Source organism: Hypomesus transpacificus, unplaced genomic scaffold (assembly GCF_021917145.1).
Source record: "Hypomesus transpacificus isolate Combined female unplaced genomic scaffold, fHypTra1 scaffold_416, whole genome shotgun sequence".
NCBI lineage: Eukaryota > Metazoa > Chordata > Actinopteri > Osmeriformes > Osmeridae > Hypomesus > Hypomesus transpacificus.
The window spans coordinates 1-59,903 of NW_025813934.1; the positions used below are offsets into that span (position 1 = coordinate 1).

Here is a 59,903-nt window from a genome sequence, read left to right on the forward strand (position 1 = left end):
CGACAAAAAGTTGAGTGTGTTTGTCTCCCCCTGCAGGTGATCGAGTGCATCACGCAGGGGCGGGTCCTGCAGCGCCCGCGCACCTGTCCCAAGGATGTGTACGACCTGATGCTGGGCTGCTGGCAGAGGGAGCCACACATGAGGCTGAACATCAAGGAGATCCACAACCTGCTGCTCACCCTAGCCAAGGCGTCACCTGTGTACCTGGACATACTGGGCTAGGAAAGGGGGAGAAGGCGCGCGTGTGTTAGCGTGTGTGTTAGCGTGTGTGTTAGCATGGGTGTGAGTGTTAGCGTGTGTGTGTGTGAAGCTAAGACGAAACTCTAAAGGCAATCAGAAGATTTCCCCACATTGTTCCTCCTCCCCACACCCCCATGACTCTACTCTTTCACGCATATCTTTACCTGCCTCCATCCTTCCCTCCCTCCATCCTTTCCTCCATCCCTCCCTCCTCCCCTCCTTCCTTCCTCCGCAGAAGAGAACTGAAAGAGAGGATCTTGACTGTAAGATGTTTCTCTTCTGCCTTAACAGGCTGTAACTTGGCTGTATGCACTCTGCTGTTCTTGGGGATTACAATAGCGTGTCTAGACTTGGGGAGGGGGGTGGGGGTGGGGTTTTAGGGGTGGGGAGGAGGTCTGGGGGGGGGGGGGGGGGGGTTTGTGGGATAGACTCTTCATCCCAGTGTAAATAGGAACCACTGTGTAGTGGTGGACTAAGACTCTTCAGAGTGGCTGTACTGTGCATTCAAAAGGTCACGCTGACTGTGTGAAAATCGAAGACATTTTTGCCCACGGGACAATTTTACGAGGAGCTCTCATCTAGTTCACTGTTAAAAGTCTGTGAGGAAGTATCGAGAAGCGTAAACTTTTTTTATTTTATTTTCTTGAGGGAGACTCGGATTTGGTCTCCCCTGCTAACTATCTGTACACACACACTGGCTAGTACATGCATATGTATGGTCACCATCTCTGCATCCATAGTTGCTGTATAGGCATCATGCATACTGAACCCGTGTGTACATCCATACATATCTGTGTACGTTAGCACAGAAGAATGCTAATGCTAAAGCTCAAGCTGACTGGTGAGTGTTGCAGTAAGATGCAACCCACAAACACACACACTATGAATCTGTTTCACTTTCAACACGACATAACAACAACAACAGAACAGGGGATGGGCTCAGCTCAGTGGTTAGAGCGTTTTGGACTGCATAGCTAAAGGTCACAGGTTCGAATCCCCATCTGCAAGTCATTTCGGATTTAACAGTCCTGAAGGAATGAACTTTTGAACTTCACAGCACAAGGGAGAGAGACAGCCTGGAGAGATAGCAGTAGGGTGATGTCAAAGGAGGCCAGCGATGTCCCAGCTCTGGCGCAGAGTGATGATGTCAGAGGCCCGGGTAACGGTCCGGTCGAGGGCGGTTGTTTTGCGGTCAGTTCATCGTCAGGTCGTAGGTGCGGTCGAAGCAACCGCTGCTCAATCAACACACTCACACACCCCAACAAACCGCATCACTGCTCACACACACACATTCAAAGGGCTTGAGAAGGAAATTGAATTGTGCATGTTTTATTATTTTAGCCCTGCAGTGCTGAAGCCAGGCCAGTCGTGTAATGGTGTAATGTATATTTCATTACTGAGCTAATGCTAGCCATTAGCTCGCACTCCACTCAGACATTTAAGACTTATTGTTTTAAGGGAGAGAGGGAGAGTGGAAAGGAAAGTGGGGAAGGAGAGGGCGGGAACGAGAGGGATGGGAGGAGGAGGGATGGAGAGAAGGAAGAGTGTGGGAGAGAGGAGGGAGTGTTCATTTGCTGAAACCAATACTAAGTATATTCTGAAGAAATAGAGAGAGAAAGGAAGACAGAGAGGCAGGAAAGGAGAAAGAGAGAGAGAAAGAAAGAGAGAGTAAAAGAGGGTAGATGGATAGAGGCGAGGCTGAAGGGCTACAGAGAATGACAGAGCCATCATCTATCTTGCGGTGGTGCAGATGGTTTCAGGACCTACACACCTCACATTCCTGAGGCTGAATCCCAAACCACACACACACACAGAGCACACTCAAACACACACACACACACACTGGATTTACTTATTGGTCAAACTCTATGCGGGCAATCTACTAATACACTTACACACACGCCTCACACCTACATTAAAGAGAGTTATATCGTCATGCAACTTTAGTTTATTATGTTTTTTGTGATATGATGCTCAGCACTTAATGGTATTTATAATTGTGTTGTTTTTCTTAATTTCTGAAATCTAAGACAAAACTTTCATGGTTTGCCAGCGGTATTCTTTGTATGTGCGTGACTGTGCAGTGCAATGTGGGTTAGGATGGTTGTTGAGCACTGTCTGAAACACCAGTTCAGTAACTGCAGTAGAACATAAAGAGTCACACGTTTTTGTGACCGTGTGGCCCAGGGCATCCTGCATGGGCGGAGTTAGTGCTAAAGTTAGTATTAATTCCACCCCTGTGTGCAGCACACAGATGTGTATGACTGGCTGTGATGTGTCTGACATCAAACAAACTCTCTGTGGCGACTGTGCGTATCTAATGTACATAAAGTGTTTGGATCAGAAGATGTTATGAGTGAGGATTACTTTGAGGCTGGATTTTGGACGGCGGTACGTTTTGCACCAGTCAGAGAAGGGACGTCAATCACAGACTTCTCAGAGCGAGCTGTTCATCGAGCGAGGACCTGCACTCATCTATGCCGTTGGCGAGATTCTCCTCTATTGTCGGCCGTCAGCAGGACTCTCTTTTTTTAATGACAAAACCAAGAGGAAGGAACAGATTGTGTGTAAATGTGAACATACTAGGATGGAGCATGGTGTGAGGTCGAGTCCCTGGTCTCTGCTTGTGATTGGAGGTGCAGAGAGATGACACACTGGAGCTGACGAACAACTTCCTGTTGTTCAGTGCGTCTTTTCTGCTCCTCCTCTCTATCCTTCATCCATCGCTCCATCCTTCTCTCTATCCTCTCCATCCTTCTCTCTATCCTCTCCATCCTTCTCTCTATTCTCTCCATCTCTCCATCTGCCTCTCTGCTGTGACTCAGGCAGATCTGACAGACAAGAGAGAAATGTGTGTGTGCGTGTGTATGTGTGTGCGTGTCTATGTATAGTATGCATTTGTGTGTGGGTGTGTGCGTGTCTGCGTGTGCGTGTAAAGTCACGTGGATCAGAACCTGCTGGTTCCAGTGCAGAACGTGCAAGTCCTCCAGTCTAGAACCGCAGCCCTGGAGCTGTGTTCCACCTGTCTGTCATAGGAACCACCTGTCTGACAGAGGAAACACCTGTCTGTCTGTCAGAGGAACCACCTGTCTGTCTGTCTGTCTGTCAGAGGAACCACAACGGACGTTCCGACCTCAACCCCAAATGTACCGTTCAACAAGATGTATGTTATAAGGTTGTGAACATGGGCCGGTCTCTTGGTATACAGTATCATCAATAAAGTGTTACAGTATGTCTTACCTCACCCTGGGAACACTGTATTCTGTTCTCTGTGTGTGTGTGTGTGTGTGTGTGTGCGTGCGTGTGCGTGTGTACAGCATGTGTGTGACCCTCTCTTTCTCTGAAGTACTGCAGAGGAGTTTGGAGTTAATCAAACCTTATTCATGGCTTGGTAAACTGGTCTGAGGCTCTGGATTAGGGAAAGATCAGGCCCCTTTGTGGGGGATTGTTCAAGCAACTACTGTGAGAGAAAAGACAGTCGAAATCCCTAAAGCAATTAAGCAACAGTTGAACTAATCTATTCTTATAAGCAGTCCCACTATCTACATTTTTATGTTTTAATAAAACCCTCAACTGGAAATGACATGAGAAAAGCCTACAGTCCAAAACCCCTCTGTATCATAGTGTGTGTGTGTGTGTGTGTCAGAGTAAGTGTTGTCACAATCTTCCTCAGCAAGACAGAGAGTCTCTGAACTCAGCACTCTACCCTAATAAATAACACTTTTAATCAGCTCTCTGTCTCTCTGTGTCTCTCTCACTCTCTCACTCTCTCACTCTCTCACTCTCAGTGTCAATGTGTACAGCAGCAACACATTGACAGCTTTTCCTGCCATTGAACTGGGTCTATATTCCACAGATCCTTCACACAAGTAAATACTATGTCTCTGCCTCTCACCAATCTCTCCCTCCATCCATCTCTCTCCCTCTCACCCATCTCTATCTCCCTCCATCCATCTCTCTCCCTCTCACCCATCTCTATCTCGATCCCTCTCTCTCTCTCTTCTTCTCTTTCCTCTCAGATAAAACAGACACAGTACTAGACACGAGGAACTGAATGTGCTACGAGGGTAGAAAGAGAACGGTGAGGAAGGGATGAGTGGAGGAAGAGAAGGCCAATCTTGAAAAGCTCCAAAACAGTGTGCTGGTTTGTGTGTGTGTGCCTGTGTGTGTGTGCCTGTGTGTGCCTGTGTGTGTGTGTGCCTGTGTGTGTGTGTCTGTGTGTGTGCCTGTGTGTGTGTGTGTCCTTGCAGATGTGGTGGTACCCATGCCAATGAAGGTTGGACTGGAGCTGAAGTGAGGCCGCCTAATGAATACTTGCACAATCACCATGGTAACATTTGTTTCCACGTTTTACATACTGGAGAGGGCACATTTGTAGCTGTGTGTTCATGTGTGTGAGTAACTGTGTGTGAGTGAGCGAGTGTGTATGTGTGTGTGACCGTTTGTGACTGTGTGTGTGCTAGTGTGTGACTGAGTGTGGATGAGAGTGTGTGACTGTGTGGACTGTGTATGTGACTGTGTGTGTGTGACTGTGTGTGTGTGTGTGTGTGTGTGTGTGTGTGTGTGTGTGACTGTGTGTGTGTGACTGTGTGTGTGTGACTGTGTGTGTGTGTGTGACTGTGTGTATGTGACTGTGTGTGTGTGTGTGACTGTGTGTATGTGACTGTGTGTGTGTGACTGTGTGGACTGTGTATGTGACTGTGTGTGTGTGACTGTGTGTGTGTGTGTGACTGTGTGTGTGTGTGTATCTGATGTTGTTGAGGTAATACGGTAGACAGCAGGACTGAAAGCTCTCTCTGTGGGGTGTGGGGGAGTGTAGGCTGTGTGCCCCCTATTGGCCAGATAGAGAACTTCTCTTTGTCAGATCATCATTAGTAAAAACTTGTTACAGAAACCTGTGCCACTGCGTACTCAGACTAATCTGGTAGTGTGGGTGTTGACACTTACACACACACACACACACACACACACACAATAGGCAGTAGTAGGAAGCCAAGGTAATTATGTGTACTAATAGCAGGTCTTAACAGAGCGACAACCTCTCATTACTGCACCTGGGGGATGACATCATTTCCACCACCACCAGAGAGAGAGAGAGAGAGAGAGAGAGAGAGAGAGAGAGAGAGAGAGAGAGAGAGAGAGAGAGAGAGAGAGAGAGAGAGAGAGAGAGAGAGAGAGAGAGAGAGAGAGAGAGAGAGAGAGAGAGAGAGAGAGAAGGACAGCAAGAGAGAAAGAGAGAGCGAGAGAGTGAGTGGGTGAGAGAAAGCGAGAGTAAAACAAAGCTGAAGGATAATTTGTAGTAAGATCAATCTGCTGTCTGCCTGTCACTGTGCAACAAGGAGAAACTGAGAAAGAAAGACAGCAAAACAAGGAAAAGAATGAGAGAAACAGAGAGAGAGAGAAAGAAAGAAAGATAGACGCGGAGAGAGAGGGAGATAGAGAAGGTGTAGAGAGTGATAGACACAGAGAGAGAGAAAAACAGAGAGCGAGAAACAGAGAGAGAGATATAGAGAGAGAGTCAGAGAGAGTGTGCTGGCTCTGAGACAGGTCTCCACAGCTATATCTATAGTGTTTATGAGTGCTTCAGGCGTACTGGGCCCAGGGCACAACAAGCCTGCTGATCAATCAGACGGTCGATGCTCCTGTTTTGACATTGTACATTAAGCTCTAACTAATTGCCGGATTGCTAAATGCTTTTGAAGGAGAGAAAAAAATCCACGCTGGAGCAATCAATAACGTTATCTTGTTGGACTTTCTCCCTTATGGGGGAGGGGCCTTAACTCATCGAGTACCATAAGCACAAAGGCTTCTGGGAGTTGTGGTTTGGAAAGATTTCTGATTTTGGTTAGAGGGTTACTGGCCTCGGAGGCCTCAGAGGGGCGTTTGATTTGTGTCCCAGCTCAGCTTGACCGCACCATCCTTTTAAAGCACTTCTTGATGGTGGTTAAGACAAGTGTGCTTAATGCAAACGGTGTACTTCAGGTTTGTGTGTGTGCGTGTGTGTGTGAGTGGCTGAAATGTGCTTACCGGTGATGTCACAGGACAAGCAAAGCTCAAAACATTGTATGATGGGTCATATTGAAAAGGCCAGTGTGTGTGTGTGTGTGTGTGTGTTTCTATGTAAGAAGGCCAGTATGAGAGCAGGTAAGTGTGTTCTGAGTGTAGCCGGGTCAGTGGGAGAATAAAATGAAATGTTCATGAATGTTTCAGCAGCAGTGCTCCAGCTCAACGAGGCCTTGCCTCCACAAGACTCATGTATTTTACATTATTTATATTCACAGGAGAGCCGGCCTGCATCCATCTATCTCTGGCTGATGCTGACAGGAAAACAGCGAAGAGCCAGCGCGTGTACCGAGAGGCATGCAGCTGCAGGCAGCCAACCAAAACTCTCACAAACTATTAGACTTAATACGCTTTTAATATAAAACAACGTAGGTTGAACAATGTACAGTACAGGCGGGATTTGATTTATTAGAACAAATTACAGTGTTGTCTACAGACTATTATCAATCAAATCCAACGATTTATTCAAGTATGAATGGAGGGCCCCATTCGGTCTAACGTTTACTCACATATTTGTAGATTTCACCCATCTGAAGATTACGTCACGACGGAAAGTTCTTTGAAAACTGCTTGTTGTGTAATACTGTTTTGTAGTTGGTCGTCCACATTTTTTTAATTAATTGCTAAACAAATGGTAGCTTTCCAACTAAATTGTATTATACATTATCCACACTATACAGCCATGTTGGCAAACGTGAGTTTTTGCTGCTCTCAGCAATGGCAGGCTTGCTTCAACGTGATAATGAAAGCAAATTGTTTAGGAATCGCAGATGAATGTTTATTGGTTATTTATGCGGAAGAAGGCACAATTAAATTGGCATCAATTCTGCCTTTTTTGGAAGCGTTTTTGACGGAAACAAATGACGTTGCAACATTTGAAGTATTCTGATTGGCCAATTTAGTAACGAGGAGCTGTTATACTTTCAGCCTCCCATGGCACTCGGTGTTTCTAATTTAGATTTAGCGAAAAACGTTTCAAGTTACCTAGCATCAACAAAACCCGAATCTAGTGACTAGCGACAAAACTTCTAAAATATCAGTTTTCGTTGTTGAGCGGCAGCAAAATAACTGTAATTCAACTTCCGTGTTGAGTAGCGATCTACCCCCTGGGAGCTGAGCAGGGTGTGGATGAGGGGCCCCGGTTCAAGCTTTTTGGATGAGTTATTTGATAGTAGCTTAATGTAGATGCATAAAGTGTTGGATGAAATGTTGGGTGAATGTGATTTCAGGAGAGATCCCAGCCACACCCCACAGTCTCCAGTTCGCCCCTACCCACCTCCACTCCATCTCAAAGCAATTTACACAGCTAAATTATTCATATTAGTGATAACCAATCAATAACAAGCTTTCTGAAGGGGTTATAGCACTTAATAATTGACAAATCCTTGTGGGACCTTGTCATTATGTGTATGTATTTTGCAAAGATGGGTGATGTCAAACAGTAAAAGTGCACACACCTTCTCACACACAAACCCACACAAATCCACAAAACCCCAGATTCAGGATTCTGGGGACAACGTTTCCCCTGGGCTGATTGGTGGGTCACCCTCAGGGAGAAGCAGGGATTGGGGGGGGATTAGTGATGTAATGACCAGCTAGTCTCTCTGGAGGGCCAATCACTGGAGGACCTGGGGCATCTCCAAAACAACATCTCTATCTTTTCAGGCTGTCGGAGTGATATGTGTGTGCCCTGGGTGTGTGTTCTAAGGTACTTAGGTTCTAACTCTAGGTGTGTGTGCAAGTGTAAGGGAGTGAATGTGACAGCATGTGTGTGTTAGTGTGTGTGTGTCCTGGTCAGAGCTGACCTGCTCGAAGGAGCAACCTGTCTGGAGGAATGTTAAGCTGTGACTGGCTGAGTAATTGTGAGGACTTAAAGGTTAAAGAGCTCTTTGACTGACAGGTGCGTTCACCTGGGTGTCCTCTTCGGCGCTGGCTCCGCCCACACCTGTCTGTCACTGCGCATGGCCTGCCAGCCCATGACAAGTATCTGTCACTCTGTCCCTCTGAGGGGCCCCAAGGGCACAGAGAAGGGAGGCTGAGGAGGGGGGATGGAGGAGAGGAAGAGACGGGGAGAGATGGTGGGGGGGGGGGAGAGGTGGTGAAGGGGGGGAGAGGTGGAGAGAGAGGAAGTAAAGAGACAGAGGACAGTACACTAATAAATGTGTGTGTGTGTGTATATACTGTCTGTCTCCAAGCTTTTTCTATCTAAGAGTCTATCTTCAGACATGGTCACAAAATAGCACTTTAACTATGTTCTGTAGGTTTAATCCCGTCCCCTGTGTGTGTGTGTGTGTTCGTGTGTGCGTGTGTGTTCGTGTGTGCGTGTGTGTTCGTGTGTGCGTGTGTGTGTTCGTGTGTGTTCGTGTGTGCGTGTGTGTTTGTGTGTCTGTCCTCCTGGCGTCAGGGGGACATGTGGCTGAGCTGAAGGTCATGACTACCTTAGACATCCGTCTGTCCTGGTCTGCTAAACCTGGGTGCTGACTCAGGACACAACAAGCCCCACAATCACTGAAACTGAAGGAGAGGGAAACAGAGCGGGGAAGAGAAGGAGGAAGGAAGGGTGATCGAGGGGAGAGAGGGAGGAGGGAGGGGTGATCGAGGGGAGAGAGGGAGGAGGGAGGGGTGATCGAGGGGAGAGAGGGAGGAGGGAAGGGAGATCGAGGGGAGGGATGGGGGAAGGGAGATCGAGGGGAGGGAGGGGGGAAGGGAGATCGAGGGGAGGGATGGGGGAAGGGAGATCGAGGGGAGAGAGGGAGGAGGGAAGGGAGATCGAGAGGAGAGAGGGAGGAGGGAAGAGAGATCAAGGGGAGGGATGGGGGAAGGGAGATCGAGGGGAGGGAGGGGGGAAGGGAGATCGAGGGGAGGGATGGGGGAAGGGAGATCGAGGGGAGAGAGGGAGGAGGGAAGGGAGATCGAGAGGAGAGAGAAGGGAGATCGAGGGGAGAGGGAGGAGGGAAGGGAGATCGAGGAAAGAGGGGGAGGAGGGAAGGGAGATCGAGGGGAGAGAGGGAGGAGGGAAGGGAGATCGAGGGGGGGATGCACTGAAAACTGAGAGGCAGCTGAGATGGGAAGGGAGATCGAGGGGAGAGAGAAAAGAGAGAGTGAGAGAGAGGGTATTAAGCACAGTGAAGGGTTCGACCGCCACAGCTTCACTGTCCCCCCCCCACCCAACCCTCCATCCTTCACATCGAGTCTTAATTGGTCTCAAGCGCTTGTCTTCATTTGCATGTTCGGCTGATCTGATTGGCTGCAAGGGCAGAATGCCGAGTGATGGCGGGGCAAACACAGTGCCTTTTCTCAGAATGAATGAATGAATAGCGGGGCAGGGTGTAAGTAAGTGGTTCTCGAAAAATCCCTCCACCGGTTACCCTGGCAACGAGGTGGAAGTGAGTCGGCTCCGCTTTCTACATAACCAATTATGCCTGTGGTGTGCGTGCGTGCCTGTGTGTGCACATGATGTGGGTGTGGGAGATAAAACCAAGTGCATCGAGGCTGCGTGTTTAAAAAAGACATATGTAATCATTTATTTACCGCCATTCAATACAAACCGGCTTGTATGTTTGTACGTGTCGATGTGAACGGGTGTCTTGGCGTGTCGATGTTGACCGTGAGCCTGCATGTTGAGGCCGGGGCGGAGTGGAGGCAGAATCCAGAGGAGCTGTTGAGGCCGGGGCAGAGTGGAGGCAGCATCCAGAGGAGCTGTTGAGGCCGGGGCAGAGTGGAGGCAGCATCCAGAGGAGCTGTTGAGGCCGGGGCAGAGTGGAGGCAGCATCCAGAGGAGCTGTTGAGGCCGGGGCAGAGTGGAGGCAGCATCCAGAGGAGCTGTTGAGGCCGGGGCAGAGTGGAGGCAGCATCCAGAGGAGCTGTTGAGGCCGGGGCAGAGTGGAGGCAGCATCCAGAGGAGCTGTTGAGGCCGGTGCAGAGTGGAGGCAGCATCCAGAGGAGCTGAAGGGGAGTGTGGGGATAATTGCCTCTACTTTTCTAGGACACAGCATGGGGTCTCACACTGCCACAGTGGAGACAGAGTCTCAGCAGACATAAGCGTGGAGCATGGAGGGGGGGAGGAAGAGGGGGAGAGAACGGAGGGAGGGGGGGCAGTTTTTGTTCTCTCTGTTCCAGCTAGTGTGATTGACAGAGGGGAGGCAGGAAGTTTAGGGCGTCGAGCCAGTGCTCCACACCAACCACTCCACTTAGCATTCTCTTCTCTTCCTCTCAACCCCACCCTTCCTCTCTCCCTCTTTCTCAGCTCTCTTCCTATCTCATCCCTCCATCCATAAACACGTGGAATTTGAGGAGAGAAGTGGTAATTTGGTCAGTCGACTCATTAGAACAAGCGTCATTCGGGATAGAATGACCACTCTCTTTCCCACTTCTTAATTCGAAACCCCCTTTCCAAACGTGTATAGTTCTCAAATACACACACACACGACTGAAAGCAGACATGTATAGTTCACATTCACATTTATTCCCAATGATTTCATAGCAGGCGTTAAATCATTTCTGTTTCAACCAAATCAAAACGCTCTGTATTAGTTCCCCACAAAAACATGTCCGTCTGTTTAGCTGTTCACCACTGGACAACTCCCTCTTACGCAACTTAAATCCAAACACACACACGCACGCACAACCTTACATTCACACAGGGCACCCACACACAGCCTAATTTACATAACAGTGTGTGTAACATCTCACAAATAAAATACAGACGAATAAATTAGAAAAAGAACATAAAATAGCCATGCGCTGACTGTACAAACATCATTAATAACACCTACATCTAGAAAACCAGAATATCGTTACAACAGAGATCTGCTTAGCACCCCCACCCACCCACCCCCACCCACCCCAAAAAAAGCACCAATCATTCTCCGTGCCGCGCCCCTGTGGAGCTCCTCTACAGGCAAGCTCCCTCCACATCCAGAGGCCGGGGAGTGGATTCACTACGACATTCACACCGGCTCAGCTTTGGGCTGAGCTATGACCTGTTTTATATTGTGTGTGTGTGTGAGAAAGTGTGTGTGTATGTGAGAAAGAATGTGTGTGTGTTTAAGACAGTATGTGAGTGTGTGTGTGTGTGTGAGGTAAGCTTTGCCAATTGAGGTTCCATCTTATACAGTAAACCTTCGTGAGTTGGTAAATTCAATGTGCAAACACTTGTAGCTAACTTCCTACAGAGCTGTCAGTACCTGGATGCTACTGGGAGATAGTGGTATTGTGCGTTGCTGCTATTGAGTTTAAATAGTAATACTGTTATAGCTATGGAAATATGAAGGACTGCATACGGCCCACTTCATCCTACCACAAGCTGTGTGTAACATCTGGACATTCTCTACCTTGTGGTTTCTCAAGACAACTTTGAGACATGTGAGTTAACATATGCAGTGTGTGTGTGTGTGTGTGTGTGTGAGCGTGTGTGAAACACGCGAACATTCTACCATGTGGATCAGTGAAGGCAGATAGAGGATGGACTGTCAACGTCCATGATGCACCACAGACAGGAGGAGGAAGTGAGGTCAGAACCTAGGTCAGAACTGAGGAGGAAGTGAGGTCAGGGGCAGGCGAGGACAGAGGGGAGAGAAGGAGAGAGGAGGCTGAAAGAGAGAAGGCAGGTTGGTTAGATCTGTGAGGCAGCAGAGTCAGATCAGGGGTCAGGGGTCAGAGGTCAGGGGTCAGGTTAGGTGAGCGAGTCCCTTTGGTTGGCCTCGGAGCGGACCAGGCTGTCCTGGGGGTCGTTGTCGGGGTCGTTGTCGGGGTCCTCGTCGTTGCTCTCGGCGCTGTAGTCCACCTCCTCCAGGAACGCCGGCTCATCCTCCTCCAGCACGTAGGTGGTCGGGCTGCTAGGCAACAACAGGGACGACAACGACAACAGCACAACCGTCAGTGACGTGGCAACCGAGCCCCGCGGTGCGCCGCCCCGGCAACAAATCAGCAGAAGATCCTGTCGTGGAGGCCCAGAAGCCCCTACTTTAACAGATGGGCTCTGGCCGTGGGGACAACTGCTCAGACAGCAGGAGCAGATGAAAGAATGTTACAATGACTGATCGTGTGTGCGTGTGTGTGTGGCGTGTGTGTGGCTGTGTGGTGTGTGTGTGGCTGTGTGTGTGGCTGTGTGGTGTGTGTATGGCTGTGTGGTGTGTGTGTGGCTGTGTGTATGGCTGTGTGGTGTGTGTGTGGTGTGTGTGTGGCTGTGTGGTGTGTGTGTGGTGTGTGTGTGGCTGTGTGGTGTGTGTGTGGTGTGTGTGTGGCTGTGTGGTGTGTGTGTGGTGTGTGTGTGGCTGTGTGGTGTGTGTGTGGCTGTGTGTGTGGCTGTGTGGTGTGTGTGTGGTGTGTGTGTGGCTGTGTGGTGTGTGTGTGGTGTGTGTGTGGCTGTGTGTATGGCTGTGTGGTGTGTGTGTGGCTGTGTGTATGGCTGTGTGGTGTGTGTGTGGTGTGTGTGTGGTGTGTGGTGTGTGTGTGGTGTGTGTGTGGTGTGTGTGTGGCTGTGTGGTGTGTGTGTGGTGTGTGTGTGGTGTGTGGTGTGTGTGTGGTGTGTGTGTGGCTGTGTGGTGTGTGTGTGTGTGTGGTGTGTGTGTGGTGTGTGTGTGGTGTGTGTGTGGCTGTGTGGTGTGTGTGTGGTGTGTGGTGTGTGTGTGGCTGTGTGGTGTGTGTGTGGTGTGTGGTGTGTGTGTGAGTGTGTGGCTGTGTGGTGTGTGTGTGGTGTGTGGTGTGTGTGTGGTGTGTGTGTGGTGTGTGTGTGGTGTGTGGCTGTGTGGTGTGTGTGTGGTGTGTGGTGTGTGTGTGAGTGTGTGGCTGTGTGGTGTGTGTGTGGTGTGTGGTGTGTGTGTGGTGTGTGTGTGGTGTGTGGTGTGTGTGTGAGTGTGTGGCTGTGTGGTGTGTGTGTGGTGTGTGGTGTGTGTGTGGTGTGTGTGTGGTGTGTGTGGCTGTGTGGTGTGTGTGTGGTGTGTGGTGTGTGTGTGGTGTGTGTGGTGTGTGTGTGGTGTGTGTGTGGTGTGTGTGTGTGTGTGTGGTGTGTGTGTGGTGTGGTGTGTGTGTGGTGTGTGTGTGTGTGTGTGTGGTGTGTGTGTGGTGTGGTGTGTGTATGTGTGTGTGTGTGTGTGTGGTGTGTGTGTGTGTGGTGTGTGTGTGTGTGTGTGTGTGTGTGGTGTGTGTGTGTGTGGTGTGTGTGTGTGTGTGTGTGTGTGTGTGTGTGTGTGTGGTGTGTGTGTGTGTGGTGTGTGTGTGGTGTGTGTGTGTGTGTCTGTGTGTGGTGTGTGTGTGTGTGGTGTGTGTGTGTGTGTGTGTGTGGTGAGTGTGTGTGGTGTGTGTGGTGAGTGTGTGTGGAGTGTGTGTGTGTGTGTGGTGTGTGTGGCTGTGTGGTGTGTGTGTGGTGTGGTGTGTGTGTGGTGTGTGTGTGTGTGTGGTGTGTGTGTGGTGTGTGTGTGTGTGTGTGTGGTGTGTGTGGTGTGTGTGTGTGTGTGTGTGTGTGTGTGGTGAGTGTGTGTGGTGTGTGTGGTGTGTGGTGTGTGTGTGTGGTGTGTGTGTGGTGTGTGTGTGGTGTGTGTGTGTGTGTGTGTGTGTGGTGTGTGTGTGTGTGGTGTGTGTGTGGCTGTGTGTGAGTGTGCTAAGGAGATGCAGTGTGATGTGTTGATGTGGTGGTTTAGTGGTTAAATGGTAAACAGCTCTCTGAGGTTCAGTGGTTTTAGTGGTTCTAATGGGTGAGATGATGATGATGGTGGTCAGGAGGGGGGGGGGGGGGTAACTGGATCCTGTGGAGAGTATCTGTGTGGGGCTTCAGACATTGACCCCTGCCCCCCCCCCCCCCCCCCCCCCCCCCCCCCCCCCCAACCCCTCGCCCCGCCCCAGAGAGACGTAAAGTAGATTAGCAGGGCGTGGTTTGAGTGTGTGTGTGTGTGTGGTGGTATAATGGTCAGGATGGACAGAGTGCTGTCTGGAGAGGAGTGTTAAGATCCTTGAACAAAAGAGCTTCAACCATTACAGTCCATTAGAGGAGGCTGCACGGACTGGCCCAGGACACACACACACCTCAATATCCCCCCAACTCCACAGAAACACACACACACACACCTCAATATCCCCCCAACTCCACAGAAACACACACACACACACCTCAATATCCCCCCAACTCCACAGAAACACACACACACCTCAATATCCCCCTGACTCCACAGAAACAGACACACACACACACACATACCTCAGCTTCCACCCCCACAGAAACACACTCACCTCAATATCCCCCACAGAAACACACACAGACACACACACACACAGAGTTTTAGTGCAGAAGCTTGTCCAGTGTAGCTGTCCAGGGACCCTGGCTCTGTCTGATGATGAAATATGAACAGATGGAGCATGCTGATGGCAGGCAGGCTGATGGAGCATGCTGATGGCAGGCAGCTACACAGCAGACATCAGAGCATGCTGATGGCAGGCAGCTACACAGCAGACATCAGAGCATGCTGATGGCAGGCAGCTACACAGCAGACATCAGAGCATGCTGATGGCAGGCAGCTACACAGCAGACATCAGAGCATGCTGATGGCAGGCAGCTAAACAGCAGACATCAGAGCATGCTGATGGCAGGCAGCTACACAGCAGACATCAGAGCATGCTGATGGCAGGCAGCTACACAGCAGACATCAGAGCATGCTGATGGCAGGCAGCTACACAGCAGACATCAGAGCATGCTGATGGCAGGCAGCTAAACAGCAGACATCAGAGCATGCTGATGGCAGGCAGCCACACAGCAGACATCAGAGCATGCTGATGGCAGGCAGCTACACAGCAGACATCAGAGCATGCTGATGGCAGGCAGCTACACAGCAGACATCAGAGCATGCTGATGGCAGGCAGCTACACAGCAGACATCAGAGCATGCTGATGGCAGGCAGCTACACAGCAGACATCAGAGCATGCTGATGGCAGGCAGCTACACAGCAGACATCAGAGCATGCTGATGGCAGGCAGCTAAACAGCAGACATCAGAGCATGCTGATGGCAGGCAGCTACACAGCAGACATCAGAGCATGCTGATGGCAGGCAGCTACACAGCAGACATCAGAGCATGCTGATGGCAGGCAGCTACACAGCAGACATCAGAGCATGCTGATGGCAGGCAGCTAAACAGCAGACATCAGAGCATGCTGATGGCAGGCAGCCACACAGCAGACATCAGAGCATGCTGATGGCAGGCAGCTACACAGCAGACATCAGAGCATGCTGATGGCAGGCAGCTACACAGCAGACATCAGAGCATGCTGATGGCAGGCAGCTACACAGCAGACATCAGAGCATGCTGATGACAGGAAGCTACACAGCAGACATCAGAGCATGCTGATGACAGCTACACAGCAGACATCAGAGCATGCTGATGACAGGCAGCTACACAGCAGACATCAGAGCATGCTGATGACAGGCAGCTACACAGCAGACATCAGAGCTGCCAGGCCAGAGGTGAGCAGGCCGGGGACACAAGCTAGTCTGAGTTTAGAAGGAAGCTCCATAGAAGCTAGTCTGAGTTTAGAAGGAAGCTCTATAGAAGCTAGTCTGGGTTTAGAAGGAAGTTCTATAGAAGCTAGTCTGAGTTTAGAAGGAAGCTCCATAGAAGCTAGTCTGAGTTTAGAAGGAAGCTCTATAGAAGCTAGTCTGGGTTTAGAAGGAAGCTCTATAGAAGCTAGTCTGGGTTTAGAAGGAAGCTCTATAGAAGCTATTCTGGGTTTAGAAGGAAGCTCTATAGAAGCTAGTCTGAGTTTAGAAGGAAGCTCTATAGAAGCTAGTCTGAGTTTAGAAGGAAGCTGTATAGAAGCTAGTCTGAGTATAGAAGGAAGCTCTATAGAAGCTAGTCTGGGTTTAGAAGGAAGCTCTATAGAAGCTAGTCTGAGTTTAAAAGGAAGCTCTATAGAAGCTAGTCTGAGTTTAGAAGGAAGCTCTATAGAAGCTAGTCTGAGTTTAGAAGGAAGCTCTATAGAAGCTAGTCTGGGTTTAGAAGGAAGCTCTATAGAAGCTAGTCTGAGTTTAGAAGGAAGCTCTATAGAAGCTAGTCTGAGTTTAGAAGGAAGCTCTATAGAAGCTAGTCTGAGTTTAGAAGGAAGCTCTATAGAAGCTAGTCTGAGTTTAGAAGGAAGCTCTATAGAAGCTAGTCTGAGTTTAGAAGGAAACTCTATAGAAGCTAGTCTGAGTTTAGAAGGAAGCTCTATAGAAGCTAGTCTGAGTTTAGAAGGAAGCTCTATAGAAGCTAGTCTGAGTTTAGAAGGAAGCTCTATAGAAGCTATTCTGGGTTTAGAAGGAAGCTCCATAGAAGCTAGTCTGGGTTTAGAACAACCTTCCATAGAAGCTAGTCTGGGTTTAGAAGGAAGCTCCATAGAAGCTAGTCTGGGTTTAGAACAACGTTCCATAGAAGCTAGTCTGGGTTTAGAAGGAAGCTCCATAGAAGCTAGTCTGGGTTTAGAAGGAAGCTCCATAGAAGCTAGTCTGGGTTTAGAACAACGTTCCATAGAAGCTAGTCTGGGTTTAGAAGGAAGCTCCATAGAAGCTAGTCTGGGTTTAGAAGGAAGCTCCATAGAAGCTAGTCTGGGTTTAGAACAACGTTCCATAGAAGCTAGTCTGGGTTTAGAAGGAAGCTCCATAGAAGCTAGTCTGGGTTTAGAAGGAAGCTCCATAGAAGCTAGTCTGGGTTTAGAACAACGTTCCATAGAAGCTAGTCTGGGTTTAGAAGGAAGCTCCATAGAAGCTAGTCTGGGTTTAGAAGGAAGCTCCATAGAAGCTAGTCTGGGTTTAGAACAACATTCCATAGAAGCTAGTCTGGGTTTAGAAGGAAGCTCCATAGAAGCTAGTCTGGGTTTAGAACAACGTTCCATAGAAGCTAGTCTGAGTTTAGAAGGAAGCTCCATAGAAGCTAGTCTGGGTTTAGAAGGAAGCTCCATAGAAGCTAGTCGGGGTTTAGAACAACGTTCCATAGAAGCTAGTCTGGGTTTGGAAGGAAGCTCCATAGAAGCTAGTCTGGGTTTAGAAGGAACAGTGTTTCCCACACATAGACTAATTTGTGGCGGTGCGCCACAGAATCAACACCGGCCGCCACACATTGCGTTACGTAAAACATTTTTTTTATCGCTATTTAGGTAAAAACACGCAGCGTATTCGTTCAGCTGCATTTCCTTTCCCTGCTCTCCCTCCGTCTCTTTCACGCACGCGTCTTTCTCACATACACACACAGTCACTACGTCAGCACACGTTAGCAACAATGCATACGCCGTTCTAGTGAGACCGACAGCTACATCAGCGAGCCTTCAGCATTAGTGCCGTAGCTAAAGGTCTAGGAAAGTTGAGGCTACTTTTCGCTAGGTACCGACGGACATGTCTTAATCGAAGGTTCCCCTTCGTTCTTTTGGTGAGAAGTTTCAAGAGCTAGCTACTTACCCGGCGTCATGGAGCCGACCAGTTAAATAGTTATTTAGCACCCTGTATGCAGCGTCGCTACCTGCATATGCAGAAATTATTTGTTTGTTGTTGTTGATTTTGTGAATTATTTCGACCCCCCCCCCCCCCCCCCCCCCCCCCCCCCCCCCCCCCCCCCCCCCCCGCCACATATAGTTTTCTAATCTGTGGGAAACACTGAGGAAGCTCCATAGAAGCTAGTCTGGGTTTAGAACAACGTTCCATAGAAGCTAGTCTGGGTTTAGAAGGAAGCTCCATAGAAGCTAGTCTGGGTTTAGAACAACGTTCCATAGAAGCTAGTCTGGGTTTAGAAGGAAGCTCCATAGAAGCTAGTCTGGGTTTAGAAGGAAGCTCCATAGAAGCTAGTCTGGGTTTAGAACAACGTTCCATAGAGGCTAGTCTGAGTTTAGAACAACGTTCTATAGAAGCTAGTCTGGGTTTAGAACAACATTCTATAGAAGCTAGTCTGGGTTTAGAACAACATTCTATAGAAGCTAGTCTGGGTTTAGAACAACGTTCTATAGAAGCTAGTCTGGGTTTAGAACAACGTTTTATAGAAGCTAGTCTGGGTTTAGAACAACATTCTATAGAAGCTAGTCTGGGTTTAGAACAACGTTCTATAGAAGCTAGTCTGGGTTTAGAACAACGTTCTATAGAAGCTAGTCTGGGTTTAGAACAACGTTCTATAGAAGCTAGTCTAAGTTTAGAACAACGTTCTATAGAAGCTAGTCTGGGTTTAGAACAACGTTCTATAGAAGCTAGTCTGGGTTTAGAACAACGTTCTATAGAAGCTAGTCTGGGTTTAGAACAACGTTCTATAGAAGCTAGTCTGAGTTTAGAACAACGTTCCATAGAAGCTAGTCTGAGTTTAGAACAACGTTCCATAGAAGCTAGTCTGGGTTTAGAACAACGTTCTATAGAAGCTAGTCTGAGTTTAGAACAACGTTCCATAGAAACTAGTCTGAGTTTAGAACAACGTTCCATAGAAGCTAGTCTGGGTTTAGAACAATGTTCCATAGAAGCTAGTCTGGGTTTAGAACAACGTTCTATAGAAGCTAGTTTGAGTTTAGAACAACGTTCCATAGAAGCTAGTCTGGGTTTAGAACAATGTTCCATAGAAGCTAGTCTGGGGTCAGAGGTCACCTGGCTACTTTGACGCGCGTCTCGATCAGGTCGCCCTCCACGTCCAGCAGGTGAGGATGGTGACGGAGCTCCAGGGGGGAGGTCAGCCGCTTCAGCCTGAGCAGGGCCACACAGAACTGGGCTCCCATCTCCTCCAGCTCCCTGGTGCCGATCTGGAGCCCCTGGAGGGAGGGAGGGAGAGGGGGAGGGAGGGAGGGAGAGGGGGAGGGAGGGTAGTAGAGAGGATGAATAACAGGAATTAGGAGGCAAAGGAAGAGGAGGTTATCAAGGAAAAAGGAGATCCATAAAGTCAAATTACTGTTGACCCCATAAGGTGTGTGTGTGTATATGCATGTGTGTGTGTGCAAGCTTTAGTTCATCCATCCATTAGGGGGAGGGAGAGGGGCTGTATGTTATTAATGGTTGAAATGGCAACGTGTGCACTGTACACCTGTGGTGACAGGACTTGAGTTAAGACAGACGCACAACTGACCTACAGACTGGTTTACTGAGAGACCGAAAGACAGGTTGATTAACTGATAGACACACACTGAGAGAGACGCATTGGGAGACAGAATGAGGGAATGACAGAAAGACAGACTTCTGGGAGCGTGTTGGAGAGTGAACAGAACGTCCAGAGAAGAGAGCAGACCCTGGTCGGATTACAGCCCGGGACAATCTCCTCCAACCACCAAGATTTATGTCCCGTGCATCTGCACAAACACTTTCCTAGAAGGGATCTGGGGGCGGGGGGTTAAAGTCCGGCCAACCTGGCAACTCCCTGTTGTGGCCCTATGCTGTGCAGATGTTGACGTTGGCGACACAGAGCTAGGAGAGTCAGGGTGCCGCCAAAAAATACAGACCGCACAGCTACAAAGATGGAAAGAGCTGTTCAGTTTGGAGCAGGGCACACGCGTGCACGCGTTACACAAAGCCATAAGGCTGCGATGAGTCACTGATTGTGCAAGCTGTCTACGAAGTCTCTGGCTCCACCTGCTGGACACACGCAGACACACACACACACACACACACACACGCGGGGGCCTACTTTGTATTTGCCCTGGTCACAGCCACACAGCGTGCTCTCCATGGTGTAGCTCCGCTGGACTCCTATCTCCCTCCACACCACCACCCTGGCTGTGGCTTCCTTAGAGCGCTCCACCACGAAGCTGCAGCTGGCCATGCTGAAGGCAGGGGCAGTCTGGGACAAGATCTTAGGCAGGGTCTGGGGGAGGGGGAGGGAGATGCTGTCAGTAGGGGTGTGTGTCTGATGGCTTAGGTGAAGTTGAAGGCAATTAACATTATTACACGTGTGTTTATGTGTGAGTGTGTATATCTCTATCTATGTGTGTGTGTGTGTGTGTGTGTCAGTGTGTGTGTCTGACCCTGTAGCCCATGTCCTCGTGCAGGTCACAGCTGGTGGCGTTGATGTTGGACTGCCACACAGTCTCCTTCACACTGCAGCCATACATGAATACGTTCTTCTTCCTGGAGTGACCGTGGTAGTCACAGAACACCTGCGCGCGCACACACACACACACACACACACACACACACACACACACACACAGAGAGTGTCTTACAGGACTGTGGTAGTGTTCAGTAGAATCATACAGAGTGTGGTACAGGACTGCAGTTGTGTGGTACAGGATTGTAGTGGTGTGGTACAGGACTGTGGTTGTGTTCAGTAGAACCATACAGAGTGTCGTACAGGACTGTGGTTGTGTGGTACAGGACTGTGGTTGTGTCTGTCTCACCAGCGGCGCCCTCTGGATGGCAGCCAGGTACTGCAGCAGGCTCTTGGTGTGGTAGATGGTGGGGTGCAGGTCAGGAACAGGGCTCTGCCACTGTCTGTTCAGGTCCTCCCCACTCAGAGAGCACCGGTGACTTGGGGGGGGAGGGAAGAAATAAGGAGTGACATACTGAGTGTGTGTGTGTGTGTATGTGTGTGTGGGTGTGTGTGTATGGGTGTGTGTGTATGGGTGTGTGTGAGTGTGTGTGTGTGTGTGAGTGTGTGTGTGTGAGTGTGTGTGGGTGTGTGGGTGTGTGAAACCTACTTGCCATTGATCACCCCGTCAGGGTTGAGCATGGGGACGATCTTGAAGATGTAGCTCTCTCGGAGGCTGTGAGCCTGGGGGCTGGTGCCCATCAGGAACTCCAGGGTTCCCTTCATCACCCAGCTGGCGTTGGTCTCTCCTGGGTGGACCCGCGACGACAGGAACACCAGCGGACGGTTCCCTGGAGGGGGTCACACATACGCACACACGTTACAAACACGCTGTCACACAAGGTGAAAAGAACGCATCAGGTACTCGTGCACGCTCCCTCTCACGCACACACGCACACACACACACACACACACAGGGGTCCTACTGACGGAGCTGGCAGATGTGCTCATTACTGGTGGACTCTGGCATGGCGGTGATGGTCAGCAGCGGGCAGGGGTTCCCCCCCAGCGTGTCACACAGCACGTCCTGACGCAGGTAGATCTGGGGGGTCCTCAGGGCCTCCAGCTTGGCCAGGTGCATCTGGGGAGGGGGGGGGGGGGCAGAGAGGGTGTCGGATGGGCAGAACTATCAGGGTAGTGCAGAAGTGAAGTGTAGTACCTCAAGACTAGTGTTGCTCTCTGAGAGTAGAGACTAGTACCTTAAGAGTGTGTGTAGTAATGTAGTACTTTCAAAGTAGAGTACTGTACTTCTCTAATACCTTCAGAGTAGAGTACTGTACTTCTCTAGTACCTTCAGAGTAGAGTCCTGTACTTCTCTAGTACCTTCAGAGTAGAGTCCTGTACTTCTCTAGTACCTTGAGAGTAGAGTACTGTACTTCTCTAGTACCTTCAGAGTAGAGTACTGTACTTCTCTAGTACCTTCAGAGTACTGTACTTCTCTAGTACCTTCAGAGTAGTGTCCTGTACTTCTCTAGTACCTTCAGAGTAGAGTCCTGTACTTCTCTAGTACCTTCAGAGTAGAGTACTGTACTTCTCTAGTACCTTCAGAGTAGAGTCCTGTACTTCTCTAGTACCTTCAGAGTAGAGTCCTGTACTTCTCTAATACCTTGAGAGTAGAATACTGTACTTTTCTAGTACCTTCAGAGTAGAGTACTGTACTTCTCTAGTACCTTGAGAGTAGAGTACTGTACTTCTCTAGTACCTTCAGAGTAGAGTACTGTACTTCTCTAGTACCTTGAGAGTAGAGTACTGTACTTCTCTAGTACCTTCAGAGTAGAGTCCTGTACTTCTCTAGTACCTTCAGAGTAGAGTACTGTACTTCTCTAGTACCTTGAGAGTAGAGTACTGTACTTCTCTAGTACCTTGAGAGTAGAGTACTGTACTTCTCTAGTACCTTCAGAGTAGAGTCCTGTACTTCTCTAGTACCTTCAGAGTAGAGTCCTATACTTCTCTAGTACCTTGAGAGTAGAGTAGGTGTATGGGTAATGGTAGGCGAAGTAGCAGACGTCGTCCCTGTGGCTGAAGGCGGTGCTGAAGGTGGTGGTGTAGTAGGACCTTCCCTTCTGGCCCCCCGCCGCCAGGGAGCTACGGGAGAAGTGGTTCCTGGGAACACAGAGAAGCTGCTAGAAGGCTGCCAGGTGGACGGAGGTGGTTGGACTTAACTGGCCTCTCTGATTGGCTGTGACATGGATAAAAGGAGTGCTGACGGCAAGTCCTGACTGGACTGCAGGGTGTAGAGAGGGGGAGGTGGTCTGTGTGGAAGCAACTCTGTTTATTCATCCGTCCATCCACACATCCAACCATCTACTCATCCATGCAGCTGGCCAACTCATCCATCCATCCATCCATCCATCCACACAGCCAGAGACAGCAGAGCTGTGCTCCGTCCTGGAGACCTACTTGTAGTAGCAGATGTCTGTGCCTGTTCTGACCCAGCGAGGTCTACCACTGATCGCCTCCTGCACAGAGTACATCAGCACCTGCATGCCTGCACACACACACACACACATATAAACACACACATAAACATACATATAAACACACACACACACATATAAAGACCCACGCTGGACACCCAGTTCAACACGTGCAGGAGCTCCAGTAACAGGACACAGCAGTTCCTGGTAGACATCTTGTGTTAGTGACCCACCGTAGTTGAACTGGCTGTTGGACTTCTCACAGTTGATGATGTTGAAGCGATAGGGGGTGCCCACGCGCATGCCACTCACTTCAAAGTAGAACCACTGGTGGTAGTGATTGCTGTTGATGTCCGAGTTCAACACCAAGTCATACTCAAACCTGGCAACGTACACAGAACATGATCTAACCTGGCAACGTAACTCATGAGCCTATTGAAATATGAACGTTGAAAAAATAACTCCCCGACAGACAGCCCCCCTTTTGAGTGCCGAGACACAACACTTACTTCCTGACTTGAATAGCCTTCCTCAGGTTGCCAGACTCGAACTGGGAGTTAAACTTGAGCGACTCTCCATCATCCAGGACTGGACAGCTGCAACGCAGCAGTGACAGGATGGATGGGTGAGACTGGGGCTTATGAAGGCCCTACACGCTAACGTTAGCTATGGGGTGTAGATACTGCTGCTGGCCAGCAGGGGGAGCTCACCTGGGGACGTCCAGGTCGTACACCACCTTGTCCAGGATGTCATTGGGGTGGATCATCCTCTCGATGTCTTGGAAGATCTTAGACCTGCGGGGGGGAGGGGGAGGGGGGGCGTTAGAGGCAAGGCTGTGTGTGTTGTGTGAGCGTGTGTACACTGCATGCATGCGTCTCTGTGTGTGTGTGTGTTTCAGGGAGGGAGCTGTCACCTCTGCACTCCGTATACTCTCTCCAGGATGGGCTCTCTGAAGGTGGGCGCCACGTGGCCAAAGTAGTCTGGGTAGGCCACCTCTGAGAAGCGGGGCACGGAGGAGGTGCTCTTCACCATCTCCACGTACAGGTCAGGGTCGTGGAGGGGGAGGAGCAGAGCCGTGTCTGGCACCTCCAGCACCGCCCCCTCCTCCTCAGGCCCCTCCTCCCCCAAGCCCTCGACTCCTACCCCTCCTCCTGCTGCCCGCCATGAAGCCACGCCCCCGGCCACGCCCCCGGCCAATAAGGGAGGCTGTACTTGCCGCCCAGCCGCGGCTTCGCCCAATCCTCCGGCTCCGCTCGGTGGCCCCGCCCCTTCCAGGGACACCCGCTCCATCTTGTCAGCCAGTTCCTGCTCTAGCCCCGCCCCCGGGGTGGGTCTGGGGGCGTGGCCAGGCGGGCGGTCTTGGTCCTTGCTAATGAGGATGCTGTCCAGTTCCAATGGAGGGGGCGGGGCTGGGGAGGAGGCGTGTTCCCCTTTGGCCAGGTGACTCTCTGCCCGTGCAGGGATAGGCCGTTTGGGGGGCAAAGCCTGAGCTGTGGGGAGGATGATTGGTCGCTGTGTCTTGTTTGACGCTTGTGTTCCGGTGAGGCCTGTCTTCTGAGTCTCAAAGTTGAAGCCCTGTAGAGGAACAGCAGCAACACTCAGATCACTAACAGAGGTCAGAGAATCTGTGAGCAAACAAAGAGGTCAACTCTAACTGAACATGTTCCAGCTGCTGTTCTGAAGCAGACGTGTGTGTAGACCAGAGACCTGGAAGTCTTCAGACAGCTCCAGGAAGAAGCGCTCGTACACCCTGAGCTCGTCAAACGGACGTCTGGGGTTCTCCCTGGGACGCAGCTTGTTCAGGTCCGTCTCAATGTCGTCGTTCTGCGGGAGGAGAACCTTTAGAGAACGTTTACATTGTATTCGTTTGGCAGATGTTTTTATCCTAAGCGATACACAAATTGTGCATATGGAAAGGACAGCAATTTTTCATTGTGTCATTTTGACGGTCGTGGTTGTGGTCAGTGTGGTGTCTGAGGTCAGGATGGTGGTTGTGGTCAGTGTGGTGGCTGAGGTCAGGATGGTGGTTGTGGTCAGTGTGGTGGCTGAGGTCAGGATGGTGGTTGTGGTCAGTGTGGTGTCTGAGGGCAGGATGGTGGTTGTGGTCAGTGTGGTGGCTGAGGTCAGGATGGTGGTTGTGGTCAGTGTGGTGTCTGAGGGCAGGATGGTGGTTGTGGTCAGTGTGGTGTCTGAGGGCAGGATGGTGGTTGTGGTCAGTGTGGTGGCTGAGGTCAGGATGGTGGTTGTGGTCAGTGTGGTGGCTGAGGGCAGGATGGTGGTTGTGGTCAGTGTGGTGGCTGAGGGCAGGATGGTGGTTGTGGTCAGTGTGGTGGCTGAGGGCAGGATGGTGGTTGTGGTCAGTGTGGTGGCTGAGGTCAGGATGGTGGTTGTGGTCAGTGTGGTGGCTGAGGGCAGGATGGTGGTTGTGGTCAGTGTGGTGTCTGAGGTCAGGATGGTGGTTGTGGTCAGTGTGGTGTCTGAGGTCAGGATGGTGGTTGTGGTCAGTGTGGTGGCTGAGGGCAGGATGGTGGTTGCGGTCGCGGTCTTACGGCGGCATTGTGGTCCTTCTCATCCTCCTCGTTCTCTGTGTCGTTCTCCGTGTCTCCCTCAGCCTCCTCGTTATCGTCACTCTCATCCACGACATCATCCACTGGCCAAACACACACACACAGACCAGAGTTCAATTAAACCTTGATTCAACAGTGGCTCCCAATCAAGTCTACATGGTAGAAGAATGGAGTCATGAGACTTTCTGTCCATCTGACAGAAGGAGGAGTAGATGAATGGAAAGCAGGACCCGAGTGAGCAGCCATGAAAGATGGATGAGAGGAGGGGTGGAGGACAGAGGGATGAGGGGAGGGTGGAAGAGAGAGGGATGGAGGAGAGGAGAGTGCAGCCGCAATTTGATCTGAACCTCTGAACACATCTGGTGTGCTTGATATATAGATTCGGGTGAAGCCTTCGAGCCAAGCGCCCCTCAAGCGTTTGAAGAGCAGTTGGAGATCTCTTGCGTGGACTCAAGAGGCGTCAGTTGACTGACAGTCTGTGTGCAGCGAGTGACAGCAAGCCAATGAAGGGATGCAAGTATGCAAGTATGTACTACAGAAGGGGTCTACAACCCTGTTCCTGCAGAGCTACCTTCCTGCAGGTTTCCTCTCCAACACTACCCTAACCCTAACCCCATTATACTAAGGAGCTGGTTGATGTGTTGAATCAGGGTTAGTTACAACTGGGGTTGGAGCAGAGCTCTCCAGGCAGGTAGCTTGTAGTTTGTACTACAGAGAGTGTGAGTGGGGTGACTACTGCTGGTGTGGGCAGTAGAAGGTGCGGTGTGTCTGTTAGTGATCGAGTGGGATTAGGGCGTGAGAGGAGAGTGAGTCTGTGACTGGGTCTTACCCCTGGAGGGCTTCACGTACACCTGCTTTCTACAGGCCCCTGCAATGGACATGTGTGGAGGGTCACAGCAGGGAAGGGGGAGGGGGGGGAGGGGGGGAAGGGGGGGGGGAGGGGGTGCCCCCTGCTGAAAGTGTGTGTGTGTTTGTGTGGCTGGGATGAGAAGGAAGAGGGAGGTTTCTGTGACTGCGTGTTTTACGTTTAGTGTGTGTGTGTGTGTCTCACCCCCCGGGGGCTGGCTGTAGAGCTGGGCCACAGGCCCCCCTGCTGAGAGGTGGGGCAGCAGGTGCTGGTACACACTCTTGATGGTGGGCAGGGGGAGGCGGTTCTTAGGGAAGCACTTCCTCATGATCAGGCTGGACGTGTTGACCAGGGGGTCCAGGGTGCGTACTGGCAGGCACTCCTGCATCATCATCATCATCATCATCATCACCATCACCATCACCATCACCATCACCATCATCATCATCATCACCATCATCACCATCATCGTCATCATCGTCGTCATCATCGTCATCATCATCACCATCACCATTAATAGAATCATTATTGTCATCCATTTAACCATCATGTGTACTTTCCTGTGTGTATGTGTACACATGTTTGTGTGTACGTGAGTGTAAATACACGTGTGTGTGTATGTACACGTGTGTGTGTGTGCCCCCCTCACCGTGGAGGTGTTGTAGAGCACCCTCATGCCGTCAGCCTCTACGAAGGCCTTCCTGCCCAGCTTGATGTTGGTGACGTTCTTCAGGCAGGTCAGCAGACCCTTCCGGATCAGCATGTGGCGGTGGCGCGTGTCGTTGCGGTGCCAGTCCTGGTACACCGCCAGCAGCACCGGCACATGGCCCCGGTCCACCGCACGCCGGGCGTTCGTCTCTGAGGGGAGGGAGGGGGGGTCAAAGGTCAGATGCAGGAGTTTCAAAAGGTTGAATTGATTTCTGGTTTTGAAAGGTGAAAAATTATTTTTCGAAGAGGTTGAAATAAAAAAACGTTTTGACATGTTGAAAAAAAACTATCAAAAAGAGGATTAAATAAATTTAAAAAGCTTAGAAAGGTTGAACATTTTTTTTTGAAAAATGTCTAAAGGTTCAAAAAATCAGTTTGGGGTAGTAGAGGAGGTGGGGTGATGGGGGGGGTGACGGAGCAGAGCAGGAGATACTCACTGGACTTCAGCATTGCCCCCAGGGTGTCCAGAGAGACTCTGTTGAAGCAAACCCAGAAAAGAGGAAGTGACAACAGAGGAGGGGTCAGAACAACACAAGGAGAGGAGGAGAGAAAGAGAGAAGAAGAGAGAGAAGAAGAGAGAGAAGAGACAGAGAGATTGAAAGAGAGAGAGAGGAGTAGAGACAGAGAAAGAGAGAAGAGAAAAAGAGAGAGAAAGATAGATAAGAAAGCTAAAGATCAGGAGAGACAGGCAGTCCTTACTTGAGCAGAGTGGTGTTCTTCTTGCTGTAAGGCCCAATGATCTTAAACATGAGGTCCACTACACCATTTTTCCCTAGGGAGATGGCGTTGACGGCTGGAAGCAGACACACACACACACACACAGTCAACAACTGTGCCATCCCCGTATCTTTGTTTTGGACGCTGTGCTACCATGCCATGGCCCTGCCATCTACTGGACACTCTGCTACTGCTGCTGAGATCTGCCATCTACTGGACATTCTGTTACTGCTGCTGAGATCTGCCATCTACTGGACATTCTGTTACTGCTGCTGAGACCACTGGAAACCTCAATTTGAGCTTATCCACTAGGGTTAAGGTCCGGTTCATTAACCAGGACTAGAGGTGGTTGTGGTTGAGGCCTAGAGGTGGTTGTGGTTGAGGACTAGAGGTGGTTGTGGTTAAGGACTAGAGGTGGTTGTGGTTGAGGACTAGAGCTGGTTGTGGTTGAGGACTAGAGGTGGTTGTGGTTGAGGACTAGAGCTGGTTGTGGTTGAGGACTAGAGCTGGTTGTGGTTGAGGACTAGAGGTGGTTGTGGTTGAGGACTAGAGGTGGTTGTGGTTGAGGACTAGAGCTGGTTGTGGTTGAGGAATAGAGGTGGTTGTGGTTGAGGACTAGAGCTGGTTGTGGTTGAGGACTAGAGGAGGTTGTGGTTGAGGACTAGAGGTGGTTGTGGTTGAGGACTAGAGCTGGTTGTGGTTGAGGACTAGAGGTGGTTGTGGTTGAGGACTAGAGGTGGTTGTGGTTGAGGACTAGAGCTGGTTGTGGTTGAGGACTAGAGGTGGTTGTGGTTGAGGACTAGAGCTGGTTGTGGTTGAGGACTAGAGGAGGTTGTGGTTGAGGACTAGAGGTGGTTGTGGTTGAGGACTAGAGGTGGTTGTGGTTGAGGACTCACAGTTGGCAGAGTAGACCCTGAGGACCTGCAGACATGGCAGCAGCAGCTTGTTGTTCTGGAGGTTCTGCTTCAGCAGGGTCACAGTCACGTTCAGAGCACCGTTCAAACGAGCCTTCACACCCAACTTCCTGTCTGTCACACACACACACAGTTTAAGATACTGTGAGTAAGGTTTATCTGTTAGACAAAGAGAGTATCTGTGTGAGAAGGAGAGAATGTGTGGTGTGCGTATGTGTGAGTCTTAGAAGTGTGGTTGTGTGTAAGACTGAGGATTGTGTGTGTGTGTTAGAGGTGTGTGTGTTGGACAGAGGTGTGTGTGTATTCGAGGTGTGTGTGTGTTAGACAGAGGTGTGTGTTTGTTCGAGGTGTGTGTGTGTTAGACAGAGTGTGTGTGTGTGTGTTAGACAGAGGTGTGTGTGTTAGACAGAGGTGTGTGTGTGTTCGAGGTGTGTGTGTGTTAAACAGAAGTGTGTGTGTGTGTGTGTTCGAGGTGTGTGTGTTAGACAGAGGTGTGTGTGTGTGTGTTAGACAGAGGTGTGTGTGTGTTAGACAGAGGTGTGTGTGTGTTACCTTTTGGTCCGACCTTGGCGAGCAGGGAGTGCAGCTGCAGCAGGAGCTCCTCGCTTGGGGGCGTGTCCTTGCTGGCAGAGAGGACCAGCTGGAGCAGAACGCCTGTCCCCCCCTTCGACACAAACACCCCCACCCTGCGCCCCCCGCCTGCTCACACACAGAACACAGAACACACACATTCTGTCATTCAACACTCAGATCAACCAATCACCATCTGTGCCCATTATCTAGCTTATCACGTTGGTCTGTCTAAACAAATTCACCAATCTTCATCCGATGAATTTTTGGGTTCACTTGTTTCGAATTTGGAGTGCGCCCCACATGATGTTCTCAGGTGTTAACAGGTTGAGGCTCCAATTGGGTAAAACACCACCCCATTATCACTGGTCTACAGCCCACAATCTGACCAATCAACATAGCAGTCTAGTAATCAATCATATCTACTGTCACTCCACCTAAAACAGTCAGAGGAAGAGATGTTTCTATGCAGAATAATCCAAGTCATCTAATCAAAAGACAACGTCAAGCTAACTATCCAATCACAGAGAAGGTGTTTTCAACCATTTGTCCAATCAGAGAGCAGTTGACACTCACCCACGGTCAACAGCTCATTGAGGATGTACAGAATGTTCAGGATGGTTTGCAGATCCCGTGTGTTCTGGCAAAGACAGAGAGCATGCTGGGTATTACAAACACACCCTCACAGGATCAAGTGGGCATGGTCTGACATGTTCCGTTAGGGGAAGTCATGAACCTTACGTGAAAACACGGATTATGCAGTTGGGGGGTGACTGAGCCGCCATATTGCTGCATGTCTGAATGTCTGACCACTGACATCAACAGGATGTTGTCTAACTACCCAGAAGTTGCATTGAGACTTTCTTGTTGTCTGTCATTTTGACAGACAGGATCGTAAAAACCTACAGACTCACGTCCAGCCACACATTAGAGCACACACTAACAGCCCCCCCCCCCCCCCCTCCAAACAAACAACACACTAACAGCCCCCCCCCCCCCTCCCTTCCACCCCCTCCAAACAAACACACACTAACAGCCACCCCCCTCTCTCTGCGACAAGGTATGGCTATTGTCCAACAAAGACTCATAAAGTGTCCTGTCACCAGGGGGTCTATGAATACACGGTGAAATACCATCCAGGGCCACACAGGACGGCCAGCCGTAGCAGCTCCGTTCCTGAGGAGGGAGCTGGCTTCACCGGGTCATGGGCACCAGGACACCACATCTCTGGGACCGGCATCAGCGGCAAATACTTTGGGGCCACTTGATTTATGTCTCACAGAAAAGTGGAAAGACTGGTGTTGTCCCCAGGTGACATGGATGTCTGGTGGTATTTACATTTACATTTAGTCATTTAGCAGACGCTCTTATCCAGAGCGACTTACAGTAAGTACAGGGACATTCCCCCCGAGGCAAGTAGGGTGAAGTGCCTTGCCCAAGGACACAGCGTCATTTTGCGCGGTTGGGAATCTGACCGGCGACCTTCTGATTAATAGCCAGATTCCCAAACCGCTCAGCCATCTGACCCGGTATGGGCCAGTGTGGTCTGCTGAGCCGGACTGTTGGGATGTTTAACTGATGTTAAATGCTTTAAGATAAATGAAGGATGCAGGATACTGTGCTGTTTGTGTAATTGTTTGTGGATGCTTCGGATAAAAAGCGTCAAATGAACAAAATGTAAATGTAATGTTTCATTTTGTGTTATTCTTCAAACTTTCATTTATACAAGTTATTCTCACTGATATCAAATCTCTTTACGAGAGAGACTTACTCATCTGCAGCAAGGGGAACAATGTGTGTGTGTACTTACCTCTAGAGACGCCAGGATCACCTCCATACCACTGGAACCTTTGGACATGACCTCCTTCCTGGTCTTTTCTACAAGACACACACACACACGCACAGACACAACAACGTTTAGAGGAACTCAGAGACCGCCGGGCCAGGAGTCACCCAGATAGAGCCGTATCCATGGTGCCGATGTACACACATGCACACGCGTGAGATAGAGAGGTTGTCTGACTCGAGGATGCGAGGGTGTGAATCTGGAGATCGTGTGAAGGAATCCCTCAACTGATTTATAGAGTCATAAATTAAACAAGAAAGCAAATCAGGTTTCAGCGGAGAGGCCGTCCAATTCACACACACACAAACACACACTCTCAGACAGAAACACACACACACTGACAGACACACGCACGCACGAGCGGTCACACATACACATGTTTGTACTCGTGAACACACAAACTCGACACCACAGAGCAGTCTGGGAAAAATGACACTGGAAAAAAAAAATTCCAGGCTTTTAAAAGCCTGTGAGGAGCATGATATGACTTCAGACAGCTAATTCACCCAATTAAAACCTGCAAGGCACAGCAGCACAAAGTGTCATTATCGGGATTTATGGACTTGACTGTTAAACTATAACAATAAACTATGATAACAGGATATATAGTTGTCCCTGTCATGATCACTGACCCAGCTAGGAAACTGGATACTTAAAATACTGCTTAGATGACTACATATATGATTTAACACCTGTTTCACAACTTGAATTGTATTCAGGAAGAGTTATCTACAGACTGAAGCACACTGAGAGACCGTTAACATAACCTATGTTCCCTGCATGTCTTCCTGTCTCTCCCTGCTGTCCAGTCTCTCTGTCCAGTCTCTCTGTCCAGTCTCATGTCCAGTCTCTCTGTCCAGTCTCTCTGTCCAGTCTCTCTGTCCAGCTTCTACCTCCACCCCCTCTCGCCGCCCCTCAGTGGCCCAGCCCTGAGCTCTTACCTGGGGAGGCTGGGGGGACCTGGGGGGCCACTGAGTAGCTTGATCTCCATGATCTACTGTACTCCATCCTCCGCTGGTCTTAAAGTCCCTCCAGGGGTTCTCAGGTTGAAAAACACTAAAAAGCACCGTGTTCAACCCCTCCAGGATCTGACTGTGCTGTCCCTGCTACACGACAACAGACTGTAACTGTGCTGTCCCTGCTACACGACAACAGACTGTAACTGTGCTGTCCCTGCTACACGACAACAGACTGTAACTGTGCTGTCCCTGCTACACGACAGCACTGACTGTAACTGTGCTGTCCCTGCTACACGACAGCACAGACTGTAACTGTGCTGTCCCTGCTACACTACAGCACAGACTGTAACTGTGCTGTCCATGCTACACTACAGCACAGACTGTATCTGACACTACTGGAGCCCCAGATCCCTCCCTCTGAACACTAACCCCCTCCTCCCTCCCCTTCCTCCCCCCACTCCACTCCTCCCCCTTCTCCATCTCCATTCTCCTCTTATCAGCAAAGCAAGGAATGATGAACGCTGCACTCGGGGAAGAAGGGGTGGGGGAGAGGTGGGGGGGGTGAATAAAAGCATGTGTGGGATATTACCCTGGACCCTCACTCGCTCCAGCCTCCCCCCTCCTCTCCCCCCTCCTCTTCCCCCTCCTCTCCCCCCCTACCCCACAGACAGAGCAGAGGTGTATGATTACTGTGAAACAGGTCACCATGTTTGCTCTCTCGCCCTGCCTGTGGGGCAGAGCGGGGGAAGGGGGGGGGGGAGTGCTCTGGGTGTGGCAGGGTGCTGGGGAGGTCAGGACGGAGGAAGAGAGAGAAGGGAGAGAGGAAAGGAGAGAGGAGAAGAGAGGACGGGACAGGAGAGGAAGTCCCAGAGAGAACTTCTCATTTCAGCTTCTCTGCTCTCAAAACAAAACAAACACTCGTTTTCCAGTCAAGACGGAGAATCTACTAGCGTCAAAGCGCACCTGTTCAGGAATGCAGTATCTCCGTATTGGAATTCTGCTATCTGTCACCACACAAACAGGTGGATAACAAAACTGGGGCCTCAAGCCACAGCTGAGAAGAGCTAGAACTGACAAACCTGATATGCCAGAGCTGGAGATGAGGCCCAGACAGCTGTCAGCCTCATCTGTCAGCCTCATCTGTCAGCCTCAGGGATCACAAACTAATCATCTATCTGTGTCTGTGTCTGTGTCTATACTTTATACTTAAGCATGTCCGTGTGTGTGAGTGTGTGTGTGTGAAGCCTCACTTTGCCACTTTGACATTTGCATGTCTAGAGGCCTGGCTTTGCAGGGGTTCTTAATAGCAAAGGACAACATGTTTTCTTAGGTCTTAACAGAGGATCCTGTTGCTGCTAGGCCAGGTCCTCATCGTCTGTCTGGTCGCCCACTTCACCCATCAGGCTTTGCAGCTTGGTACGCAAACACACAGCTTGGTTCTGAAATAATTGGGCATGTGTATGCATGTGTGTGTTTGCCAACCATTTCTTAGAACAGCGAGTGTGTGCGTTTGTTTGTGTGGCCGTTCTGACTGGGGGCTGCTGGGCAATTCTAGACGAGAGTCCAACTGCTTTTCGTCGACTGTCAAGTTCCCTGTGACGTACGAGCTTCTGGGGGAGCAGGGGAACTCACCAGGGGGTTGAAGGCCGAGGGGGCGGGGGGGGGGGGTGTCAGAAAGCTGAGCCCTACCTAAGTGTGTGTGTGTGTGTGTGTGTGGGGGGTCCAGTTACAAACCTTACCTCCAGCTTTGAAATGTTTCCACTTGTACAGACGTGCCAACCTAGCGCAACCAGCCCAAACATGCACCCCTGCATCCCCCACCCCCTACGAGCCCTCTCACCCTCTCACCCTCTCACCCTTTGACCCTGTCAACATTTCCAACAGGACACCCTTCAGTGTCCCCTGTCAGCTGATTAGGCTGCTGACCTGCTCCACTACCACACCCTCAGAGGGGTCAACGTTCACTTCTGTGTGTTTGTGTGTTTGGATAGGATGGACACGTGTGTGTGTGTGAAGCAGGACATGTGTGTATAGTGTGTGTGTGTGTTCCTTCTCACCCTGGGTCTGGATGAGGTGGAGGATCTTGGAGGTGACCTGCCTGGCCATGTCAGCATCTGCCAGCATGGCGTCTCCATTCATCCTCTCCAGCTGAGACAGCAGCATCAGCACCCTGGAGTTACTGGGAACACTGGGACACACACACACACGCAGAGAGACACACACAGGCACACACACACACACAGGCAGACACACACACACATAGACAGCCAGGCAGACACAGGCACACACACACACAGACAGACACACAGACAGACAGACAGACAGACAGACAACCACAGACGACACACAAACACACACAGTTAGATATATTTTTAGTTATATTTATGGAATGTGGTCTCTTTTGATGTGCTGTGTAGATTGACAGAGCTATTCCTGGAGTTCTATTATAAACCCATCTGGGATGGTTGGGTCAAAAGTCAGTTGGCATGACAACAGCCATGGAAGAGTGAAGGAAATCTGTGAATTCTGCCCTGCATGGCTGATATGTCCTTTTAAAGACAGAAGTGGAGAGATGGAAAGGACAAAGAGGAAGGAGAGAGAGAGAGGGGTAGAGAGAGAGAGAGAGAGAGAGAGAGAAGTGACGAGAGACATAAACACTAACTGGCAGACAAAAATCTACTCAGGCAGGGAGAGGGCGGGCAATATGGCCCAAAAAGACACAAATCGCACAAGTTCACCAACACACAGTCTATCAGGCCCTTTTTTAGACGGGTTCCCGTTCAATGACAGTTAAACGACTGAGCAGCTATGTTAAAGCCACACACGCCGCATATTTCCCCCCGATCGTCACGGCAACGCCAACCAGTCTAGTTGGTACCGGCCCTGCAGCCACCACACCCCCCCCCCCCCTCCACCCCCCAGCTCCGCAAAGCCAGTGAACCGTTTCATCAGTGATGAGAAGCGTTTGCGAGGCCTGAACAATGCGGACTGTCCCTGTCTCAGACGGGTGGCGGGTCAATGAGGATGACATCATCAGGTCTAGACACAAAGCCCAATGGTTTGAGCTGACGGTGACCTCAGTGTTGCTCCAGATGTCAGGCAGACAGGACAGAGCAAGACAGGAAAGGTTACGGGAGGAGACAGACAGACAGGGGAAGGTAAACAAGTCGACAGGCAGACAGACAGACAGACAGACAGACAGACAGACAGACAGACAGACAGACAGACAGACAGACAGACAGACAGACAGGGGAAGGTAAACAAACAGACAGGCAGACAAACACAGACAGACAGACAGACAAAAACACAGACAGACAGACAGACAGGGGAAGGTAAACAAACAGACAGGCAGACGAACACACAGACAGACAGACGAACACACAGACAGGCAGACAGACAGACAGGCAGACAAACACACAGATAGGCAGACAGACAGACAAACACACAGAAAAGCAGACAGATTGAGAGACTCACCCTTTCTCCGTTGCCATCTTGGGTTTATTCATGTTTTTACCACGTCAACATATTTCAAAACATCTACAAGAAGACAAGGATTACAAGCATCAGTCATTTCACAGCTTCTGCACCTCTAAGTGCCTGCCTGCCTTGAATGTACCTGTCACTTTGTTGTTTAACTCAAACAAAACAGTGTTATGTTTAGACAGGCGTAGGTGACAAGGAAGTACCAAACTGTGGGCTAGGTAATTAAACCACTTACGGTAATCGGAGCATTATCAGTCATAATAGGAAAGGCACTCTAGTAATGAGATAGCTTTTCAAGAACTGTGTGTGTATATATAGAGAGAGAGACTGAGAGAGAGAGTTGTCACTTTAGCTTGGGGCATTAATGACTTAGTAGACGGCTATTAATTTCATAACTTGGTCCATTGCACAGTATTACTTTAGACTTTATTATGCTACATTAAACACCTGTTGTCAGAAAATTGAAGATATTATTTGTAGGCTGAGCTAACCCACAATCTACCATACCGATCTAACATTGTAAGCAGAAGTTAAACCACAAGCCTTGTGACATGGTCACAATCGCATCAAGTGAAGTATTCAGTGAATGATAAACAAAACATTGCTCAATTATCGTTAGTGATGACCTGACATACTGCTGCACGGCCTTCAAATAACCTGCAGCGGTGACTGTTTAGTCTTGCAAACGTTTCTGGCTGAGCTAGCCAGCAATCTACACACTAGACACATTCCCTGTCGCTGGCGTCCCTCTGGCAAACGTAGCTGCGCTAAAACTAGCGATAGATACGGAGTACACAAAGCCTACTTCTACTTGTAACACTTGCTGTGCTGTGACAGTCGCCTTTGCGATTAGGTTACCTCCCCCCGCTGCACATGCTGTGTGTACCGTTATCAAGGCAACACAGTCCATCATGTAGCTGTGGCCATCTCTGGTGGCGCTAGTAAGGGTAGCTAGCACGCTAATAGCTACTTGTTTAGCTAGCTATTTACCTCCGAAATTGTCAACATTGTCAGAACGATGCACTTCCACATTCAAGCGATGATGAATTACCAACCTGTTGCAAAAGGAATGGTTGTTTTTTTCGGACGGGCGAATTCCATTAATGAGTCTCTACGTTGCCTGAAACGACCCGATGTTATGATACAAACCCTTGCAACTAACCCTCCTTGCTGAAGAACTGTCAAAAGGGGTGTCCCGGGGCGTGAGCTACGCGAGAATGAAGTCTAGCGAAATGTAGTTTTTAAGACGCCAGGCAAAAAGATAGAGACATGGTTTACTTCCATTAAGACGTTGCCTAAAAGTTACCAAATAACCCCAGACAAACAGATCAATATTGTGAATAAAGTAGTAAGTAAGATATGTTAACTCATAAACAGAACATGTAAAGAGAAGCCAGCATTGTTCTTAATATTGACAACAATACGACACCATATCCCATGGAACAACGGGCACATGACGTCACACCAATGCGCCTTCATCCATTGACTTCGGGTAGAATAGCTACATGATAATTAGCAAGGTATGTAATCAATTTTCTAGCAAAAGAGCCATATAGATATTGTTGGTCGTATTTCAAATGCACAACACTACTGTTAATAGTATATAGCATATCTTAGAATGCATGGTATTATGAATTGGGTCGTTTCGTTGATGTACAATAACCAATGTCAAGAGAGACCTAGTTAGCTGGCTTGCTAGCATGCTAAAATGTGATGCTGTTTATCATGCTTGGCTAATCATCTAAACAATAGTTTGCACTGGCATTAAATATGAACGCTTTATTTCAGATTGCATAATTATACCATAGTAAGCACTTTTGTTTTTGCGTAGTTCTGTCCAATGGGACTGATATTTTGGACCTGTACTAGCTAGATTCACATCTCAGATTCAGCCAAATCATAACCCATGCAACCTATTGCACCAGCCTTTGCTGAGGGCTCCAACTGAGATGCTTTGCAGTGCCGCTGACAGCCCCTCAGATTTACTCCTCTAAGATTTCCATTACACTCACGTCCACAGTTCAGTAAATTCAAGGCCATTTTTGGCATCATCTGCTTTGTCCTTGGTGTTGGCTGACGTTAATGCTTGACAGACGGGTGAGGCGGCACAAATGACTTCTCGATCACCCCCTTTATATGACCTGCCAGTCTCGGACTTCACCGCTACTCCAAAACGACTGTTTTAACTCACACAACCAAGGAACCTCATTCCCACTGTTCTCTTTGAATTTTCTCCCACAAACTTTAAGACTTAATCCTTAAGCCATTTTATAGCTATCCATTAGCGTTGTCTGACATTGTTGCACGCCATTGAGTCTTAATGAAGCGCATTAGGACAGCGTTTCCTAAAGATGTATACCACTCTTGTTTACTGCAGCCGTCGCCATGGTAATGAAGTCGTCTGTTGATGAAGACGATGCTGGCTGGGGATTGGGAATCCCAGAGAAGATGAAGAATAATGCAAACTGGGTGGACATCACACATGACTTCAAAGGGGCATGCAAAGGTGCGTGAGTGTGTGTTCTTCCAGTGCTGATTACGTTTAGGTGAAACCATGTTGCTGTATAGAAGAAGTCATAGTGCCGGAAGAGCCAGTTTGGAAAGGTGTAGAACATTTGATCTACCTGCTCTGGGCACTCTGGGATGTGATGCACACTTGAAATGCAGCTGGGAAAGTTTAGGATTACAGTTGAGCAAATGCTTAGATCGTTTGTTTTATGTTTTTATAGAACTTAACCTTGGGGAGTTACTCCATGACAAACTGTGAGTATATGATCTGACAGACACACACACACACACACTGTGTGTCGGGCTCTGTAACCAGGTCTCTGTGTGCAGGTTCGGTCTGTTTGAGGCCATGTCTGCTATCGAGATGATGGACCCTAAGATGGATGCTGGCATGATAGGCAACCAGGTCAACAGGAAGGTGCTGAACTTCGAACAGGCGGTCAAGGTAAAGTCACGGTCAAGGTCACTGGATCTGAGAACGTCTTCAAATAGGCAAAAGTTATATATTCAACCCCTTTACTTTATATATCTCTCTCGCTCCCCCCCCCCCCCCCCCCCCCCCCCCCCGCTCTCCAGGATGGTACGATCCGAGTGAGCGACCTCAGCCTTCCTGAGCTCATCGGCATCATGGACACCTGCTTCTGCTGCCTGGTCAGTTACTCTGACAGAAACTGGTTCACTTTCAGTCACTTCCTCTTCACGTCACTCTTTCACCTGTAACCACCCAGCTTGTCCCCCCCAGGTTGTACTGACCTGGCGTGTGTCTGTCATTTCGGCCTGCGTCTGTAGATCACGTGGCTGGAGGGCCACTCCCTGGCCCAGACGGTGTTCACCTGTCTGTATGTCCACAACCCCGACCTCATAGAAGACCCCGCCCTCAAGGCCTTCACTCTGGGCATCCTCAAGGTGTGCGACATCGCCCGCGAGAAGGTCAACAAAGCTGCCGTGTTTGAAGAGGTAAGCTCATTCTCTGTGTGTGTGTGTGTGTGTGTACCTGGTCGCCTAAACCAGGCTGATTTTGTGCGTTTTTCAGGAGGATTTCCAGGCCATGACCTATGGTTTCAAAATGGCCAACAATGTTACAGACCTACGAGTCACAGGTAAGTGATGGTCCGGCTCGGGAAAATTCTACGTGTCCCCTACACCTCCTGCCTGTTCTCTAACTGTACATCTCCCATACAGCCTAAATAGGCCCAAACATCTTTAAAAAAAATTGATGGAGTGTGTTTGAGTCTTAACTAAAAATAACCTGAGTGATCATCTCCTCTGTGTGAACAGGGATGCTGAAGGATGTGGAGGATGAGCTGCAAAGAAGAGTCAAGGTGTGTGCATCTGTCTATAGTTCACTGATCAACTGATCTCTTAATAGATCACATTAAGACGCACACTAACCTGTCTTTCTCCCTCAGAGCACACTAACCTGTCTCTCTCCCTCAGAGCACACGCACACTAACCTGTCTCTCTCCCTCAGAGCACACGCACCAGGCAAGGAGAGCAGCGCGACCCGGAGGTGGAGCTGGAGGTCTGTGTCTCTTCTGTCCATCTCATCCTCCCTGTCTCACACACTCTTTCCATCCTGTCTCCCTCCCCTCCCTGGTTTCCACCTCTCTCTCTCGCCCTCTCTCTCGCCCTCTCTCGCTCTCTCTCGCCCTCTCTCTCTCGCCCCAGGGTGGGTTGGGTCGTGGGACTGGGTTCCAGGCCAGAAGGCTGGAATGTGCAGCTGCGTCAGTAGAAGCCAGGACCAGATGGTCCTATCATAACTGACTCCTGGGTCTGGGTGGTCTGGGTGGCCTAAATGTGTGTCACCACAAAGGTTATGATGAAGATGTGGCCTGTGTGTGTGTGTCATGAACCTGTTCCTGTTCTTCCTTTTCCAGCATCAGCAGTGTTCGGCACTTTTCAACAGAATCAAGTTTACAAGGCTTCTGCTTACCGCTCTGATGGCCTTCACTAAGAAAGAGGTAACACACACACACACACACAAGGAAGAGGTGACCCAGACTAGCTCAGTGAGTGATCCTGGTGGATGTTTCCCAGACCAGCTCAGTGAGTGAGGCCCAGAAGCTGATGGCCCAGGCTGCAGACCTCCTGCCCTTCATCCACTCCAGCCTGGAGTACGGCATCCAGTCCCAGAACGACACCACGAAAGGAGGTAACACACACTCACAGTGATGAACACACGCACACACACACAGTGATGAACGCACACACACAAGCTGCTAACCCAGAGGTGCTTTAACGCAGAGGGACCCAGGTTAGATTCCGTCCCGGGCCAAACCCCTCAATGTCTTACCCTCTCTCTCCTCTGCCTTTCCTGTCACTCGATCACACTCTCTCTATCCCCGCCCCTAACCGCCCTGCCCTCCTCCCCCTCCAGACCACCCCATCATGATGGGGTTTGAACCCCTGGTGAACCAGCGTCTGCTGCCGCCCACGTTTCCCCGCTACGCCAAGATCATCAAGCGGGAGAGCATGGTCGGCTACTTCGGCAAGCTCATCGACCGCATCAGGAACGTGTGTGAGGTCATCACCACCACCAACCTGCACGGCATCCTGGTGAGAGCAGCCCGCCGTGTCACCTTGGCCCCACGGCCGTCTGCTTCCTGTTTCCTGCTGCTCCCCCTGGAGGCCTCTCATCATCTCTTATTCTTCTATCCACAGGACTTCTTCTGCGAGTTCAGCGAGCAGTCTCCCTGCGTCCTCTCCAGATCTCTGCTCCAGGTAAGCAGCCTCCCCCGTCTCTGATTGGTGCGACCCGAGCACGCCTCCTTGTGTCCTGTCCCGTGATTGGCCCGGATTCGACTGCTCTCTCCTGTGTTGCTAGACGACCTTCCTGATAGACAATAAGAAGGTGTTTGGGACTCACCTCATGCAGGATATGATTAAAGATGCCCTGAGGTACTTTGTCAGCCCACCTGTCCTCTCTTCCAAGTAAGTCATTGAGCGTGTGTGTGTGTGTGTGTGCACTAGGACTAGTATATGAACATTTACTAATGTGTAAATGTATTCAGGAGGCTGGGAGTTCTGTGTGACGTGTGTTTCTCTTGGTTAACAGGTGCTGTCTCTATAACAACCACCAAGCCAAGGACTACATCGACTCCTTCGTCACACACTGTTCCCGAGTAAGACACACACTCTCTCTCTCACACACACACACTCTCTCTCACACTCACACACACACACACACACACACTCTGTTCCATCCTCAAGTATCAAGACCCCGCTGCCAGAGATGGCATCTTGATAACATGTAAACTCATCTCCCTCCTCCCTCTTTCTCCCTCCCTCTCTCCTCCCTCCTCCCCCTCTCTCTCTCTCTCCCCCTGCAGCCATTCTGCAGTCTCATCCAGATCCACGGGCACAACCGTGCTCGCCAGAGAGACAAGCTGGGGCACATCCTGGAGGAGTTTGCGACACTGCAGGATGAGGTATGTGTGTGTGTGTGTGTGTGTGTGTGTGTGTTCAGGATGCTCCTTTCTCTGTCATGGACCCCCTAACTTCCCTCCTCCTTTCCTACTCACCCACCCAACCCCACCCTCTCTATTCTCACCCCAACCCTCCTCCCCTCATCTCCCTCCCTCCCTGGCTCCTGGGGCGCCCCCTGCAGGCAGAGAAGGTGGACGCGGCGCTGCACAGCCTGCTTATGAAGCTGGAGCCCCAGCGGCAGCACCTGGCCTGCCTGGGCACCTGGATCCTCTACCACAACCTGCGCATCATGATCCACTACCTGCTGAGCGGCTTTGAGCTGGAGCTCTACAGCATGCACGAGTACTACTACATCTACTGGTGAGTACTGCACGAGTGCTGATCCATCGATTTGTAGGGACTGCTACACTACAACCAGGAGTAGAGTACTGGTGAATATATGGTGTGTGTGTGTCAGGTACCTGTCGGAGTTCCTGTATGCCTGGCTGATGTCGACGCTGAGCCGAGCGGACAGCTCCCAGATGGCCGAGGAGAGAGTCCTGGAGGAGCAGCAGAGAGGGCGCAGCAGCAAGAAAACCAAGAAGAAGAAGAAGGGAGGAGGTGAGGAGGAGGGAAGAGGAGGTATGAGAGGAGGAGGTGGGTCAGAAGATCAGAGGACGTGGGTGAGGAGGTATGAGAAAGAAAGGCTGGTTCTGTATCTTAGTGTGTGTTTGTTTTGTTCCCCAGCTCGTCCCCTCGGCAGAGAGATCACGATGAGCCAAGCCTACCAGAACATGTGTGCTGGCATGTACAAGGTATGCTGGCTAACATGTACACACAATTATTTTCATAGACGTGCTGCTATCAGTATTGTGCCCCACTCTCTCTCATTGCCCTCTCTCCCTCTTTCTCCCCCCCTTTCCCTTCTCACTCTCCCACTTTTCATTCCTCCCCCTCTCTTCTCCCTCCCTCCAGACCATGATAGCCCTGGATATGGATGGGAAGGTTCGTAAGCCCCAGTTTGAGCTGGACAGCGAGCAGGTTCGGTATGAGCATCGCTTCGCCCCCTTCAACAGCGTGGTCACGCCCCCTCCTGTCCACTACATCCAGTTCAAGGTAGAGTGGAGCAACGCCCAGCTAACACACACACACACACACAACACACACATTCACATAGTTACAATGATGCATATTTAGTTTCTGACCAGTTACAAAGTGACTCTGTGAATCACACTACTGTACATGGAGGTCAGGGGTCAGGAAGTAACACAGGAAGCACTTTTGGACTACAAATCCCTGCCCACCAATGAGGATCCTTCCCTAGTAACTGATGCCTCCCTCTCTCCGCCAATGATGATTCTCCATAGTGACTGACGCCCCCTCTGTCCTGTAGGAGATGTCTGATCTGAAGAAGTACAGCCCGCCCCCCCAGTCAGCTGACCTGTATATGGCGGCCAGCAAGCACTTCCAGCAGGCCAAGCTCATCCTGGAGAACGTCCCGATCCCCGACCCTGAGGTCAGCACCCCTCACGACCTCTTACTGACATCACTCACCTGGTTAAAGTAGTTCTTGATTAGGATGGTGGTGTTAGTGTTGGTCCCGCTCCAGGTGTCTGTTGCTGTGGTCTGTTGTTGCTCCAGGTGTCTGTTGCTGTGGTAGGTTGTTGCTCCAGGTGTTGATTGTTTATTGTTGTTGCAGGTGACCCGGATCCTGAAGGTGGCCAAGCCCAACATCGTGGTGATGAAACTGCTGGCTGGAGGCCACAAGAAGGAAACCAAGGTAACGTGTCCCTGCCGTCGCTATGGTTACACGCCCATCACTGTGAAGTGACGCACCTGCTGTGAGGCCGGACCTGTCTTCCTCTCCTGGTGAAGCCAGACCTGTCTTCCTCTCCTGGTGAAGCCAGACCTGTCTTCCTCTCCTGGTGAGGCCAGACCTGTCTTCCTCTCCTGGTGAGGGAGGCCAGACCTGTCTGCCTCTCCTGGTGAGGCCAGACCCGTCTGACTCTCCTGGTGAGGGAGGCCAGACCTGTCTGCCTCTCCTAGTGAGGGAGGCCAGACCCGTCTTCCTCTCCTGGTGAGGGAGGCCAGACCTGTCTTTCTCTCCTGGTGAAGCCAGACCTGTCTTCCTCTCCTGGTGAGACCAGACCTGTCTGCCTCTCCTGGTGAGGCCGGACCTGTCTTCCTCTCCTGGTGAGACCAGACCCGTCTTCCTCTCCTGGTGAGGCCAGACCTGTCTTCCTCTCCTGGTGAGGGAGGCCAGACCCGTCTGCCTGGCTGGAGCACACAGGATGTCAGGGGTGTTGCTGTTAAAAGGTTCTCAGTGATGATTCTATCCCTCTATATCTCTACCCATGTCTCTCCTTTCTCTCTCTACCCATCTCTCTGTCTCCTTTCTCTTTAGCCATCTCTCTCTATGTCCCTCCTCTGTCTCTTTACCCATCTCTCTGTCTCCTCTCTCTTCACCCATCTCTCTCTATGTCCCTCCTCTGTCTCTTTACCCATCTTTCTTCACCCATCTCTCTTCACCCATCTCTCTGTCTCCTCTCTCTTCACCCATCTCTCTCTATGTCCCTCCTCTGTCTCTTTACCCATCTCTCTTCACCCATCTCTCTGTCTCCTCTCTCTTCACCCATCTCTCTCTATGTCCCTCCTCTGTCTCTTCACCCATCTCTCTGTCTCCTCTCTCTTCACCCATCTCTCTGTCTCCTCTCTCTTCACCCATCTCTCTGTCTCCTCTCTCTTCACCCATCTCTCTGTCTCCTCTCTCTTTACCAATCTCTCTGTCTCCTCTCTCTTCATCCATCTCTCTCTATGTCCCTCCTATGATTCTCTACCCATGTTTCTCTCTCCTCCAGGTCCTTCCTGAGTTTGACTTCTCAGCTCACAAGTATTTCCCTGTGGTCAAGATCATCTGAGATTCCTACACTGAGTTTCACCTCGACAGATCCCCCCCTAGGTGCCCCCCCCCCTCCGTGCCCCCTCCCCACCATCAAGAGAGACCCCCTTTGGGTTCCTGTGTGTGTGTGTGTGTGTGTGAGAAAGAGAGAGTGTCTGCTTGCCTGAATGGAGAGTTTCCTGGTTTCCCTGTCAAAGGTGCCATCTAATCGTTGAAGCACTGTCATCGAAGGAGGACATTGTTTCTTAAGAGAAAGCTTAATCTGGGTTACTGGATTTGACCAGCACCAAGGTTTTCTCAGTTCATCAAACTACCACTTGAAGTCCCAGGAATCTACAAAAGACTACAATAACCAGCCATGCCTCAAAGCGACAAAATTGATCATGGTATCTAAATTGTTTATTTCCTTGTTGTCCTTTTGTTCATTTCTTCAATAAAAACCTATGATTATTTAACTGTTAATGTGTACATTTCGGCACAGCGTGGAAACAAATACGAAATCATGAAACAACAAAAAATCCATTGTACAAAATCATGAGACAAAAGCAGCCCTCTCTGGGTGTAATGCGGTTTCCAGGTGTGTTCCTCCACCAAACTGTCCCAGAGCCATGAAGGGACTACGGCAGGCCAGGGGGTCCCTGAGGACCGGGGTTGAGAACCACTCGACTAGGGGGACTCGCCCCAGGATCTCCACCTGACACACAGCCAGACGCCATGCGACCAACACAATTAAATACAAAAAAAGTTCCCAAAAGATGAATAAGTTAAGAAAAACATTTCTTCTACGAGTCGCACACCCGACCTTTAACCTTCTGGCCTCGCAGGGTTCAGGCATATCAGACCATACTGGAAATAGTTTATAAATCGTTTTAAAATCCTAGACACAGCTTGTCTAACGTGGTTTCAGCTAAATCAGACTGAAAAGCGTTGTCTTACACAGTGCAAAACACAACCAAGTTACTCCCAAAGATTTGTGAAATAATGTACCTAGCCTAAAGCATGATATGACTAACTAACAGAGCAGGATGAGCAGGATTATTATGATGATCTGCACTTCTATGACAGTGAATCTTACATTGTTAATCCAAACCAGCATTCCACCCTAAACCAACCCTTAACACCTCATCATGGAGATTTTAGGCCAATGGACAGATCAAAAGAAGATGGTGGCAACCAACAGGCCAATCAGGGGGCAAGGTGGTCATCTCACTCCCGTTGTCATGGGATCTTAAAAATGGTAGAAGCTCTTAGTTTGACTTGTAGGACTAGGCCTTAGGGCTTGGTTTGGAGTCAGGAAGATCACTCAAGGTAATGGATAACGACCGTAAATCAAGCCATCTGTCTAAATCATTTTACACCTAAGCACACACTTTCTCTAGCTAGTGACCAATTTATCATTAACACACACACACACAAGCGTGAATCCTTCCCCACAGCTTCTACAACAGCTCAGAGTCTCCAGGTCCATGTTCCCCCCCCAGCTGTGTTTGCTGTGGAGGGCTGGAGTGACTGGTTAAGGCAGCCTGTGAGATACCGTCCCTTTAAGAGCAGGAGTGGAGGGCGGGGGGGCTGTAGAGCATAGTCCTGGTTTGGACTGAGTCCTACTGTGCTGGAAATGTTCAGGGAGCAGGCTGTGAAGCAGCACTCTGTGACGCTTGGTGGTTCTGGAGGGGGGAGTGTGTGTGGGCGTGTGTTCGGGGGGTGGACGGAGTGGACGGAGGCATCTTCTCCCCACACATCACCCTGTCAGAACAAACCAGAAATTTAGGGTCTTCAGACAACAGGTATGTGGAATGAATAGAAAATGTCTGTGTGTGTGTGTGTGTGTACCTTAGATCTGGGCGAGCTCGGCCATCTTATCCGCCTCAAACTCTCCCTCGTTCTCGTCGTCGCCGTTGTAGTCGGCCTCCTCGTCCTCCATCTCCTTATCTAGCAGGACAAACACACACACACATCTTCACCACCTGCATGCATGTACACAACATCTCTCCCCGTACACAACATCTCTCCACACACACACACACACACACTCACTCACACACTCCCCTCACCTATAGTCTCAGCCAGTGCGTTCCGTTTCTCTGGGTCGACTCCGCCCACTATCTGCTCATCTGCGTCGTAGTCCTCAGGGTTGTCCACCTTCTGACCAATAGGAGCGTCCTCACCCTTGTCCTGGCCAATCAGGATGTCTTCAGCCCCTGGAGAAGAAGGAGGAGGGGGGAGAGAACAGATAAGATACTTCAGACGAAAATTATCTTCTAGAGTGCTGTTGAAGTGTGAGCAATTGTGTGTGTTTGTTACATGTGTGGGTGTGTAGTTAAACATGTGTGTGTGTAGTTCTATCATACCTTCTGCCTGGACCCCTCCGTGTGTGTCTAAGACCTCCACCTTATCGTCCTTCACCTGGTTCTTCTTCAGGATGTGACCTGTAGGCTCCTCCCCTGGCTCCACAGCGCCGTCTGCAGGAGAGTCTAGGTGCTGCTTCCCCTCTAGGGAGGGACTAGACTCTGGCTTGGACAGCTCCTTCACAGGGGTCAAATCTGGAGTCTCCAGACCTTCACACAACCACCAGAGTTTAGTTCAAACCAGCCACGCCACGTGCACTACCGTAGTCGTTTACATCCGGTATCTTTCAAAGAAGAACCATCTACTTCCTGTACCTGTGTCTTCTAGGATCTCATTGGTCAGCAGCTCTGGAGCATCTGGTCCCCCAGCCATGGCATCGAGCGGGGGGAGCTCGGGGGAGTGGCCTAGGACCGGTGTGGTCTTAGTATCGTCAAGCCCCACCCTCCCTGGCTCCTCCTTGTCGACCACGCCCACCTTCCTTGAGGTGCTGGCCTTCCCCGTGGGAACCACATTCACCTGAACAGGAAACAGGAAGTAGCGATGACTCAGGAGTGTTGTGACGAGCGTGAATTCTTTTTTGGCTTCCTGGTTCTACACCAGGCTGAACAGATCAGGATTGAGACCACAATGTCACCACATCCTAGATGTAGGTGTTGAGAGGACCAGGTTGCTACGGACAACAGCAGACTAGGGGTCAGAGGTCAGGGGGTGACTGGGTATTGCACCTGTGAGGAGACGGCCGGCTTGGGCTTGGTTGTCTTCTTCTGTGCTTCCTGTTTGACGGCTGCCAGCTTCTCAGCACACTCCTCCCTCTGGGCAAGGATCTGAGTGTTACACTGCGTCCTGTACACACACACACACACGCACACGCACACAGCTGATTTCTTCCAGGTCGTAGGGCTGCAGAGTCAGTTTGTGGGCGCCGCGTATTGTGTTGGGAGTCTTACATGTCGTACGTAAGTTTCTTGTTAAGAGTGTCTAGGTCGCCATGGCAACTCTGTAACTGTTTCTGCACCTTGCCCAGTTCATCGTTCAGCTGGTTCAGTTGAACTGTTCAAACACACACACACAAATACAGATACAATCATTATCAAGTTTTCTTAGCAGCACACACACAGACAGGCACATGAAACCTTGTATCAGCAACTGAAAGAGCAATAGAAAAAAGGCAAAGAAAAGAGAGAGAACGGAAGATGAGAAGAAGAAGGTTCCCACCCTTGAGATCCTGTATCGTCTTGGTACTGGTGGAAACATTGAGCTGCAAGGGCCCCTGCAGGTAAACACACACACTGTGAACACATGCAGGTGTGTGTGTGTAGTGTGTGGTGTGCGTGTATAGGTGTGTGTGTGTGGTGTTTGTGTGTGTGTGTGTGTGTGTGTGAAACAGATGGTCCCTGAGCTGGCTGCCAGGGCGTCACCTCTCAGGTGGGAATTTGTGGAGATGGTCACACTGGTAGCACTGGTACCAGTCAGTCTCACACACACACACACACACACACACACACACACACACACACGCACACACAGCCAGAAACAGAGCTGCATGAAATTGTTCCATAGAACGAGGACTTCCATGTTCCTGTGTTTATTTTATTATGTTCGGGAGTTATTTATTTTTTACATGTCCCTTAACTATTTAAAACAAGTCCTGACTCGTGGAGTGTTGAAACAGATGTAGGGTCACTTCAGGACAAGCAGAGAGAGAGAACCGGAGAGAGAACCGGAGAGAGAACAGGAGAGAGAACCGGAGAGAGAACAGCTGGGGAACGTTATCACCAAGATAAAACCCAGAATATGTCTAGCAGGATTTCCTGAGGACAGCCTTATCTCAGGGCCTCACCTCACCTGTCTTTACTACAACCTGGTGACTAGGGTGACCTGCTGCTCTGGATATAGTGGTGCCTCTACCATAGACGCTCTGGAGTTAGTGTGCGTGTGTGTGTGTGTCTCCTACCCGCTCCTGGGTGCAGGTGTTCTGTGCTCCCTCCAGCTGTCTCTTGTACAGGTTCTCTATGCGGCTGATCTGCTCCTTCTGCCTCTGCACCTCCTCCTGGAACTCGTTCTTCTTCACCTCCACCGCCCCTCGCTCCGCCGCGCCCCTCCGCACCTGGCTCTCCAGCTCATACAGCTTCGTCTGCACGCGTGCGGTGACAGGAGGGGGGGGGGGGGGTTCGTTTATCACGGAAGGTGTGTGGGGTTATAATTTAGTATATTTTAATCTACTGTGCATGTCTACCTCCTTGATTTAAGCAAACATTACACACGCTCGCTCTCTCACTCAAACACACTCTCTGTCTCTCTTTCACACACACACTCACACACACACCTGTAGTTCCAGGTTACGAGAGCTGGAGACCCAGTAGTTGAAACCCAGGACAAGGATGCAGGCGATCAGAGCTCCAATCATGAGAGGGGGAGACCTACCCCCTCTCCTCCCGTTCACCAGCCCTCCCATGGCTGCCTGCACAATGGACACACACATTTAAGTTCGATGACAGAACCACCATGGTGCTGGTGATCCCCCTACTCAACTTTAGGATCACATGAACTTCCAACTTTCAAAAACTAAGCTCAGTCAAACGGTCTAGAATATTCTGGAGGGAGAGGAGGGTGTTAACAGGTGCGTGCATATTATGGTAACAGTAGCCAGCAAAGGTAGCTAGGGTACGGTCACTTTGGCTGTGCATTGCTGCTGAGAGTCTGTAAGAATCCAGTTTATGGAAACAGTAACATGAGTCACTAAAGATAAGCCTCAGCTGTTTGCAAGTTACAATAAACACATATATACAGCGAACACACTCAACTCAAATACAATGTGTATTCCAGGAGAGATAATAGGACCCAGCAGAAAAATCCACCGTATTTGCGCAGTGATAGCTGTAGCTTAGTTGGCAATCATTGCGTTACACCGCTTAGCAAACCATGAGTCTGAACGTCAAACTTACAACAAATTTAGTCGTTTCCCCACCAAATTAATGTTTCAATTTGGGGATTGGTGTTCTAACAATACTTTGATAGTAAATGCTTCATATTCAAGATCAAATGTAGTGATGTATTTCAACCAGTAGATTTGAGTTGTGGCTAGTAGCTTTGAAGCTAAAGTAGCGAGACAAGCTAGTTGGCTAAGCAACAGCAGTGTGTTGAAGCTTACCTTATTTAAAAACTGTTCAGGCGAAATTATGTTTAGACAAGGAGATATGTCCTCGAGTATAGATTATCTTCCTTTCTGCATTGCTAGGTTAAATATTTGACAAAGTGACAGTCCTTATCAGGCACGCATTCTCGTCGATCAATATAACGTCTGAATGTGCGAGTCAGAGGGCAAACAGCGAGCATCAGGACTCGAGGTGGGAGTGAAAATACGGAAACGGAGTCTGGCTTTGCGGTTTGCCAACGTTGCAGTTTGGCTAAATGATTTGTTAAAGGCTTCATGTACACACAATACCATGGAACGAATAACGTCAGTGGAGCTGTAAAAACTAAAATTTTAAAGTTCACTATCAAACTTCAAGGCTCACTGTGTAATGTTGTCCAGTATGATACACAGACAAAACAATAATACAACATAATCAGACAACAACCTTTTCCCACAATATTTATTGTAAATATATGTTGCTTCAACAGAAGGAACAGGGAAAAATATTCAATCATATTATAAAAAAAAAAAAAAATAGGAGAGATTAAAAAAGCAACGACTCATTGAACAAAAGGCTAAAATCACATTTCAAAACCAATATTAACAGCCACACAGGAATTTGGCCTCTGCATTGATGAACATAAAATCAACATTAAAACATCAAAACAGCCGTGTTCAGTTTACAGCTCAAGTGGGCCTCACAGCTGATTGGTTGCAGCCTATCTGACACCCCTGTCAAACTACCAAACAATCTGACCCGCTCCGAAGTTCCACACCCCTGAGTACAGTTCCCCCCCCGCCTCCCCTCTCTGCCCTCCACCTCCTCCTCCTCCACCCTCGGCCCTGACCGAACCCTCCGACGCCACAGACTCCGCCCTCTCACTCAACTCACTGAGGCTGGACCTCGCAGACATGTCACCGTGGGAACTGTTGCTACGGTGGCTGTTGCCGTGGACAGAGCTGTAGGCATTGGAGCCATTGCTGTAGTTGAGGCTGTAACCATGGGAACCGTTGCTCTGGGAGCCCTGGCTGCGGTTGGAGCCGTTACCGTGCCGAGACTGGGAGATTCTACCCTGGGACGCTTTGCCATTGGAACCGTGAGAATTCTTGCCATGGGAACCGTTTCCATGAGAGCTGTTTCTTTGGATACTGTGCTCTGACCCTGCCACCTGGAGTTCCCCAATTTGTTTAGGGGATGGAGCCCTCCAGTCCGGTTCTCCACCAGACTCCTCCACACAGGGAGCCCCTGTAGGACCACTAGCCAGGTCCAGAGGAACTTCCTGTGGGCTTCGCTCTGGCAGGAACTCCCTGGGAGAGACCGGAGGCTCACGGGTGAGGCGTCTAGGTGTGGGACGGGGCACAGCTCCTTCCTGGAGAGAGAGAGACAGAGAGAGAGACAGAGAGACAGACAGAGAGAGAGAGAGAGAGAGAGAGAGAGAGAGAGAGAGAGAGAGAGAGAGAGAGAGAGAGAGAGACAAAGAGGCAGACAGAGAGAGAGACCTGGTGTCTTTCATCTGAATGTGGCTGTAAAACCATCCACTAACCAACCTCTCTACACATACTGGCTGTACCTACCGAGGGAACACCGTCACCCTTCTGAGTCTTGTCTGTGTCCCCTACCCCAACACCTTCACTCAGGCCTAGTCCAACCGTAGAGGACAGCTGGGGTCTCCCCACAGGGCCAAAGTCTGATTGGTCGATCCCAGCCATGGAGGCCAGTTGGCCCAGTCTGAAGAAGAAAAGAAGGGAGATAGAAATTAGATCATCAAGAATAGGATTATATTTACGTCTGAACCGGGTTGTGAATTCAGGCCTCTGTCGTCATAAACCTGCGTCCTCCCAGCCAATCACAAGGCTTACCCAGCATCCTTCAGGAGATCCAGGAATCCATGGAACTTGTTGAAGGAACTTTCAATGCTTTCCAGAACCTCCTCGTCTTCCAGAATACTGGAGGCAGCGATGGGCGGGGCCTTGACCGCCTCTGACAGGGAGAAGTTGAGTCTGCGAAGCCTGCAATTCTCCAGCTCATACTGAATACACACACACGTGAAAAGAGTTATTATGCACTAATGCATGCCTATACACACACACACAGACACACAACATATTGTTATTTCTATCAGTCTTTCGTACCTCCATAAGTCTAGTCTCTGTTCTCACTCTGGCCCGGCGCTCCTCTGCTAGCCTGAGACGAATCTCCTCCAGCTCCCCCTGCAGGACAGGTAAAGCTACTGCATCACAGCCCAGCCAGGACACACAGGGGCCACATTCACAACAGCAGGGGGTCTGTATGAGTTATATCCAAAACGAAGGCACAACTCACTTTTGTGGTGTTGGACCAAAGTGTTTCTTGGAAGGGATTCTCACCTGGATGAGTCTGTACTGCCTGACTGTGATCCTTTCATGGAGACTCAGTCCGGATGGACTCCCAGTCTCCTCCTCGTCATCCTCCTCTTCCTCCTCCTCCGAGTCGGCCTCCATGTTGACATGGACGGTGCCGGCCGCCTGCAGCAGAGAGCCGATAGTGACTCGTCTGTTCTGTTCCTCATTTGGCCTCCAATTTGTGATATGATGGTTTACTATATATTTTCAGTTTTTGTTTCATGCGTGACTTTGTGCCTGTCTGGGTGTACTCGATGGTAATTCATGTTTTAATGTGCAGCACATTAGTCAACGGTAGTTGTTTTTAACAGTGCTCGATAAATAATACATTGATCTTTGCATAAATGTTTGGGGTTTTACTTAGTCCTCATATCCAGGTGGAGGAGAGAGCAGTTTACCTGGAAGATCTGCTTGGATCCACCGATACCTGGGGGAAGACCTCTGCAGAGAGAAGAACAGACTGACGTTAACTCACCCCGTTAACGGAACCGGTTCTCAGCTTCTACCATTTTACGACGCTAATCACGTTTGACGGTATTACTTTCATTTTGTTGTTTCATTTACAGCGTTGCCCTTCGCTCACCTGTCACGGTCGGCGCGTGCTGCTGAACGCCACGGAACACACCTGGAGGGGCGGGGCCGTGGGCGGGTGGGCGGGGCCACAGCGGGACTCCTCCGACCAGTCGAGGACGCCCTGCGGGGAACTGGGAGACACGACCATATTTGGTCAACAACCTCTGACAGGAAACCAGACATTCCCTCACATGGTTAGGTGGAGATGTACAGTCAGCCATCCCTGCTACAGCACGTCTGTAGGCCAAGCCAGGCAGCTATCTGGGTCTACCAAAACAAACTAAAACCATCATACATCCTCTGTTTTGCAGTCAAAACACATAGGGTGGCCTTGACTTACTTCACCCAGTAAGGTTGAACTGATAGGGTCTAAAGAGTCAAGATAAGAGCTAAGGGTTTAACTGGGGTCTGTGGGCAGAGAGGGACTGTGACAGAAACTCTCTCACCACGTGTCCAAACTTCTGGAAAGTTCAGGGTCAGAAAGAAAGGGAAAAAGTGAGATAGAGAGGATAGCTTGGGGTCATCAGTGCGTGGAAATGTGTTAGATAGCTAAATCCGAGAAATTACAGTCCAGAAAAGAGAGTTGACAGAACAATCGTAATATATATAACTTTTTTTTTTTTAAAACAAAAATTAAAATCGAGATGAGAAGGTTCCAGAGGAAGGTACCTATTCTAAACGTGGCTTTCCCTCTGTGGGTGTTGACCAGTATTCTTCTCTTGGTGGTAGAGGGTTTGTGGGGCTCTTTCATGGCTGGGGGCTTGATCCAGGAGAACTACAACACCACACAATACGCACTGTGAACACACATCTGCTTCACACACTGTCAGAGATGGGAAGTAACTAAGTACAAATACTTGTACAGTAGATTTGTCTGGTATCTACTATACTCTATACTTTCACTATACTACACTATACTAACACTATACTTTCATCTACTCTGACTCTGTAGATGAAAACATATTTAGGGGAAAAAAGTCCTCTCCTTTCACTGTGTGTGTGAAATAAATATCTGTACTTCTACAGAGGGATGGATGTTTGTACTTTTGCCATCTCTGCACACAGTACATTATACAGACAATCAAGTAAGCACACACACCGTTTAGTTTGATGCCCGGAGGCACAGTCCTACCTCAGCAGACTGTCCATTACAGTTCATGAGAACTTTCTCTATGGTAGTCTTCACCAAGACTTTGTCTGAGAAAAAAAAGTGAGACAGAGAGGTACTATTACATAAGATATATAGTCAAAAACAATGAATAACAAAATATGTAGAATTAATTCAGTTCTCTGTTATATTGGCACTGCTTGCCCCAAGGCATGGTCAGCATGATTTGTGATGCAGCCGGCAGCAGGCATGCAGAGCCAGGCTGTCCTGTGAGCTCTCTGACCAGGCAGCAGGCATGCAGAGCCAGGCTGTCCTGTGAGCTCTCTGACCAGGCAGCAGGCATGCAGAGCCAGGCTGTCCTGTGAGCTCTCTGACCAGGCAGCAGGCATGCAGAGCCAGGCTGTCCTGTGAGCTCTCTGACCAGGCAGCAGGCATGCAGAGCCAGGCTGTCCTGTGAGCTCTCTGACCAGGCAGCAGGCATGCAGAGCCAGGCTGTCCTGTGAGCTCTCTGGATCCTCACCCACTAGGGGGTTACTCCTGATGTCCAGCACGCAGAGGGTGGCGTTGGTCTTCAGAGCCTCCAGCAGCTTCCTGGCTCCATCGCTGGACAGCCCACACTTCTGCAAGTCCAGAGCTGGGGGAGACAGACGAGCCTTCAACTCTCATCGAAAGTGTATGTGGTGACCATTCATGTGTGATGTAGCTCTGACAGTATTTCAGTGGTCAAGGAAAAGTCTTATTTTACAAAGCACAGCGCAACGCAACCATATCTCTGCTACCAGGAACATTGAACAAAAATATCTCTATTGTGCAACAATAACAGCAACCACAATAGCGCATAGCACAATGCAGAAAGTCACATCACAAGTGCTACAGGAAGTGAAACGGGAAGCGTTTGCCCTCTGTGACCTCTGACCTTTGACCCAGAGGTCCTCTGACAGCTCCTGTGCCAGGGCAGTCGCCCCGCGGTCTCCGATCAACGTGTTGCAGTTGAGAGTGAGGCGCCGCAAGCCGCCCATGCCCTCAAACTCCGGTTTCCGGTAACGCAGAGACTCCACCCACGCCGCACCGTGCCGCTGGGTCGCCTGGTGCTACCGGGAGGGAGGGAGGGAGGGAGAAGGAAGGTGGAGAGGTATGATGCCTTTGTAACATGTTTGAAAGTTAAAGCACTTCCTTTTTTCGAATTCCCAACTGTGAAACTACGACTTCATCACTTGAGGGCGCCAGAGTTCACAGAGCAAGCCATGAGTCGAACCCCAAACAGTGCCATTAATAGACCCACAGAGCTTCAATTAAATCCCCTTCACTGATCCTGAAGGAGACTCAAGGTTCACAACGATCAGGCCAAATCCATAATGAGGTCAATGATAAGGTGGCTGAAGATGAAGGAGTGGTCGTGTTACCTTGACGATGCTGGCCATGTGCTCAGCCCCCCTCCATGTGAGGTTACAGTTTGTGAAGTCCACTGTCCTCACAGAGGCAGAATACTTCACACTCTGACAGATGGCTGAACAGGAGAAAGACAAAACTATCAGAAACGTTCACCGGAAAACGCTGCGTTTAATCACACGGGGGTGCGCTCCACCGTCGAGACCTCTTACCTTCTAATCCCTTGTCCCTTATTGGACAGTGTGCCAAGGACACATGCTCCAGAGAGACACTTGCGGCCAAGCCCTGGAAAGACGGCGGGAGGAAGGCAAGGTGAGCTGTATTAGAGTGTGCTCTGAGGCTGGAGGGAGGGAGGTGTAAGAGAAAGATGGGGGTTGAGGTCAGAGGGAGGGAGGTATAAGAGAAAGATGGGGGTTGAGGTCAGAGGGAGGGAGGTATAAGAGAAAGATGGGGGTTGAGGTCAGAGGGAGGGAGGTATAAGAGAAAGATGGGGGTTGAGGTCAGAGGGAGGGAGGTGTAAGAGAAAGATGGGGGTTGAGGTCAGAGGGAGGGAGGTGTAAGAGAAAGATGGGGGTTGAGGTCAGAGGGAGGGAGGTGTAAGAGAAAGATGGGGGTTGAGGTCAGAGGGAGGGAGGTATAAGAGAAAGATGGGGGTTGAGGTCAGAGGGAGGGAGGTATAAGAGAAAGATGGGGGTTGAGGTCAGAGGGAGGGAGGTATAAGAGAAAGATGGGGGTTGAGGTCAGAGGGAGGGAGGTATAAGAGAAAGATGGGGGTTGAGGTCAGAGGGAGGGAGGTATAAGAGAAAGATGGGGGTTGAGGTCAGAGGGAGGGAGGTATAAGAGAAAGATGGGGGTTGAGGTCAGAGGGAGGGAGGTATAAGAGAAAGATGGGGGTTGAGGTCAGACGGAGGGAGGTATAAGAGAAAGATGGGGGTTGAGGTCAGAGGGAGGGAGGTATAAGAGAAAGATGGGGGTTGAGGTCAGAGGGAGGGAGGTGTAAGAGAAAGATGGGGGTTGAGGTCAGAGGGAGGGAGGTGTAAGATAGTCGGAAGGGTTGAGGTTAGCAGAAGGGAGCTCTAAAGGACTAATGGGGGCTGTGGTCTGAGGGAGAGAGAGGAAGAGGGGGAAGGAGGAATAATGCCATCTTATCTTCTGACCTTGGTCAGGGTGATGAGGTCTCTCTCTCTAAGTGGCAGGCCGTGGAGCTGGAGAGTCTTGAGGTTAGGAGAGACACTCAGACAATCTCTGAGAGCCTTACACAGTTTAAAGGTCAACTCTTTGGAGTGGATGGCTGGAATCCTCCTTCTAGAAGTGTACCAGTACCTACTGTCTGAACTCCGAGAGGGAGGAGAGAGAGAGGGAGAGAGAAGGAAGGGAGAGAGAGGGAGGGAAGGAGGGAGGGGAGAGAGAGACAGACAGAGAGAGAGATAGAGAGAAGGAAGGGAGAGGAGAGAGAGAGAGAGAAGGAAGGGAGAGAGAGGGAGGGAAGGAGGGAGGGGAGAGAGAGACAGACAGAGAGAGAGATAGAGAGAAGGAAGGGAGAGGAGAGAGAGAGAGATATGGAGGTGGAAGAGAGAGAGAAGGGTGGGGAGATAAAGAGAGACAATAAATAAGATATGGGGGTGGGGAAGAGATTTATTCCAAAAACCAGGCAACTGAAAAGCCTTGAACTCCTTTCTTGTAATCTCTCTCCCTCTCTCTTTACCAGTCTCCCCCACCGCAGGCCCAATCTGGAAAGAGCTGCTGATAGAAATGTTCTGCAAATGTCTATTGATTGCGAGCGTGCTAAAGACTGGCGGCCAGTCTGTAAATTTGAGGCGGTCCCCATTGATGTCCAGTATTCCTTGGCTTAAGTGGGCCTTGACGGCACGGGACGGGGCCAGATCCTGCATGGCGCAGGCGTAGTCGTAGTATGCCCCGAAGTCTTGGCCACCTCGTTTCCGAATCTGGGCAGCGTCCAGCATCTTGGAACCTCCTTATCCAGGCAACATGTAGGACAAGACACACGTCACTTCCATAAGCACCACTGATAAAGAGAAAGACGTTCGAGCTGATTCTTATTGCTGTTCATTCGTATTCATAGTTTGTTCCCTTAGTACGTAACTTTGGTTTGATGATTTGAAGCCGCCATCATCTTCTGTGCTTGCCCCGACTGTTGTTGTGTCAGTAGCTAGAAAGCTAGCTAGACTCGCTTGTTTACTACAACTAGCTAGCTTGCTAGAGTAAGCCACATCAGTGTTGAGTACAGTGATGGGAGTGATGTACCAGTAAGGTTGCTAACTCGATAACTTGTCAATGTAGCTTGTGTGTAACTAGCTACACAGACACTTGGATTCCAAGTTGGAGATAGACTACTGTACTGGCGCCACGTTAGTGCTAGCACCAAGCCAATCCACTCAAACTAGTTTGCTTGCTGTCGGTAATTCATAGACTCAGATAAAGCAATCACTAAAATAAATGTTTCGCATTTGTCTTACCTCTTTTATTGCAAACGATGTATTAAAGGGTAGTGACCATCCTCTGGATCTGGATAGCTCGCTACCGATGGATGTCCTAGCTTTGTTGTTTCCTTGGTTTCTTAACCGCCCACCCGACGCCACTTGTTGATGCGGTACCGCGCACACACACTGGCCGCGGTGGAGCGGAGCGAGTAGCGCACATGGTGGTTGCCAGGTTTTAAAAGGTATCTAAAAACCCCTATTTGATGTTTCCCATGTTTTTAATTCCACAGAATATAGATGAGCTATTGCTCAAACATTTTGACAAAACTACTCTCAACTTAATGAGGCATAGAACAGGTTTAACGTTATTGTTGCATGGATGCATATTATCTGAAGATTTTCAGCTGTGAATGGGTATAGGAGTACTGCAACATATTTTTATTTTATTTGGCATTAGGATACTTAATAACTGTGCCCTATAGGGAAATAACGATAGCATAACTATAGTATAACATAACTGCTATGGCCAGCTTGTAGCTTAATATTTTTCAATCGCTGTGTGTAGTTTGACAGACTTGGCATTTCTAACATAGATTATAAGGCCTTAACGGCAGGAAAGACTGTTACACGTGTGAAGCAACCGAATTTCTATTTGCAGCCATAGCGGTTGATGTTGTGTAATAGCCTACAATGAACATCTTTTTTCTGAATGAACTCGGTACTATCTTTTTATTCCACAGGTTTAGTGTACTTCTGTGGCGTTGTCTCACGGACACTCCCCCCGCCGCTGTCCGACGTACGTCACCCTGCCAACAGCAGCCTAGATGGTCTCAGTAATAAAAATGCATAAAGAGAATTGAGGGAAAGAAGAGACAGACTGCAAACCACTTTTGTCCATCTTTCAATCATCAGAAAACCTGGACTGTATAGTCAGTGTTCACGTATTTTTAAGGACATGCTGATGGTGCTTATTGAAATCTACCGAAGCCCACCTGGAAAGGGTGAATGGCTTTCTTGGTTTTCTAACCACTAGAGATAACTGTATTCCAGCCTAGCGGATTGGAGTGAAAGTCCGCCATATTCTGCCTTACCACGCCCGGGAGTCGAGCTATTGGGAAGAAAGCGTGTTAGTCTGTTTATGTATTATATATTTGAGTTCGCCCACGGATGATACATCGGATATTATATAACCTAAACTACCAATCGAGACTAAGATCATCTTGTAAAGAAGGTAGGGCGTTTGACCGAGCAAATAAGGTCTTATAAGACCACACTGAAGACTTCGGAGGTTATGTCTTAAAATCATCTGGTGATATTACGAAGGAGAAGCTGATTATCTCAATCAGGATTTTTTATACAGCTTTTTAGTAAACTCCGGCTTGAGCGACTATTTGCTGACAGACTACCATAACGGGGGGGAGGGGGTAATAATTTCTCCAATACATTTTCCTTTCCCCCCATTTAGCCAACTACAACGCCTCTATTTTGCGTGCCTCTGAATGAGGGCGTGATTTCATGATTCTTATTCCTTCACCATTTGTTGAAACTGGAATATTGGACTAAGTAGAAACCCAAAACGTGTTTTAAAAGAATGACCCTGGAGTCCATAATGGCGTGTTGCCTCAGTGAAGAGGCGAAGGAAGCCAGACGGATCAACGACGAAATCGAAAGGCAGCTCCGCCGGGATAAGAGGGACGCTCGCCGGGAACTGAAGCTGTTACTTCTCGGTAAGAGAGTGGAAGTGAGAGAGTTGAAGTGAGAGAGGTAGGCAGGTACAGAAGAGCCAGCGATGATGCCCTAGCCAACATTTCCACTTGTAGGAAAGTGCTACTTATGCGATGCAGCCTCTAACTCTGGACGCCACACACACATTCCTCGAGGAATTGAAATGTGGCAGACTTTTTTTTCAGCTATCTGATTTGAATGTCTGAAGGGGTAGATAAAGCTATTGTTAACGGGGCAAAGTACCCTCATATTTCAGCATGGACTGAGTAATTTATTCTAGGTTTATTACCAGGTTAGAAATATGTAATTGTAGGCATATATGAACCTACCCAGTAGTGTTAAGGCTCCCCCGTCTCAGCCCAGGCAATCCGCTGCTTACAAACAAGGTTAAAGTCTAGCCGTTTTATTGGGAGCAATCACGGTGCAGAGGTCCCGAGCTAGGTGGTTATTTACCTGTTTGGTGGAATTTACCTGACCAGCCATGACAGAAACACAGCCCTTGAGGGAAATTCTTAACTGACCCCCACCCAACAGCACCATAAAATAGCAGTCCACTTATCATATTGTGTGCTGTATTGGAATTGGGTATAAGTGGGTGGAGGTAGGTGAGTAAAGGAGCATCTCATTGGACAGCATTTTCTGTTCCTCATGCTTTTAT

General features: G+C 49.7%; 4 protein-coding genes across 10 annotated transcripts; 1 reads left to right on the forward strand and 3 right to left on the reverse strand.

Annotated features, from left to right (window-relative positions):
• Positions 1–10,747: 10,747 nt before the first annotated feature.
• Positions 10,748–36,525, reverse strand: agtpbp1 (ATP/GTP binding carboxypeptidase 1). Of its 5 annotated transcripts, none has more exons than XM_047016583.1 (27): positions 36,389–36,525; positions 35,325–35,387; positions 33,908–34,038; positions 30,856–30,923; positions 29,622–29,685; positions 29,028–29,174; positions 28,458–28,589; positions 27,544–27,637; positions 27,282–27,319; positions 26,786–26,994; positions 26,341–26,518; positions 26,119–26,157; positions 25,272–25,372; positions 24,430–24,546; positions 23,636–24,297; positions 23,433–23,516; positions 23,232–23,318; positions 22,956–23,104; positions 22,706–22,793; positions 22,264–22,408; positions 21,236–21,386; positions 20,916–21,096; positions 20,616–20,745; positions 20,244–20,375; positions 19,907–20,083; positions 18,880–19,040; positions 10,748–12,137 (listed from the first exon to the last, which is right to left on the reverse strand). In XM_047016583.1, exons 2-27 carry the CDS (start codon positions 35,354–35,356, stop codon positions 11,978–11,980), a joined length of 3,657 nt encoding a protein of 1,218 aa, XP_046872539.1. In that variant the 5' UTR covers positions 35,357–35,387; positions 36,389–36,525; the 3' UTR covers positions 10,748–11,977. The 5 variants fall into 5 exon arrangements, with proteins under 5 accessions (XP_046872539.1, XP_046872538.1, XP_046872543.1 ...); XM_047016582.1 differs by having other exon boundaries at positions 10,748–12,140; XM_047016587.1 differs by lacking the exon at positions 26,119–26,157.
• A 277-nt stretch (positions 36,526–36,802) lies between these two features.
• On the forward strand, positions 36,803–44,600 carry naa35 (N-alpha-acetyltransferase 35, NatC auxiliary subunit). 2 transcript variants are annotated; one of them, XM_047016579.1, is made up of 23 exons: positions 36,803–36,853; positions 37,711–37,839; positions 38,063–38,096; positions 38,172–38,286; positions 38,418–38,492; positions 38,631–38,798; positions 38,875–38,941; positions 39,120–39,163; positions 39,313–39,363; positions 39,719–39,802; positions 39,879–39,993; positions 40,219–40,397; positions 40,503–40,562; positions 40,666–40,772; positions 40,897–40,963; positions 41,171–41,269; positions 41,449–41,627; positions 41,725–41,888; positions 41,994–42,061; positions 42,222–42,362; positions 42,640–42,762; positions 42,946–43,026; positions 44,105–44,600. In XM_047016579.1, exons 2-23 carry the CDS (start codon positions 37,719–37,721, stop codon positions 44,162–44,164), a joined length of 2,202 nt encoding a protein of 733 aa, XP_046872535.1. In that variant the 5' UTR covers positions 36,803–36,853; positions 37,711–37,718; the 3' UTR covers positions 44,165–44,600. The 2 variants fall into 2 exon arrangements, with proteins under 2 accessions (XP_046872535.1, XP_046872536.1); XM_047016580.1 differs by having other exon boundaries at positions 41,725–41,867.
• Positions 44,527–49,846, reverse strand: golm1 (golgi membrane protein 1). Its single transcript, XM_047016581.1, has 11 exons — positions 49,643–49,846; positions 48,818–48,952; positions 48,446–48,625; positions 47,707–47,761; positions 47,439–47,541; positions 47,217–47,334; positions 46,806–47,007; positions 46,494–46,700; positions 46,197–46,343; positions 45,976–46,074; positions 44,527–45,888 (listed from the first exon to the last, which is right to left on the reverse strand). The coding sequence occupies exons 2-10, from the start codon at positions 48,944–48,946 to the stop codon at positions 45,977–45,979; spliced, it is 1,239 nt and encodes a 412-aa protein (XP_046872537.1). The 5' UTR covers positions 48,947–48,952; positions 49,643–49,846; the 3' UTR covers positions 44,527–45,888; position 45,976.
• A 224-nt stretch (positions 49,847–50,070) lies between these two features.
• Positions 50,071–57,693, reverse strand: cep78 (centrosomal protein 78). 2 transcript variants are annotated; one of them, XM_047016577.1, is made up of 16 exons: positions 57,557–57,693; positions 56,785–57,054; positions 56,237–56,409; positions 55,292–55,364; positions 55,094–55,197; positions 54,607–54,781; positions 54,211–54,324; positions 53,715–53,779; positions 53,252–53,357; positions 52,593–52,713; positions 52,408–52,450; positions 51,995–52,132; positions 51,761–51,838; positions 51,488–51,657; positions 51,203–51,356; positions 50,071–50,997 (listed from the first exon to the last, which is right to left on the reverse strand). In XM_047016577.1, the coding sequence occupies exons 2-16, from the start codon at positions 57,041–57,043 to the stop codon at positions 50,368–50,370; spliced, it is 2,403 nt and encodes an 800-aa protein (XP_046872533.1). In that variant the 5' UTR covers positions 57,044–57,054; positions 57,557–57,693; the 3' UTR covers positions 50,071–50,367. The 2 variants fall into 2 exon arrangements, with proteins under 2 accessions (XP_046872533.1, XP_046872534.1); XM_047016578.1 differs by having other exon boundaries at positions 56,785–57,105.
• Positions 57,694–59,903: the final 2,210 nt, after the last annotated feature.

Coding starts and splice junctions, on each gene's coding strand:
- agtpbp1 (XM_047016582.1), bottom strand. CDS start 35,356: ATGAATAAACCCAAGATGGCAACGGAGAAAGG. Junction 26,995..27,281: donor GGGGGCAATGCTGAAGTCCA/GTGAGTATCTCC, acceptor CCCTCCCCTCAG/AGACGAACGCCCGGCGTGCG. Junction 12,141..18,879: donor ACGCGCGTCAAAGTAGCCAG/GTGACCTCTGAC, acceptor GTTGTTGCCTAG/CAGCCCGACCACCTACGTGC.
- naa35 (XM_047016579.1), top strand. CDS start 37,719: ATGGTAATGAAGTCGTCTGTTGATGAAGACGATGCTGGCTGGGGATTG. Junction 38,493..38,630: donor ACACCTGCTTCTGCTGCCTG/GTCAGTTACTCT, acceptor CTGCGTCTGTAG/ATCACGTGGCTGGAGGGCCA. Junction 41,889..41,993: donor TGAGGAGGAGGGAAGAGGAG/GTATGAGAGGAG, acceptor TTTGTTCCCCAG/CTCGTCCCCTCGGCAGAGAG.
- golm1 (XM_047016581.1), bottom strand. CDS start 48,946: ATGGGAGGGCTGGTGAACGGGAGGAGAGGGGGTAGGTCTCCCCCTCTC. Junction 47,008..47,216: donor AGCCGGCCGTCTCCTCACAG/GTGCAATACCCA, acceptor TTTCCTGTTCAG/GTGAATGTGGTTCCCACGGG. Junction 46,344..46,493: donor CGGAGGGGTCCAGGCAGAAG/GTATGATAGAAC, acceptor CTTCTTCTCCAG/GGGCTGAAGACATCCTGATT.
- cep78 (XM_047016577.1), bottom strand. CDS start 57,043: ATGCTGGACGCTGCCCAGATTCGGAAACGAGGTGGCCAAGACTTCGGG. Junction 55,198..55,291: donor AAGGGACAAGGGATTAGAAG/GTAAGAGGTCTC, acceptor TCTCCTGTTCAG/CCATCTGTCAGAGTGTGAAG. Junction 53,780..54,210: donor CAGGAGTAACCCCCTAGTGG/GTGAGGATCCAG, acceptor TTTTTTTCTCAG/ACAAAGTCTTGGTGAAGACT.